This window comes from Alexandromys fortis, unplaced genomic scaffold (genome assembly GCF_014885135.2).
Source record: "Alexandromys fortis isolate MF-2015 unplaced genomic scaffold, M_Fortis_MF-2015_v1.1 scaffold_7, whole genome shotgun sequence".
In the NCBI taxonomy this organism is placed as follows: domain Eukaryota; kingdom Metazoa; phylum Chordata; class Mammalia; order Rodentia; family Cricetidae; genus Alexandromys; species Alexandromys fortis.
Window position 1 is genome coordinate 3,125,907 of NW_026067920.1, and position 70,892 is coordinate 3,196,798.

The window sequence follows — 70,892 nt, forward strand, 5'->3', positions numbered from 1 at the left end:
GTTTCAATCTCCAGCCCCTTGCCAGGCTAGCAAACCTTCCACCTTCCATAGTGCAGGCAGGCATAGTATCGTAGTACATGTTGTACAGGCGCTACAGAACCATAGTACACGTAGTAGCACAGACACTACGCTCTACTTCACAGAGAGAAGATGGACACTGGCTGGGAAAGTCAGTGGGTCACCAGGAGGATAACACAATTCAGCATTGTTGGGGCCTGGAGATGGAGAAGAGGAGGGGCCCCTGGATGTGTCTAGGTTTTCCACTTGAGTCTCCGGGGGTGGCTGAACAGTTCTCTGAGATGGTGAAGGGGAGGTGGCTGCTCCCTTAATCTGGGGACATATTGGGGGATTGGAATGTGGGGCTCACTGAAGTTGTTGGGAGACAGCTGGCTGGAGAATGTGTGTCTGGAGACATGGATCAGCACAGAGAGCCTGCTAGGCAGGGCACTGAGGCAGTGCTGTCTGGACTGGAAGCTAGCATAACAGAAGCAAGACAGGACCCGACAACTGCTATGTGGGGACAGGGGATTTGGAGACTACTCTCAGAGATGATCCCAAGGCCTTTGCAGACATTTGCCTCTCTAGTATGACCTGGATCTGGGAAAGACAGCTGAGGTTCAGGCTACCTCCCTTCTCTGGAAGCCTTTCTGGGAAACCTCTTCCCTTCTTCCTACCTTACCCCTGTTCACAGTGGCAAGGATGAGTAGGTGCCATGTAACATTTGCCACTTCTGTCCCCTACTCCACTGGCTGTTGTAGAATGTTATTTATTTATTTATTTATTTATTTATTTATTTATTTATGCATATATTTTTTTTTTTGAGACATGGTTTCTCTGTGTAGCTTTGGGACCTGTCCTGGAACTAGCGCTTGTAGACCAGGCTGGCCTCGAACTCACAGAGATCTGCCTGCCTCTGCTCCTGAGGGTTGAGATTTAAGGCATGCGCAGCCACCGCCCATCATGGAATTTTATTTTAAGATGTGTTACATTTGTTTATGCTGTGGAACCCTTGTTTTAATGATGCAAAGATGTGTTACACTTTTTATGTTGCATTTGTGTAACTCTGTGAAGTTATGTTACTTTGCCTGACTAAACCACCTGATTGGTCTAATAAAGAACTGAAGAGCCAATAGAAAAGCAGGAGAAAGGATGGGTGGGACTGGCAGGCAGAGAGAATAAATAGGAGGAGAAATCTGGGAGGAGGATCAAGGAATGAAAAAAAAAGGAGGAGAGGAGGACTCCAGGGGCCGACCATACAGCCACACAGCCAGACATGGAATCAGAAAGAAAGGTATATAAAATAGAGCAACATAAAAGCTCAGAAGCAAAAGATAGATGGGATAATATAAGTTAGGAAAAGCTGGTTAACAAGCCAAGCTAAGGCCGGGAATTCACAAGTAAGAATGGGACTTGTGATTTATTGGGAGCTGGGTGGTGGCCCCCCCAAAAGAGCAAAGAACAAAGAGTAAAAGAATAAAGAGTCAAAACCAACTAGACTAGACAGCAGCCCTGGACCCCCAACCAAACTTGCCACCATGCCTCTAAGTGCAGGGAGTCAGAGACACCATAGGAGCCCTTCCACGGGGTTCTTAGAGCTCTCATAGCAGGACAGCCCAGCCAGGAGTCAGAGATTCTGAAGATGGGGAAGCCATGTAGATGGGCCTTGGTACCTGGATTCTTCCAAGCTCAGTCCTGTGACTCGGGATTTCACTTGATTCACTGGGCAGTTTCAAATTCTCCCAATCTCACTGGGTCTGGGCTCAAATCAGTTCCAATCGTTTCCTGAACTCAGTCTGCCCTTGGCTTGGTCTGCTCTCAGGAAAGAGCCGCACATGTTCCCAAGGCTTCAGTTTCCCTGTCTCTAACAAGTGGTAGACATTTGCTGAGGGTCCTCTGCTCTGCTAGGGAGCAGGTGTGGGAGAGAAGCAGGTGGGATGGGCTTCTCCTCCTAGCCAGCAGAGGCCCAGGCCTCCTGTAATTATCCCTGATTAAGATGCAAAGCTGGGGTGAAGCCTGTCTGGGAGGGCCTGCCTCTCTGGAACTGCAGAGGAACCGCTTCACCCCGGCTTCCGACTCTGCACATGCTTCTATTTTGGTTTCTGATTTATTTATTTATTTATTTATCCCATGAACTCAGCTCCAAGCCAGAAGCAGCACGGCTCTAAATGCATTGCATGACGGTCTCTAAGCAATAAGGGGCCAGGCTCTGAGCAGCCAGAGTGAGGTGTGCAGACTGGAGACAGGTCTGGATCCGTGGAGCCTGAGGAGAGGAGCCATGATGACCACAGAAGCAATGGTCCCTTTTTTTCCAGCTGTGGGAACGAAGACAGCCTCTCCACAGGGCTGTCAGGGCAGGAATGAGCTGGCCCAAAGCCTTCCACCTCCTGGCTTTCATCCTAGAGTCTGGGGTGCTGTGGCCAGATGTCTGACTCAAAGACAGGGCACCCGTGTTTGCTTTGTTTGGGGGAATATGTGGAATTATGGAAAAGAAAATTGAAAAACTCACATATGACTTATCTCTGGGACTTCCTTTGTGACGACTAGCTGGTGATGTCGCATTCTGTACTCACTCAAGCCAGAGGAGATCCATGTGAATCTGAACACAGAGATCAGTGGGCTGGAGGAACACGTGTGGTTCATAGCAGAGACTCCATGTTGGATGTCACCAAGTGGCGGCCTGTGACAGCTGTTGAGCCTCACCATTCCTGTTGTGGCTGGAGGAAGACAGGTATTCTGGATTCTTTGACTTCGAGTCTAGCTGAGCCATCTTTCCAGGCCGAAGACAGGCATTCCTATGGAGATGCTCTACCCCTCTGTCCACTCTGCTATACAGAACCAGGCTACTCTTCAAGGACTGTCTGACGTCAAGCAAGCCTGCTAGAGGGCAGGCATAGCCTAGACAAGATATTCAGGAAAAAAAAAAAAAAAAAACAAGCGCCACAGGAGTGAGGACTCAGGCTGGTCCAGCCGTGTCGTGTCTGCCAGCAGGGGACTTGAAGGGCCACAGTGAGAACTCAGTGGCTGTTTGTTCCTGAGCTAGACTGGCCTGCTTCATACCCCTCCCTTGTGAAGCTCTCTCCCCTGCAGGGTCCTGTGGTTTCCAGCTGCCCAGATGGTCTAAGCTTGGGGCAATGTGGCCAGAGGCATCCCACATAGGGCTTCAGAGCTGAGAGGAGTCAGCTAGTTCATGGTTGCCGTCCCAGGCAGAGCCCAGCTCCTCGTCATCTCAAACCTGTCGCACAACGGAGGAACCGAGGACTGAATAAGGGATGGCCACCCCTGCTTGTCACCCGCTGGCCAGTGGCCACCATCACCACAGCTGCCTCTGCACATTTCCAAAGTCAGGCTCCTGTGACGACGTCATCTGTGTCCCTAAGCACAGGACACTCTGCTGCCCACAGCCTTGCTTGAAAAATTTAATTCAGTCCTCAGAGGACGCCTACACCTAAAAGAATTTACACTGGTGCTTGGCTGGTGTGATGGTCTCAGTGACTGTGTTCCTTTGAATTTGCTAGTGGGATCTGGAGCCCGGGACTGCCTGCCGTTTTGGGTGGTTAGAGAAGATGAAGAGTAGTCAGAGGCCAGGTAGGAAAACGAAGAGATGGGCCTCCCCCACACTGCCTGTTAGCAAGGCCTGGCTGTTGAAAAACCAGAAAGAGGGTCTGTATTGGGCCACCAGGGTGGTGGGCTCTTCTGGGACCCCTGCCTCTATTCTGGGTCTGAGACATGCAGGTCCGTGTCAGCGCCACCCAACCTGTGGTGCTGCAGCCCGAGCTGATTAGTGATCTAATATTAGTCCTAGGTCTACTTCTCCAGTTGTCCCAAATTATCTCTGTACCTGTTCTCTAACGAAGGACTTAATTGAAGATGGTGCATTGTGTGTAGCTGTCAGCTCTTCTCCTCCCGCTCCTCCTCTCCTCCCTCTTCTTTATCTTTCTGCCTTTCTTCCCTTCCTCTTTCCTCTTTGACTCAGTTTCACTTAGCTCTGCCTGACCTTGAACTTATACTCTATAGCAGAGGATGACCTTGAATTTCTGATATTCCTGCCCCCACTTCCCAAGTACTGGGATTGGTTTATGTGGTGCTTGGGATCAAACCCAAGGCCTCATGCGTGGTGCCAGACATTGTACCAATAGGCATACCCCTAGTCTCTTTTTGTCCTCTTTCACGAGAACGATGTCTCCTTTCTTGGTTACTATGACACCTACATGTCTGTACATACATTTGAGCAGCATCGTGGCTAAGCATCGTGGCTCTGCCTCCTCCCCAAGCCAACCAGTGGGATTGCAGAAGGGGTGCAGCCTGGACCCCAAAAGGCTGCTCTTAAGCTTCATAGCCAGTTGTCGCCTTTGTCTCCAGGGGGCACGGGGCAATGACACCGCTGCTCCTCTGCTCACAGCAGCCCAGGCTCAAACCACAGAGCAAGAAAGGAGTCCAGCCAACCAGCTTCTGAGGCCAGTGTGCTAGCCGCAGGAAGCACCTAAGTTGGAGGCTAATTGATGAGAGCTTATGACACGGAATCCCTGGGTGCTTGATTGAGGGGCTTCTCTCCCTAGCATCTCCTTTTTTGATAGAGAATGGAGATTGTATCTTGATCTGCTATAGAAGCAGTGAACTGAATCCCAGAGAGGGAACTGTCTGCTGAAGATCACTGCCAGTGATGCCAGTGATGGAGTGGGTTAGGGGACCAGGGCAAAGGAGTTCAGGGCACAGGAAAGGGTGATGGCTACAGAGGGATGGCCTCAGAACCAACTCCTGCCAGATGCCTGGCCTCAGGTCAGGGAGAGAACAAGGAAGCTAGGCTAACCTTAGGGGAGTTCCTGTAGTGGGTGGTCAGGGAGACAAGGACACTTGGAGCCTGACTGCAATGCCATTACTAAGAAACTGTAAAGAAAAACATACTCCAGACCACTGAAGGTGGGGCTGGAGGGGAGGCTAAGTGGTTAGGAGTGCCAGGCAGACACTGAGCAAGAGCAAGCAAAAAGATGGTCTGTGGGTATTATGCAATATCACACACACACACACACACACACACACACACACACACACAGAGAGAGAGAGAGAGAGAGAGAGAGTTTAATATCAGAGAAGAGAAAATTCAAGCCATAGGGAATGATACTAATGGTAGCAGGATGGGAAAACCATATCTGCAGGCAGCTATAATAATAGCTCTAAACATGCAGGCAGGAGCCATGGATCCCTAAACGTGCACACAGCAGGCTAGGAGCCCTAAACACGAAGACAGCAGCACAAAATAACATCCCGTGGTGACTGTGTGGCAGTTTGCTCGGGGTCCCCAGGCATCCTGCTGATGCATCCTAACACAGAGAAAGCCCCGTGTGCATTCTTTTATTTCAGACTGAGATGAGCGACTGTCACAAGGCAAATGCTACCTGAGAAGTCACAAAGCATTTCTGCAATCAATTTTGGGTGATTTATCACTCCTGGGTTGTTTCTGCTGACTTTATTGTCAGTTGTTCCCAAGCGATTTTCTGATAATGATTAAATTGGCATAATAAACGTATTATATGAAAAAGGAAGAGAAAGAAAGGTATGAGGATTCTTCCGTGAGAAACTGTTTGTCTCAAAGTGCTGGCCCAAGACCCAGGAGACTACAGCAGCCCGTAATGGGTTCCCGTGTGTCTAGACGGAGAAGGCACATTCACACCCAGCTCCCGGAGAAGCTTGGAGCAATGGAGAGGCAGAATAGGCAATGCAGAACCAAGCTGGAAAGGCTGGCAAGACAGCTCAGTGGGCAAAGCCACTTGCTGCTGAGCCTGCTGGCCGGAGTTTGAGTCCTGGAGCCTACGTGGTGGAGTGGAGAGAACTGACTGCTGGAAGTTGTCACTGGAAGTCATCCTCTGACCTCCACACGCATGCCTAAGGACTTCACGGTCGTCATGCCTGTGACCCAGAGCTCCTGAGGCTCGACAACGCTCTGACCTGTCTGGGGGCAGTGTGACTCTTGTCCCCAGAGCCCTGCTGCTGAGGGAGGAGAAGTCATGCAGAGCCAAGCCTTTGCATCATCGAGTCCTTGAAGTGAGGACCAGCCCCCACACCTGGTGATAAGGCCTGGTCACCACCGCACAACCTTTGAAACAGGCTGCCCATCAAGTCACACTGCCCCATGCAAGACAGGTGGCCCTGGGAGGCACGTGAAGCAATTTAGCAAGGCCATGGAGAAGGCCCTTCTAGGCCACTGTTTGGTGATCTCCAGTATCCATGTGGCTTCCTGGAGCTCCATGACACACAACCACTCAGGAGACAGTGGCTTTTCCTGTGGATCTTCAAGGAAAGACAGGTGGACCCTGCTCACACGCCTCAGGCTGAGATTTTCCTCTCTCTACTTTCCTCAACCGCCATTCCTCAGAGCCACATGCAGCCAGTGCCCTGATGACTGCCCTTGCCATGTCCCTCACCTAACCAGAGCACGGTCCGGGACCAGAGAAACTGCACGTGCCAAATGTGATCGGTGTCAAAATTCAGCGATCAAGGTAGGCACTATAGTGCATGCCTGTCATCCCAGCACTCAGAAGTCTGAGGCAGGAGGATGGAGAGCTGCAGACCATCCTGGACTACATAGTGAGTTTTCTGTGAACAAAAAAAAAAAAAAAAAAAAAACCAGAAATAATAACCAGAGCCACAGACTGTAATGATAGAAATAAGTAATGTTTCCATGTGGAGTGGAAGAATCAAATATGGAAGCGTCCTGAACGAAGGAATGCCAATGCCGTAAATAAAGACAACTCTTCCTCCTGGCTGGCTTAGGCTCATACCCTGCCAGATTCCCTGGGCTTACTTCAAATTGTGATCTCTTGTTCATTGTGACCTTTGAGGTGGAAATTTTAAATGTTAAGGTGCAGCATTTACCTTCTGCTTAAGAGACTGAGTTTTCAGAGGCCTTCTTGGGGCTGTGCACCCCGAGATTTCTCTTGCTTGTCCTGACTTTGGCCCTGGGTCTCTGGCCTTAGCCTTGTACCTGTCTGTCAATCAGTCTCAAATGGGGACTGTCACATTCAGAGGCTCCTGGCCAGTCAAGTCATTTTCTTTCACCTTCCTAGAGAGCTCTAGCTCCTGTAGCCAGCAGTGTGTGACTCGGGTGTAGACAGGTGATGGTCACATGACTGATCCTACCTTAAGCCCACTGTTCTTGGTCCTGCCCCCCTCTGCTTGTGCTCAATTCTGAGTAGTCACTGTTGTGATATGGAAGCAACAGGGACAGGAAGGCCTTGGGGACAGAGGAAAGATCATGAAGGAGAATGTGGAGCCACCATGACGGTAGAAGGGATGGGAGCAGAAGCCTCACAGCTGGACTCATGGAAGAGCATGGCTGCCATCCCACAGCTGCCCTGCCAAGCCTGAGAATTGGGGCTTTCATGATGGGAGCTCCGTTAGTGTGCTCAGCTCCTCTCCACCCTCCCTCATTTTCCAGATGGGTCTCAGAATGGAGGTTGCCAAGGATGACCCTGTATGGGCAGGCTTGTCCTCCACCCAATCACGAGGTATGTTAAAGTGTGCTGACCTTCATCGGAGGAAAGTCGAGTGTCTGGCCCATGCCTACGAGGTGGCCCCCAAACCTGCCTTCCTTGGAGCCTCAAGCAGGAGGCAGGGAAGCTCCAATCATAGACAGCCTTCCCTGGGCCCTGATGTACCACGGTCTGTGCCTCCCTTTCTCTTGCCTTTTCTCTTCTTGTGCCTCTCCTGGGCTCTGCTCAGTTCATGGTGCTTGCACTTCCCTGAGACTCTCCACTGTCCCACCCTTTGCTCTGCATACATTCTCCCTGCCCCCATTCCAGCCTTGACACTCATTGCTGTTGTCTTCTGGGCCACCCTGCTCAGCCAGGCCCAGGACCTCTCCAGTCCTCTGAGCTGCTCACTCCTGCAACAGGCCTTGGATTGCCGCTCCTCCATTTCTTACCTCACTCTTATAGTTTGCCCTACATGGTTGCTAGGGCTCAGCCTTAATTCTCAGCAGTGCCCCAGCACAGCTGTACCCTGGTCGTGGGGAACATAATCTATGTAGCTTCTCAGAACTGGCTTCTATGAGGGTCAAGATTCTGCTCTAATCCAGGCCACTCCATAGCCTGGAAAGACACTTTTCTTTTTGCTTTCTAGAAAATGCAAGATAGCGTTGCAGACTCATGTCCAGTCCCAGGTGTTTGAAGAGGCCGCATCCTGCAGGAGGCTGACTTGGATAACAAGTGTCCCCTCCCAAGATGAGCTAGATGTCCCCATCAGCTCTACTCCATGGTGCCCACATGCTTCCTGGTCGTCTACCCCTTTAGCCGTCATTGTGTCCTTGCTTCTTCCTGCCACTCCACCCCAGCAAACAACACCAAAGCCCCTCCCTGCTCTAATGGTAGATACAGGTCATTATTTCATTTTTATGTTTCCAGAAGATTGAATATATTCCTCCTGCCCTCCTGTTCTTCCTTTCTTTTCTTCTTTACTGCCTCCATCAGTAATGAGAATGGAACCTACAGTCCTCTACAAGCCTGGCGAACCCTCTACCAGCAAGTCCAGGCTAATATTGTTTTGTGTGTCAATTTTCTTATTTAAAAAAATAATCCTTTGGCCCCAAATCACATTAAAATTGCCTCAGCATTGCTAAACTTCAGGGAAGTATGAACCAAAGCCTCAGTGAGATGCCACATAGTCGTAATTAGGCCATCTACTATCAAGAACAAGCAAGCAAAGAAGAAAAAGAGAAAATAAAGCCTGGGATGTGAGGCACTGGGAGCCAATACACTCTGGGAGTGGGGTACACCCTGGGAGTGGGGTATGTGAAGTGGTCACCCACTGTTGAACACTGACATTCCCTCGGAAGAAGAAAACAAGCCTAACACTGCCGCATGTTCTTACACCGTCACTTCCGCATATCGACCCCAAGTGCTGAGATCTAGAACACTGTGTCGTCCCCCACCCCCCACCCCATCCATGGCAGTACATTCACCGTGGACAGAAGGTAGAATGATCCACAGCCATCACAGGAGGGGCTAAGACACCAGGAGGCCCCATAAGCCATCACTTATGGGGACAGAAGGAACCGTAGGTGCCCAAGCAAAGACTGCAGAGTTGGTGTTCATGGGGTTCAGTGCGGGGAGGTGGAAGTTCTGGAGACGGTGACCACACAGCACAGTGAAAACGCTCAGGAAGGTTAAGGCGACAACCTTTATGTTGTGCGTATAATCCCATGATTTTACAGAATATAAGTCCTTGGCTTCAGAAAGGCCACAGAGAGGCCTCCTGGGAGAGCGAAGGTCATTTCCTGACCAGGTGATGGTGACACAGACATGCTTAGTGTATACAAGTTCTCGTATAAAAAATTGAATAATAACACTGCCCTGGGGACATTGGAAAGGCATCAATAGATTATACATCCTTAGGATGTATCTGATTGTGACATCCAGGGCTGAGTTACACAAACCCCCAGAGTCATGGTGAGCCAGGAAACCCTAAGCGTGGGGGTCCACACTGCTTTCACGTACTTCTCTAAAGGGGCGCACTGAACCAAGTGTGGGCAGGATCATGTCTGTAAATGTCATTTTACATTGAGTAGATGAATGGCCCTGAGACAAGGCGGGTTACAGGTTGTCAGCTCTGAAATTGAGGTGATACAGACAAGAGGCACCTGATTTCCCTTTGATGAGGAAAAGCTGAAAGACAGTAGTCAAGTCCATGCATCCAAGTGAGGCGTCCACCCCTGACCCACAGCTATGAGGAGTGGAACCCGATCCTCAAATTGGGAGGTCTGGACAGCAGTCCCCCATAGGGGGCCTTGAGGGTAGTCAGCCCAGCCATGGCCTGTCTGCCTAGCAACACCCTGTGCAGTGGCCCGGGAAGCTATCAGGTGTTATCTGAAGCTGACCTGTGGGGACCTGTGACTCAGCAGTCAGGAGCCTGTATCCTGGAGTTCTGTTCTCTGGGGACACAGGCAGCACCCTGGACCTCTGAGCCTGCTCTTCCTCCATGCTGCTTCCTTCTGCAGGAACTGCATGGTGTTACATAGAAGGTAAGAGTTCACGGGGGAGGGCGGAAAGCCAGAGATGAGCTGCTGTCCCTGACCAGAGGCTGGCCTCAGGCACACAGTTCAGAGCCTGCTCTGAGACTGCACTCCTGGCCTCTAGGTCCTTTTTGTGGGGAGCACTGCCGGAATGTCTGCCTTGGGAGAGCTTGGAGGTTTAGACGTTGATCCCAGTGCTGCCACTGGCTGCATTCTCTCTAGTGGTCACTGATATGGGTGGGGCAGCCAGCTACTCCAGATGGTCAGGTTTGGGGATAACTAGTCTGCTCCTAGAATGGGCACCATCCCACATGGAGAGACTTGTCTGTCCACCCTCATTCTGGCACTTGACACCTCAGAACCAGAGGATCAAGGCTCTGATGTCAAACTTGGATGGAGTGAGGAAGGCCCCACAATGAGGAGGGGACCGTCTAGCCTAGTCAGTGGCGGTCTTCAGCAGGGACATAGTGGTCACTGTAGGACAAGTCTGGGAATGTTGATAGAGCCCGGGGGTGGGGCTGAGGGAATGGGGTTGGCAGTGCCATGAAGCTGAATGCTCAAGTTCCATGGAAGCTGAGCAAAGCCAGAACTCAGTATGGAGAACTGGGCCAGGGAGCGATAGAACCACGCTTTTACATAAGCGTAGGGGGGCCAAAGCAACCCCCTTCCAGAGGCAAAGCCTAGGTTACTGTAAGGCATCAGCATTAGAGCAAAGACACGGGGCCTAGGGAAGTTGTTATTATTTAGTAAATGGGTTCAGGAAGGCTGGTCCTCGGGGCCTAGATGGTCTGGAGGCTGGGGGCTCCCCAGAGTTCCATAGACTGCCTTTCTGGGGCCATGTGTGTGTCAGAGGATGTTGGAGATACCTGTGCTCTGAGGGTGGACTGGAGGCCCTGCCTTATAAACCTTCTCTCCAGGCCTCATTTCCCACACCTGGAAATGAGAAGTCAGTGTGGTGGCCGAACAGGCAGTGTACAGTGCTCAGAACCCCAAAGATGGAGAGGAGCTTTTTGTCTTGAAGGCCACATGTACCTGAAGAGCAGAGTCTCCGTGTCTCTTCCTCTGTTCCCTGTTCTCCCTCTCTCTCCCTGCCCCCTCCCGCTCTTTCCCTCCTTGCCTCATTTCCTACAGAGACTCCCAGGTACACAGGCGTCTCTCCAGAAGGTGGGAGCACATCTTTATCCTTCCCCTCAGATCCTAAACATGGAAAGCACCCCTCCTCCTCCTCTAGTCTGTCACTTCCTGAGAGAGGCACTGGGGACAGGCTGAGTGGAGCCAGGCCCTCCCCAGGCACAGCTCCTGGCAAGGGCTGGATGGTGGCTTTCACACTAGGTAGGAAAGAGCCTCCAACTGAACAGGGCCAGGGCAGAGGCCTGGTCAGGGAACTCCTGTGACTAGAAGGGTTGAAGAACTGGGGCAGTGGCTCCATCCTAGCAGCCCTTGGAGGAGCTTCAGCATTGCTAAAAATATCTTTCCAAAGCCAAGCTCGGGCTGTGCGCAGTGGCTGGAAGTTTGGTTCCAGAGTAAAACCGCTGTGTGTGAGGGGTAAAGAGGTGCAGGGAGCCTTGATTGGCTGAGACCCCGCCCTGATGAGGCGTCTGGCTAGTATGGAACGCCCTGTTCATGGGGCCAGAGGTCTGCTCTGCTAGCAGGTTCCAGGAGATGCCTGGTGGAGGGAGTTGTGTGGAGGAGCAGGGCCCTGGGAAATCGGTCCAGGTAGCTCCATCCCACACCAGGTAAGAGTGAAAAGTCAGGCTTTCCCAAGTGGAGGAGCTGGGAGTAGAAGGTAACTTGGGGATGATGCTGAGCCACACTGGCCCCTCCAGTTTTCTCTTCCTCCCCCTAGCTGCCTGGAGGGTTCCATAGGACCTTGTCTCCAGAACAATGCTCAGCTCTCCTACAAAAGCCTCCCAGGTCTATGTTCTGAGGTCCTGCATCAGTCTTCCAGAATGGTTTGTTGGGCCAGCAGGCAGTGTGCCAAGGAGCAAAGAACGTGGCCAAGGGTTGGGCTTTAGCCAGTTTCCTGGTCAGTCCTGCACTCCGTGTCCCTCCTGGCAGAATAGAAAGCAGAGACGGCTGGAGGTGGCAGCAGCCTGTGGGGTTGGGACATTAGCACACAGGCCTTGAACACACGGGGCATGGAGGCTGGCGCTGTGCTTGAGCCGGGTTCCAGGCAGCCTGGCTGCTCCTACATTGAGCTCTGTGATTATTAGATGATTCAGCAGGTCCCAGATGCCCATCCCTGAGCAGTCTGTCTTCTGCACCACGAAGGAACACTTTCTAAGGCCCAGAAAAGGGGAGGTAGAGACCGGACAGGGTGGGGCGCTTGATCTGGGTTTCCTGCCTCTCTCTGGACTGAAGCTATCACACAGAACACCTTGCCTCACACAGAGAGAAGGCACCACTTCTACAGACTCATCTCAGAGGCTCATAGTTGACCAGGGTGATGGGTAGGCAGAAGGAAGGACAGGACCGAGGGATGATGAGCCCTCAGAAAATTTGAACCTGGGAGGGGACCATGTCAGGCTCCTTGGGCAAGCAGTGGGTGAGGTTGGCTGGCAGAGTGCAAAATAGGGCTCCTTACACATTTCCAGCTGCCTGTTACCAACATAGGTGACCTCATCTGCAGCCAGAGCTGGATTATTACTTCTCTGTCCATATGTGACCTCATCTGCACCCAGAGCTGGATTATTACTTCTCTGTCACTGTGATATATGCCATGACCAAGGCCACTTAGAGAAGGAAGGACTTATTTGGGCTTACAGGTTTCAGAGGGATAAGAGTTCATTGAGGCAGGGAGACACGGCAGCAAGCTGCAAGGCCTGCAGTAGGGACAGGAAGCTGAGGGCTCACCTCTTGAACTGCCATCAGGAAGCAGAGCATGCACTGGAAGGACACAGGCTCTGAAACCTCCAAGCCCACCCCCAGTGAAACGCTTCATACAACAAGGCCATGCTTACTAAGCCTCCCCAAACAGTGCCGTCAATTGGGAACCAAGAGTTTAAATGCCTGAGACTGTAAGGGATATCTCATTCAAATGACCACAGGGGCCCTTGTAGATGTGACTAGTTACTATGAGGTCAGAGTGGATTTGCCCAAGACCAGGACAGCTGGCTGACTAGACAGGACACAAGGAGGAGGCCCTGGAAAGAGAAGGCAGTCGTAGAACGACACAGCCCTAGCTCCAGAATGATAAGCAACCACTAGAAGCTGAAAGAGTGGAGAAAGAAAGTTCTTCAGCGCTAACAAGGTCACAGTGGACATGTCTCTAGATTCCAGCCTGCAGAAGTGTGAGGGAATGAGCGGCTGCCTGAGGCCCCCAGGCTGTAGCTCTTTTCTCCATCCACAGGGACCTCACAGAGGGGCAGAAATACATCCACAGAGTTCATGGCTCTCAAGACCCTCCTGGCTGGGGGAGGTGGAGTAATAGGTTCTATACTTTCAGAGCACAGATCTGGCCACAGACTGCTCCCAAGAAGTCAGAAAATAGGTAGTGTCAGTGAATGCTGGAGTTCAGGCCCCCAGGAATGGCTGGCTTACATCTGGTGCCCTCCTGGTCTGGGGAAGGCACCGAGTGACTTCGCAGGGTCTTGAGTTCTCTCTCTGTAAAATGGGGCCTTAGGCAGAGCCACTAGGAGAATCGACATGTTCTGAGGTTGACCCACATCTCCATGAATGGTTGTCACCCACTTCTCTCTAACAAGGACAAATTGGCACAACATTTAAGTGGCACCTGGTATCAAATGGCGCTGTCTTCATTATGACTGTGGCTGTCATCACCGGTGCTGTGGCAGGTGTTTATCAACTTTTCCTGTCATCTTGCCACTTCAGGCAAAGGTCCAAGGCCTCCAAACAGAACAGCAGGTGCCAAATGCTTACCCTCCAGGGAGCAGATGCAATGGCTGGGAGTGAGTGGGCCTGAGCTGGCTCCATGTCAGCCCTGTACCTGTCTGTCCTGTTGCTGAGAGGCAGACCACAGAAGGTTTTCTGGCAGGAGACAGCCAATGAGTGACACCTCCCTGTACCTGCCACCTCTTGCGGCTTGTCTGCTGTAACCTGGCTCAGTGGTTTTAGGAGTTACTGTGGTCTGGAGAGCTCAGTATGGTGGCTCTCACGTCTGGCATGGATACAGGACCAGCAGCCTATGTTTCAGCAGGAGGTTGGTTGTGGGGACTCCCGACCCACACCACAAGGGCTGGGATGCATCCCTTCACTCATTCGCACAGACTCAGTGATGCTCAGGTATTTGACACCAGGGCCACCTCTGAGAAATCTCACCTCGCAATGATGAGAGAAGCACAATGGATTTTCAACATGGGACAGTCTCACTGCAGCCTTTGGCAGTAAGTTTAGTGGTCTCGTGGCCTGATCCCTAGGGCACGAGTCTTCTGTTTCTGCTCACCTTCACAGATACTCAACAATTGCTTCTGCTGTAGGCCAAGGTACTGGGTTTCCTGAGACCAAAGGTAGGTTCATTTAAAGAGCACCTCCAAGAACTCCTGGGAGAACTAGGAAAGGGGTAAGTTGCCTTCAGTGGGGAGCTGAGGTGTGTAGGAGAGGCGGGGAGAGGTGAGCATGGATGTCCATGCCCACAGCCTCACTTGTCAAGCAGGAGGCTCTCCCTTCCGTACTCACCTTCTGGAGCTCCAAGGCAGAGATAGGAGGAGGAGAGCAGTGCTGGCTCCAGTCCAAGGCTACTTCTCTCTAGACAGCTTCACCCAGGACCAGCATCCCATTCTTGTGTCAGTACAGACTGCATTAGGACCTAAGATGAGCAAGGGACTTGATTTCACCTGAGACAGATGACGGAGATCTGAGGCAGGCCTGAGGACTGAGAAAGTTGTGTTTCACGTGGATTGAAGTGTGTGTGACTGGACACATCTGTCCCTATGTTTGCACTTGGGGCGGGGCTGCTGTGACAAGAAGACTCCTTTGCCCACCTTTTATCAAGTATTTTCAGGAGTAAGCTTGCTTTGGAGACAGGGGAAAGCTAGATTACTTTTTGGCAGATGGGATTTGAGGTGAGCTTTGGAAAAGACAAGATGGCCAGGGGTCGGATCGGACAGTGGCTAGACCAGACGCATGTGTTTGAATTGGTAGCCAAGGAGTATGTGGGCTACAGGCTCAGTGGTCGGCTCTGGGCTCTGGGCTGTGATTCTTAGACAGTGGCGAGCCTGCACCCTCCCCAGGGGTTCCTGAAAAGGGTTCCTAGGGACTCTTGGGCTCTCTCCTCCATGGCAGGGAAGATGGAGACTGCTGAGCAGGACATAACTGCCTTCTTTGGATCCTCTGCTTTGGGAATACAAAATGCTGAGCCTGAGAGTGCCAATGGCTACCTCCGGTAAGCTCCAGGGTCCCTGAGGCAGGGCGCCTGCTGGCACGGGACCAGCATGGGACCTGCTGGTGGGGCCTACTCCGTGGCTCCGTGGCAAATAATTCCTGCAGCTGTCAGGCGTTTCCTTCGCTAGCCTTCAAATCACTTAAAAATAACTCGTGCAGGTGAGTCACTTGATCTGCCTCGTTGCCAGGAGCAGCCTGTCTGCTGGCATCTTTGCATCCCAAGGCAGGGGCCCTCAGAGCAAGGGAGGTCACTGCGCCAGGCTCTGTCTCCAGGGGCAGATGAGCAGGGTAGCCTCAGGCATCAGGACAAAGGGAAGGTGTAGTGATTCATCCACAAGGGCTCTGTTAGGCAGCCCAGTGGTCTCTCTTGGTTCTGAATGGTTGTTAGGGAGTTTCCAAAGATGCTCCAAAGTTCGCCAGGCCTGGGATCTACCCTCAGATGTAAGTCTCTGAATTATAGGAGATATCCCAAAGTTATGGCTGTGCTCTGGCTTGGATTTTAGACTTGCCTTCAGAGGCCACAGAAGCCACCTCTCTAGGCTCCCCTGAAGTGTTCGCACTGGTCTCCTATCACCTCCTTCCCAGCTGATCTCACCTTGGCTCCAAGGCCATAATTTCCCCCACAGAGAGTCGTTTCCCTGGCATCTATAATGGCAGGGTCAGCATAACCTGGGCACATCTTCCTCTTACTGAGCAGCTGTAATCAGGGGCAGGAGGTATAGTATCAATGAAACTAAAGACCCTCTTGCCCCAACAGGGAATCACCATACAGCATAAGGACTCTCAGATAGGATGGGTAGCCACAGACCTTACACCAAGAAGAAACCAGAATGAAACACTGACTGGGGAAGCAGCAAGTATTCCTATAGTCACATGCTAAGTTGATGAAGCCTCCATGATCAGGATCTGCCAGGACCAATTATACGGTACTAGTGTCTGAAGCCACAAAGGTCGAGGCCTATTTGTTACTGAGCATAACCCATGCTGACTAGCACACGCTGGGATTCTCTTCTGTGCTTCCCATTTTGCTAATTTAATAGGCTGAGGATCCACCCTGAGATCAGCTCTGAGGAACTTGGCCATCACCTATGGCTCTTTTATTCTATTCTAGGGCAGTCTGAGACATCTAGTCTGTACAGTGCCTGCATCCTGCAGAGCTGAGCACACCCGCAGCATGAGGGCAAGTTTTGTAAATGAAACCAAGTTGGCCTATGGTAAAAGCAGCCAGGTTGGAAGCCATGCAGGGCTGGCCCACATCAGAAGCAGGAACCTGTTTCATCTCAAGTAACAGGATGATGGAAGCAGTAGATCAGAATCAGGGAGAGCCATGGAGCAGAGTTCAATTGACTGTGTGGAGGGAGAGCCATGAGCAGTGCAGGGAGAGCCATGCGCAGTGCAGGGAGCAGAGTGCAGAGAGCAGAGTTCAGTTGACTGTGTGCAGCAGAGTGTAGGGAGAGCCATGGGGCAGAGCAGAGAGAGCCCTGAGCAGAGTGCAGTTGGCTGTGTGCAGCCGAGGGCAGTGACGCTTAGGTGACCTTCCTCGCAGGAGAGCAGGCATCCTAATTAAAGAGAGACACTTGTGCTGCCCTTTGGGCTATCATACTATTGAAACAGCGGAGCTTACCCATTAGAATTTTGGCTGGCATCTCATGCTGGGGGAAGGGAAAGGCTGAGCCTGGTGTCGGTCATGGAAGGAACTTGCTTCTAAGGAAGAGACAGCACACCTTTCTTCCTGTGGACCAACAGATCACCTTGAAGGACAGACTAGAGTGGAGAAGAGTGGTGGGGACTCGTCTTGACCAGGGTCACTTAGCTTTCATTATGCCCCTTGCCTTTTCCTTAAACCTCATTTCCGTATCACTGCCAAAGCCAGGCTTGGCCTTACTGGCCTTTTCTGGGACAGACTTTCACAACCAGAGCTCCACCCTGGGCTTTTCATAGTCGGTCACCATATCTGCTCACTCTGTGACTTTGGGAATGTCACCTGTCCTCTTAGCCTCCACTCCAAAGTCTGTTAGGAACCTCTTTCCATTTCGCACCTCTCAAGGGGCAGTCACATCACCATAGTGTACAGAGTCAGATGGGTCAGAGTCAAGCCGGCTCAGGGCACAGGGTCTTAGACAGTGAGGTCATCACTCTGCCTCAGCCCAGTGAGGCAGCGTGTGTGCCACAGGCAAGGGTTGTAGGTCAGAGGATGGTGTGCTGACTGGCCCTGCAATTCCTCTCACCCTCCACAACACCTCCTGTGGCTCCTGGTCATCTAAGCCTGAGGCAATGCTTAGCAGCCCCATGCCTGAAGAGTCCTCTGAGCCCAGCACTGCTGCTGCCCCTTGGCCCTCTGCTCAGTCCCCTAGTCCTGGCATGCTCTCCCCTCTGCTGACATGGGGTTCCCTTTGCTCCTGCTCATCCACTCTGAGATGTCTGCAGGACCCCACCCTTTCTAGGGAAGCCTCAGAAGGAGCCGGGGAGGGGGTGCTGAAGTGACTACGCCTTAAGGCCAAACAGCAAGGGGGGGGGAACATGGCCCACATGGCCCAGCTTACCCATCTGCGGGGCTCAGCATCTCACATCAGGATGGCAAACACAGGCTGAGAGGTTGAGAACTCACAGTCTTCCCCAGTCCAATTCAGGCAGGACAGAACTGGTGAACACCAGGGCTGTTGAAGCCTGAACTGGAACTCTTGACCACGTCCGTCCGTGGTGGCAGTGGCCTTGTCCTTGGGCACCCTCTCACAGATACCTCACTCTGAGTGGCCCAGAGTCAGCCTCACTCATTCTATTGGTGCCTGTCTCTCCCACTGAACTTTGTGCTTAAGTGTGGGCTTGGCTTCTGCTATCTCCACTCAAAAGAACCCACCTTTCTGTTCCCAACCTGCAGTGACTTTATCCAGCCTGCCAGCCCATCCATGCTAAGGCCACCATCCTACCTCTTGGGCCATCCTTGGCCACCATCTCCTCACAGCAAAGCAGCCCGCAAAACCACCTGCAGCCTAGCTGGGAGAGCCATGGGCTCCGGAATCTGCAGCACCTGCTCCCTGCTCTGGCCTCTTTCCTGTCTGCTCTTCTCCCAGTGGTTCCCCAGAAGCTGTGAGCAAGTGGCAGATACACTCCCCTGTCCTCCTCAGAGCCCACCGCTGCCCCAACAAACTCTGCCTGACTCCAAGGAAGCCTAGAGGTTCTACAGGTTTACTGGGGCTCTTGTCCTTCCTGTGTTCATGCCTCTTTATTATTCCTTGCCTGCACGCCCTCCACCGTCTTTTCAGATGCTCGGCTAGCCTGGTCCTGGATGTTGGCATGCTGCACACCACCACTTCTGTGAGTTTTCTCCAGGGACATCTCAATGTCTAAGATGACCACTCTCCACTGTCTCTCTGCCACCCTTCCCCTGCTTGGTTCCTCTTCTCCTGCTCATAGCATGGCATTGCCAGGGTCCTGTCTCCCAGACTGGGAAGGACTCGGAGGAGCAGCAGCACACAGCACGCGCTCGGTGGCAAACAATCTCGAAGGGAGCCCTGGCCATCTCCTGCCCACCGCTTCCTGCAGCTCTCCCCCAGCCGGGCGCTGCCTTGAGTGCCAGTTTCCTTTCACACTTGAAATTTTTATCAAGGCTAAATCTCCAGGGTCACAAAAAGATCAACGAAATTCGTTTTCAAGGACCCGGATTAAATTTAAACAGAAAAACAGTATTTATCCAACCCAGGAAAACATTTATATAAATGTGCTTACATAATGCATTAAAACACCAGGAAAAGCTACGTGTGCTGCGGCACCCGCGCTCCTCACGCGCAGAGGCAGCATATGCTAAAGCCGCTGAAATCCGGTCTGAGCCTTGCTCCCTCACAGCTCTGAGATTAAATCTGCAGCTCTCCCCCTGGAGAGACACCCTCCTTTCTTTGTTGGTGTCCTGAGTGGCTGGCGGGTCTGCAATTCTGTAGTGCAACGAACCATGCATGACAAGGGTGCACCGTGGGGCCCTGGGGTAAACACTAACTCTCCGTTTCCTCCCACTCGGAGGGGTGGGGTTTTGTTGGCGGCTTTGGGGAGTGCAGGTCCCCAGGGTCCGTTCCAACAGCGCTGGGGGGGGGGGCGTTTCTGGTGCCAGCAGCGGACCGGGGCTCCTTCGTCCTGTCTGGCAGGGGCGAGGTTGGTTCCACCCACAGCGCCCAGCGCTCCCGCAGCGCTCCCATGGAAGCTTTTGTTCTCTAAATAGCGTGTGACTGACAATTTATTCCTCCAGGTTGAAAAATAGTTAAGTCAACGAGACATTCTCAGAAAACCCACACTTGAATTGAGGAGTGGTGATTCAAAAGTTGGAAGAGAAAGCAGTTGGGATTTTAAGATGATGAGATGCGTAGGGTTTTTTTCCCCTTTCTTTTTCTGGTATTTTTGAGGTCAGTGACACAGACACAAATCAATGAATTTTAAGAACTTAATATCGTTTTAAAGATACATCAGGATACCTGTGGCAAATCTCCTGGCCAGATTTTACTGGGGGGGGGGGGAAGAGCAATTGGTGGTGGTGCGCGTTGCAGTGCTTCCCTAACCTCTGACCTCATTTCCCCTCCACCCCCTGCTGAAGACCCCTGGAATCCTAGGTTCAAAGCTTGTACAAGCACTCCCAAGAAAACAGGGGGAATTGCTCATTTAAAAACAACACCATGAGGTCATTGATACACACTCTAGATTTGAGCATAAAATACGGTGAGTTTAAACATTGGTGACATTAATAAGAGCCCAGTGTCCAGAAGTAATGGCCTGTGGCCCCTTGGGTTGGTCACACTGGTTTGTAGTACCCTCGTTGGTTCTGAGTCCCTTTGAGGCTCTGGAGCTTGGTGGTTCGAGAGGATTCCTTAGCAGAGGCCAGCAGGAACCAGATCAGATACAAAGGAATGTGGGGCCCTGTGGTAGTGGGGGAGAGAATCAGAGCTGGAGACTTGATCATGTCTGCAGGTATCTTCAGGGCCAGCACCTGTCACAGAGAGTGACTTTACCGTGGCCAAGAGACAGGTGCCAGGGCCACTATTGAACTCTGGGGTGCAATGGGTGTGGGTGTCTGTGGTTCTGGATAACATCACTGCCCAAGGCTCCTGCCTGGAGTCCCACCTGAGGTTGGCACCTATGTCCCCAGTACTGATGTCGTCTGATGTCTAGAGGCCCAGGTGAGATGATCTCGGCAGTCACTTCTGTCATTCACTGAGAGCTGACCAAGGACTCTGACCACACTGTCACACTAAATGACAACCAGGGGTTCCGGCAGGAACACACATGTTGAAGCTGAGTGAGGACTCAAGGAGGCTGAAAAGCCAGTTTTTTCTTATCTCGGAGGTTTCTGAGATAAGAAAACTTGTTAAGTTATTCTGGTATAAGAATCCCCAGCAGTAGGATTAATAACAAGAGAGGTGCCGGACAGTTTCTGGGTAGATGTCTTTGAAAGAGCCAGGTGGCACTGTGAGGCTGTGTCCTATCAAGGTCTCCTGCGACAGCTACCTTTAGCCCTACAGGAGACCTCCTCAGCTTCTCAGTGGCTATGGTGACTCCATTTGGACTTTGGTGCCTCTCACAGCCTTTTCTGTTTCCCAACCGGCAGGGCTCAGAGAGGGAGCATTAAGAGTCGGTGCTCTGAGCTGCCCAAGGGGAAGCTGTTTCTGATCTAGCATGGCTTGGCAAGTCCCAGCATGGAGTTCCCTGGTCAAACAGCTCCCAAACCAGGCCAGATCTACTAGAGTTTAGGTGAGAGACACCCTCAGCTGGGAACATTTCTTAGTGTTATGACTGTCAGCTGCCAGGCTCAAGGGGATTGCAGGGAGGGCCCAAGTGCCCTGCCGCATCACTCTGTAAGGGCCACCACAGCAAGGTCCTCCAGATGGGCTCAGACAAAGGAGACTTAGCCGGAAATCTCAAAGGCAGGATGTTTCCCTCCACTTGGTTTTACAGACGGGAACAGCATGTCCTTTTCTGGCCATCCTCTGAGTGTCTGTATTCTGATCTCTCCTCATGCGGACCACAGACTCAGTCTACTGACACTTACTAGTTTAGGTTCGTTACCTTATGACTGTAGGGGGTCATTTTCTTCTGGGAGAGGGAGAAAGGGTCTATGTCACAAAGTCCAGGAGAGACGTCGTCATTGAAGACTGAAAGAGACTGTTGAAGTTGTCCTTTTGTCAGGATAAGTGTAAGGGACAGGTTTGACAGGTTTGACTGGGAGCCTCAGAGGTGGAGGTACAAAGACAAGAAGCAGCATCCTGCTGGGACTGGCTGAGCACAGTGGGGAGGGGCCAGACTAGAAGTTAGAGCTGAGGCAGGATGCCTTTGTTCTAGGGAACCTGGGAGGGCTGCAGGCCGCAGGGCAGTACTGGCCAAGCTGAAGCCAGCTCCCTCCTCCTCTCAATGCACCTGCTCTCCCACCCCTCACACCAGTGCCCTCCCCACACACCTGTGCTTGTCATCCACCCTCCCCCCACACACACCTGTACCCGCCCCACTTGAGGTAGCAGTGACCTTGTGGCCCAGGAGAGGACCTTCAAGAACACATCCTAGGAAGACTGGGGAGGAGGTGGGAGGCAGGAGGTCCACAGTGCCCGGTCCACTGGTCCACTGACTTTACTCACAAAACAACAGTCGAAGAGAATTTAAGGACTGCAGAGATTCAAGCCCTGAGAAGGGCAGCTGGGTGTTCACCCTCATCTCATGAAGAATAGAGCGTAGAGCTAGAGGTGCCCCTGTTGGGGGGGGGGCAGGGTGCACCACTGGGTGCTTAGCAAACCACCGGAATGCGGGGGGGGGGGGGGCACTTGAGCACTTCCTTCCCTGTCTCTGCAGGAATGGGAACTCCTAGGAGATGCCATAGTGGGACAGGGGCTGGCTGTGCAGAGGCTGCTCCAGGGACCAGGGGCACAGGAACCAGTCGTGAGTCCAGGCAGGCATGGTGGTTGACACATGTAATCCTAGCACTCCAGAGGCAGAGGCAAGAGGGTTCTAGGTTCCAGGGCTGCCAGCCCTGTCATAAACAAACAAAAGTAAGAAAGTGAAATAAGTTTTCAAAGAGAGAACGGAGGAAGCTCCTGACAGGCCAATCTTTCCCGGTTCAGGTTTGTCCTGACACAGGAAGGACATCCCCATCCTGTCCCCCAGGAATACCACCTGCTGCTATCAGTGGACCCCATCCCAGGCTTCCCCTCCTCTGTGTCCTCAGCACTGCCCTGATGACTCAAGTTGAGGGATGAAGATGCCAGGATGCTGAGGGGTTCCATGTCTGTCACTGGGGACCCAGCTGAGGTACCAGGCCTGGAACCTGTGCAGAGGTTCTGGGAACCTGTGGCCTTGAGAATTCCCATCTCCACAAAAGTCACCTGGTGCCACTCCACGAATCTACTCTGTGGGTTTCACAGCCCCACAGGCTGACAGACCCTCCCCACCAGATGCATCCACAGTTCTGTGGAGAGAGAAAGTGGTGCATTAAGGAAAGAAATAAAGACAATAAATGGCTGCGTGTCAGTACAGGCCAGGTTCTGCCACTGGTGAATTATTAGAGAAAAACAATGGAAGGAAAAACTGGGCTCTCAGGGCGTTGGGGATTAAAGCTTAGGCCTGCAGCCCTTCCCAAAACCTGAAGTTTAGCAGCCCAGGTCGGCAGAGCTCCCAGCTCCCAGAATGAGGGTGGCTTGCCAGAGGCTGTGGCTCCCAGGAAGGGCAGACAGATGGAGGGAGAGAAGAAAAGACAGGAAGACCTTCACTTCTCACGTAGAGTGGGGACTACCAGGGGCTCTGCAAAAGGCCTCAGAGGAGTTCGTTATTCTGTGGCAGCCGTGGGTGTGTTTTCTAAAACCCACTGCTTGGAAAGCCTCGCGCTTCTTTCTCTTCCTCCTTCCCTGTGGAGGCAGAGGATTGTGGGAGCACAAAGCCGCTGCAGGTGCGCTGCTGGGTCCCCAAGAGCCCCGCCCACAGCAGGCCTGCATGGCTGGCAATTTGCAAGCAATGAGGGAGTTCCTCTAGTCCCCCCCCCCCACAATCCCCAAAAATGAAGCTCAAAGGCCGTACAACACACTCAAGCCTCCTCTAGCCAGGGTAACAGTCCAGCCATTCCCTGTACTGGCTGATTTTATGTCAACTTGACACAAGCTAGACTCATTAGAGAGGAAGGAGCCTCTGCTGAGGAAATGCCCCCGTGAGATCCAGCTGTAGGGCATTTTCTCAATTAGTGATCAATGGGGAAGGGCCCAGGCCATGGTGGGTGGTGCCATCCCTGGGCTGTGTTATGCCCAGATTGCAGAGTTCTGGACGTAAAAGCAACCCAAGTCGAACCCAGACTCTCCATGTGTCCAGTGCATTGGCACCATGTGAGAGCCTTGAGCTCAGTACGGATGGAGTTTTTATCACAGCCGAGGTTGGGGTGAGGGATTTCTAAGGTTTAGGGCCCCTGATTGGCTGACATTTGTCTAGCTGTCCTGGTGAAAGGGGATGGGTGTGTCCTGGGCTAAGGGGCAACAGGTGATTCTATCTACAATGGTTGGAATGTTAGGTATTTCCTTTGGACTCTTAGGTACTTTTCCCTTGGATGATCCATTCCTAGGTGGTGCCTGGGTGTTCTCTGTTGAGCCTGTCAGGGCTGGGTCCTACAGGCTCATGATCCTAGGTTCTATAAGAAATCAAGCCGAAGAAACCAGGTGGGAAGCAAGGCAGTAAGCAGCACCCTCCATGGCCTCTGCATCAGCTCCTGCCTCCAGGTGCCTGCCCTGCTTGAGTTCCTGTCCTGATTTCCTTTGGTGTAGAGCAGCAATGTGGAAGGGTAATCTGGATAAACCCTTTCCTCTCCAACTTGCTTTTGGTCACGGTGTTTTGTTCCAACAATAGAAACTGTTCGGGTGGAGGTTCCACCCCAAGCTTCCTCCCCGCCCCCCCCCCAGAGTTGCCTCAGTCCAGACTCCACCCCTACGAAAGTCAAATGATGACCCCTCCCCAGAGATGCTCTGGACCACTCCCACAGGCTATTTAAACTGCCACCCCCCAGGAGAACAGACGTGTGGTTTTCCGGTCTTCCTTTCCTGTCTCTGCTCTGGGGGTGGGGGGCTGGAAAGCCATCCGGGAGCATTTGTATCCATTAAACCTGGGCTCTCTGTGGTTGCCATCAACAGTTTGAGGCTCATTCTGAGAACAGAGAAGCCAGGGGTCAGGGAGGTAAAAGGGCTTGCCCTCAAGTTCAGTTAGCTCACACTCTGCTCAGTGGTCTTAATCACATTAATATCGTTTCCCATCTGCATAATTGAAAATCACCGCAATGCTCTGGTCCCTGTGAGTGGCCACAGCTGCCTGCACCTCGGGGTGGTGTATGCAGAACAGGCAGGCCTGGGTCCAGTCCCCACTGCGATGGCTCCCTTCTACCTTGGTGTCTGCATCTGGAGGGTAACATCTGGTGGACAAATGACCTGCGATGAAGGGGTTCCACGCCTGGCTGAGCAGAGCTGTCCCCCAGAACACAGGCATCACCCCACTGCAGCTACTGCTAACAGTCAGATCCCTGACCTCCACCTCAGTTTCCTCCTCTCTAAACAGACTCACAGTCTTGCCCTTGCCAGAAGGTTCTATGTGCCTGAGAACACAGCCCAGGCCTGGCTCTCCAGGAGCCGGGGAGCCCAGCCTCCTAATCTCTTTTACTTGGCTCCCAATACCCAGCTATACATGGCCAACTCCTTCCACTTCCAAGGTTATAGCCTACCACTTTTTAGAAACAGAATCTCTACCTGAAGGATACTCTCCCACTTGAGAACAGAAAGAGCCGCTTAGGAGTCTGTGTCTGAGGGTGACAGGAGAGAGAGAGAAGAATCAGCGGACTACCTGGAGAAGGCTGTGTCTCAGCATTAACACCGGAAGGGATAGATAGCAGTAAGCAGTCACTGGGTTTCACATGCAGTCGAATAGCCTCCCAACCTGACTGACACCTTGGAAGCTGCATGCCAAACTGTGGGTATTTTACGAAGCCACACACCCAGCCAGCATCCCAGAGACCACTAGCAACCACCACCCAAGCCTTGGTAACCACACCAGAAAGCTCTCCAATTTCTACTGGGCCTTCACCAGACTCAGGGGAAAAACAGGTTTGTCTAGAAGCCAGCGAGCTGGGCAGCTCTAGTCCCTGGCATCGATCTGGCCTGCAACAGCTGCATATGAAATGGACGCATAATTTACAATCTGCCTGATGGAGGCCGCCATCCAAGCCCCCTACAGCAGGAGGACAGGCAGGCAGGAATCCAGGATCCTCTCCAAGCAGGAGCCGAAATCCAATTTCCATCCTGTCCTAGGGACTAAAAGCTCTCTGCCAACAGCCACACTGAGTTCACAGATCCAATTAGCCACTGCCTGAGTGACTCGCTGGGCACATGGGGCTGGCTGGACTTCCGAGTTGAGCAGCCCCAGGCTGTGGCTCAGGGTTTGGGCAGCCCTGCTGTACTCCGGTGCACTCTGCACCTAAGTCGCCATGGCCAGCCTCCTGCCTGGTCCATCGCCGTTGTCTTCTTCTTTACCCGAAAAAGGGCAGTTCTTCCACCACTCCAGCTGGCACTATGTCTGGCCTTCATCCCTGCCCTCCCTTTCCACAGAATCAGAGCAATTCACCCTGTGGTCTCTGCTCTTGTCTGGCACCTTGGCCTTGGACTAATCCATGTTCCTTGTTGCTATGCTCCAACATCCATGTCCTCATCGTGTGCGCACTGGATAGGCCCACCTCCACTGCTGCCCTACCGTTGGCAGCAGAGCCCCTCATCAGAATAGCCTCGAAGGGCATGAGGCTCCTGGATCTTGCTGCTTCGTCCCTGGTGCTTCAGCCTTGCAGAGCCCATCTGGCTCAGGGCTCCAAGGATGCATGACCCACACTGCCTCACCAATCTCCTCAAAACTCTGAAGTATATTAGCATATGAAAGCTCCACAAAGCCTGTCAATTAAATGCAGCTATATAATTTGGTTTCATCTGGAATTTTCCAGATTACCCAATGCAGATGCATTCTGTGTGAGTCCAGACTGGCGTGTTACTTGGCAATAGCTGAGCTGGAGTGGACCCACGGAGCAGACTTGGCATCCATCTTAACAGTAAATAGCAAACGCTCTCACGGGTGCACACACACACACACACACTGCAAAGTGCTTTGTGTTGATCCTCACAGACAGGCACTCTGCTCACTGTGCTCTGTGGTAGCTGTCACTGTGCTTGTCTTGTTGAGAAAACTGAGGCACGGGTTGCTATGTAATGCACGAAGCGGGATGTATCTGTCAGCTATGGCTAAGTTGCTGGAGTAACAAACACCCCCTTCCAAGGACCCAGTACATCTCCTCCTTGAGACACTTTAGTGTGCATCTCCACTCCAGCTCCTAGGCTAGCCAGGCAGCCACTGTGCAGGCTGTTCCTGGGGATGAGCAGTTCAGAGCTTTCACCAAGTGAAATTCATTAGGTGATCCACCTTTCACTGGTGAGTCAGTCAGCTCTGCTCCCAAGTCCATCAGTTGGACAGTTCTCTTTGACCAATAATACAAGCAACCATGTGGAATACTGGCCATTCAACCACAGTGCTGGCTGCTGCCGTGTCCCCAGTGGTCCGTGAAGTCTCCTGATCTTCATTCAGGGAAACTTGCATACTACCAAGAATGGCCAGCCTGGGCTACACCTCTGTGTGGGGCTCTACTCTGGGCCTCTCACATTCTCTCATAGAGTTCTGTGTAGAGTCCCCTTACCTGCTGCAGTTGACAGCACTGTCCCTGTCACCGAGTGCTCCTAGCCCTCCTAGGGGAAGGGATTCCCATGATTCTCACTTTACCCACCCCCTCTGACTTTACCATAGCTGAGACCTGGAGGACTGGGCTCTGTCCGGCTGCTCTGACTTCCTGCCGTGTGTCCTGGGCAAGGATCTTTATGGCTGTTAGTCTGACATGTAAAAAGAGCTGTAAAGAGACCCAGGAACAAGGTGAGCACGTCTTGGGTTCCAAGCACCGCTCCCCATAAGAAAGAAACATTGGCAAATGGTAGATCCCACAGAAGAGTCAGGAGCATGCTGCCCATGACAACCTGTGACAGTCAGGGTCATAGATGGCCAGGCCTGGAGCTGGAAGGTGGCAGAAATAGTGGCCAGTTATTTTAGGATTAATAATTATTGGGGGGAGGGGTGGAGGACTTAAACCCTGTCTTGCTTCTGGTCCTGGGGACAGATCTGTCCCATGGCCTGAGCCACAGGTGTTTCTTAAGTACCTGTCACTAGGCTGAGGAAGTCCCTGGTTCTTGAGTTGCTAAATTTTTACCAGAAGTAGAAAAGCCAGGGCCCTTTCTGTATCTTGAGATTTTTGTAATATAATCTGTGTGGTTTTCGAAATATAATCTGTCTGTGTTAGTGGTTCTCAACCTGTGGGTTGTGACCCCTTTGGGAGTCCAATGACCCTTTCACAGGGGGTCACCTAAGATCCTCAGAAAACACAGATATTTATATAATGTTTCATATAAGTAGCAAAATTACAGTTATGAAGTAACAGCAAAATTAATTTTATGGTTGGGAGTCATCACAACACGAGGGGCTGTATTAAAGGGTCGTAGCGTCAGGAAGATTGAGAGCCACTGGTCTATGTGGTTGATTTTGGAGGTTAAACTGACCTTGTGTGCTGGTGATCAACTCTCTTTGTTATGGTGTGTTTAGATACTGGTGGATTTGACTTGCTCGGGTTCTCTGACATCTACATTAACAGCAGGTACTGGCCTGTGCTAGACTTTTCTCATGCTGTCTTTGTGTAACGCCAGGGCAATGCCCACTCCCTAGACTCTCCTTTTATATTTTGGCAGGATAGGAGCTTATTTTTATTTACCATGCAAACACGGGTAAATCCACTAGGGCCTGTGGCTTCCTTTGTGGGCAGGTGCTAGGCTAAAAGTCCAGCGTCTCCACTTCCTCCTTAGCTTTTGAACAGTTTCCCAGGTCATCTAAGAACAGAACACAACGCCAGTTGTTCGTGATGCCCGTGCTCCTACAGCTTTGTCCTGCTGCCTCCGCTCTGCTTGTCCCTTCTCTGTTTCCCCCATCAGATACAGGGGCTTGTCTGAGCTATTGATCCTGAAAGGCTGGTTTTGGTGATCTCTCCACCATCGTCTGTTTTCTAGCTGGTTGTTTTCTGTGTTTCCTTCTTCCTGATTCCTGCAGCTTCGGCTTGTGCTTATCCCACATTCCGAAGATAAAATCTCCTTCCCTGACAGGAGACTTTGCCTACTCCAGACAGGTGCACAGTGCTGAATTGCCCTGTAATCTCTACTTCAACAGTGGCTCTTGGTCTGAAATGTGTTTTAATTTTTGCTCAGTTAAAATATTTCAAGACTTTTCTTTTGGTTCCCTCCCTCGTCCCCGTGGTTATTTAGAAGCATGCTATTTGGTTTTCTGAGCATTTTGAAGAGGTTTTATTTTTTTTTCTCCCAGATATAATTATAGTATTGATTTCTGACTTGGCCATGATGTGCTAAAGAAATGCTCGCTACATGATCTGTATCCTTTGAAGTTAGTGTCTAGCTAGGGGTGTGATTCAGTGGCAGAATGTTGACATAGAACCTACTGATCAGGGAGGGAATGGTGATGGGACTCAGCAGTAGAGCACCTGCCCAGAATCCACCTGTGGGGGGCTGGGGGCGTGGCTCACAGTAGAGCACCTTCCTAGAACCCACCAGTGGGGGGCTGGGAGGCATAAATCAGCAGTAGAACACCTCCCTAGAACCCTCCAGTGGGGGACTGGGGGTGTGTGGCTCATCAGTAGACCACCTGCCTAGCATGCACGAGGCACTGGATTTTGTCCCCGGCACCACTGGCTGAGGCTCCGAGCAAGTGTGTCAATGAGTCCGCACCAGGTGCTTCTGCCACTCACGTCCCTTCTGTCCTGACTCAGCTTTTGTCTACTGCCGCACATTATCATGAAGAGATATTGAAATCTAGACTGTTCTTGTATGTTTTCTAAACCTCCTTTCGGTTCTGTCACTTTTTTCCATATTTATTTCCAAGCTCTGTTGTTCTGCCCATGCACATTTGAGATTGTTATGTCTTCTTGCTGAATTGATCCTTAGATCACTATGAAATGATTCATGGTCATGATTCATCTTTTCACCCCTAATAGCATCCTTCCCTCTGGAGCTTTAAAAATGGTTAAAAATCACCCAAGGGTTTGTGCTGATTTGATGCAGCTTCTGAGACCTCACAGTGCAGAGCCAGACTCCAGGGAACCCCTCACAGTACAGAGCCAGACTCCAGGGACCATGTCACAGTGCAGAGCCAGTTCCCAGGGACCTCTCAGTGCAGAACCAGTGGAACATGAGAGCCTCAGCCCTGCATCCATACTCCTAGAGAAGAGCAAGGACTCCTTCACTCTTTCCTTAGATGGAAGCAGAAGACAAATGTCACTGAGTCCAACATGGCCTGAAACCCCTTGTGCACACCCATACCCTTCTTCTGTGGGCTATGGGCATTGGTCCAAATGAGAGGTCACACAGTCACTTGGTGATTTTTTTTTTCTGACTGGTAGTGCAGAGATTTGACCACTGAAGTTGTACAGAACAGAACCTGGTAACATGGGAGCATTCTATTGGGATGAGTAAGTACCAGACTGGGGCAAAGGATGGGATCCAGGACACCCGATATGCCTTTTCTGAGGCTTGGGGGTAGAAGGTACTAGTGTGGACTGGAGCAGGAACCTGAAGATGAATTTCTATTTGTCAGGCCCCAACCCAGACAGGGATACCTGACATCACCTTTGGGGGGGCAGAGGGGGTCCAGGAAAATATATATCCCATTGATCAGAGCCCCTGCTGGAGGCAAACTCCTGGTACATTTGCTGAAATTCACTAAAGATCCTGGCCTACAAGGCTGAGTGACAGGCCCAACACCAGATCATGAAAGGGAGCCTGGCGGTGTCATGCCTCTGGGACAAGAAGGTACATGGAAGGAGTCACCCACGCAGAAGACTTGACTGAGTGGCAGTGAAAGATAGGGTATTCCAAGCAGAGGAATCTCTCTGTGTCTCTCTGTCTCTTTGTCTCTCTGTCTCTGTCTCTCTGTCTCTCTCTCTCCCTCTCTCTCTCTCTCTCTCTCTCTCTCTCTCTCTCTCTCGCGCGCGCGCGCGCGCGCGCGCGCACACGTGTGTGTGTGTGTGTGTGTGTGTGTGTGTGTGTGTAAGGCCTCAGAGCTGAGTCTAGGGAGAGTGAAAGCTTCAGAATGTCATACTTCCAGCCCTCTCCCAGCCTTACCCACAATGCCCACATTAGTTCTGCTTGGCACAAGCGTGTGTGCCACTGCTTCCTCTCTGACTTGCAGACATCACTAGCTGACTGCGGCTGTTGACCCTGAACACAGGCCCCATATTTCTCAGAGTAGGATTGGAAGCCAAATCATCTCTCACCACAACCGCTTAAGCAATTCATTCTCACCCGATTTTACCTCTATGTAGTCAAGGACCAGATTTCATCCAGGTCTGTTCTCTCCTTTCTCCGACTGGCCAGGAGCAAGAGCAGATGTGAGACCACTTACTTGTAGCCACCCTCAACATCACCCAGATGAATGGCTAAGGGGGACAGAGTTGGGGAATGAAGACAGAGAGAAGGGACACGGAGCTACTGTACCCACGCCCCCACTGCCCACGCTCAGAATTGCCCAGTTGTAGCTCATGTCAACTGGTAGAGGCAAAAAGTTTGGGCCCTTTGGGGATAGAATGACATCTCCCCAACTCTATTTTTGACAACACAAACATTCTGCGGCTGACCAGAAGAGTCTTCTTGTGTGACGGTCTTTCAGGAAATCAAGAAACTTAAAATCCTTCTTTATCTTGTTTGGATGAGTGACTCAAGGAGGCTCTTTACTGATATGTCTAAGCCACGTCTTACATGTGTGCTCACTAGCCTGCCCGTGACATACACAAGTGCGTGGACCCCAGAATGCAGCCTTCATTGCAAAGTAGACTGCATTCAGGCCTCTGGTTTGGAAGCTTTTAACCACCTCTATTCTTGCTGGTATTGAGGGTTGCCTCCAACTCACAGCTCTAGACTAAGCTGGGATTTGAGGTGAAAAGGATATGTAGAAATATGGAGGGTTTCAGAAATGTTTGCACAGAGGCCTTCTGGCCAGTAGGAGGGCAGGGGACACGCTGCTGGCCATTCTGTCACATTCTGCTCATTTTCCTGGCTGGCACTGGTAGGGCTGAAGGCTGGAAGCTTCATACAATCGTCTCATACAATTGGCTGACCCATTGGGGGCCCATCTGTGAACAGGCAGCGTCTGTTGACGTTCTGATGAGAATACCTGGACAACTCCCTAGCTGACTGTAAGAAGCATAGCGGTGTTTTCTTCCCAGTCTGTGTCTCCAAGAGCTGGCTGTGGAGAATGAGGTCTCTCTCATGGGGCCAGATGCCCACCTGACTTGGACAATCCCCTGAGGTTAAAAGAAAGCCTACTGAATGCAGAAGAGGGGCAGAGGTCAGGGACTGCCTCCTGGAGATCAGCAGAAAATGAACCTTCAGCACCACCTTCGAGGACAGCTCCCGCCAGCTTTCTGTACCTGTAGGCCTCTCGCACCTGCGGATGCCTCCCATTGAGCCCTCCCCCCAGTACCCCTCCCATCACTACAAAGAGCCACTGTCCCTGCCCCTTGGTGATAAGGGAAGTCTTGGCTGAAATGGGGAGACAGCATTAGCAGGTTATCTGGACTCTGGGCCTCTGGAAGTGCTCTTTCACACCCAGGAGAGGTGTCAGCAAGCTGGACAGAAAGAAGTGCGAGATCAGGGGTGTTCCCGGGAAACAGAACAGCAAGGCTACAGCAGGACATTTGGTGTGATGTGCAGAGGGCCTTGGGTAGGCAGTCCTGACCTCTGGTCTGGAATCATGTGGTAACAGAGATCAAAGAGGGCTTGGAGGAGGCTCAGAAATAAGAACTCAGGAAGGAGAGCACAAGGTGTGGGCCGGGAGGAAGGAGGTGATCCATGTCCATCAGAAGAGGGGCTGAGCATGTGGAGGGGCACCTGATGGGGGAGGCCACTTTCTTGCCTGACAGGGCCAGGAGGGCAGATGAGGGATGCCAGCTAGTGAGGAGAGTCAGACAGATACATCAAGGAAGAGGAGGGAAAGTGTGGACCGAGCAGAGGGACACAGGCTGGGAAAGCAGAAACAAGGGATAGGTTAGCAAGGAGCCTAGCACAGCTGATGAAAAGCCCAGTGGGGCCCTCGGGCTAGAGTCACAGCAGAAGCTTGGGTGTGTCATCAGTGGGCTTTCCCCAGGTCTGAACCAGGTTTAGATGGACGGAGAGTCAGGAATCATGGTCACAGACGGGAAGTTGTGGGGCAGAGTGTGACTAGCAGAAGAGGGGAGGAGACTATGGCGGCGGAGTAGAGCCAGGAAGGGAGGAGGAAGGATAGGCTGCTGCTCTGCCTTCCAGGGGATCCTCTTCCCTTGGAAAACCAGGCATCTGGAGCTGGGATACAGAAAAAATGGGGAGAGAAGAGGGTGAGGTGCTCTCTGTAGGTAGACAGAGTGTCCTGTCTGTCCTGTCAGAGATACGTGTGCATGTGCATACGTGTGTGTGTGTGTATGCTTCTCTCTCTCTCTCTCTCTCTCTCTCTCTCTCTCTCTCTCTCTCTGTGTGTGTGTGTGTGTGTGTGTGTGTGTGTAGATGTTAAGTGGAGCCAATTAGCAGGGGTGTGTACATGGAGAGAGTGTAAGAGGATGGAGGAACCCAGGCCAGGTGCTTGGTGTCACATAGCCCTGCCCTCCAGAAGCCCATGGAGCAGTTAAGCTCCCAGGCACAATGGCTCTTGGTCAGACGGTGGCCAGGTCAAGCTCTGCAGTGGCTGGGATGAGGTTGAGCACCTGTTTCCATTAGGAAGATGCTATTCCTTGGTAGAAGTGCTAAGGGGCAGTAGCAGATGACAGTCCCACATCTTCCCTGTACCTCTGTCTCTCTCTCCAATCATCGCTAACCCTAAGAAGGCAAAGCTGGTCTGGTCCAGTCAGATTAGTGGTACCCAGAATCATAAAAGCTGACCTGAGGTCTGGAGCCAGTCAGAGCAACTTCAGGACCAGAAAGCCTCCTGTGTGCTGGCTAGGAATGGGGAATACATCTGTCAGCCATTTGCTCCCCAGGCAAGGTACCAGGGGAAGGGACCCAGCAGCAATGTGAGATCCTGACTGCAAAAGGTCACTGGGCAGAAGGGATCTTGTCCTCATTTTTTGCTGGCAAGGGGAGGGTTTGTTTGGTTACATATCCTAAATCAGTTTGCTGAAAAAACCAAGGCAAGAACTCAAACAGGGTGGGAAACTGGAGGCAGGAGCTGAACCAGAGGCTGCTTAATGGTGTGTTCTTTCTGACTCCTTCCCCCCTCTCTCTCTCTCTCTCTCTCTCTCTCTCTCTCTCTCTCTCTCTCTCTCTCTCTCTCTCTCTCTTTTCTTATGTTTATTTATTGTTTTGTTTTTACATCCCAACCCAAGTTCTTTCTTGTCCCCTCCCTTCTTGTCTTCATTTTGACTCTTGGTTTGCATTTCCATTTTCTTTCCTCTCACTCAGAACCATGTGGACTTCCGTGCAGATCTGCAGACTTCCACTCCCTGCTTGGTGACCGGATTCAACAGTGCCATCAACATTGGGAGACCGCCACAAGCATCAGCTGCTTGGAGGTAGGTTGGGAGGAGGCAAAGGGTAGAATGTACCCAAGGCTGGGCATTGGCAAGGAGTCTGGGAGAGGCTACCAGGGTTCCTGAGCAGCTTCTACAATGGCAATGTAGTGCCATCAAGGACCTGGGTAGGGGGGACAATCTTCTGTAATACTCAAGCCTGAGAACTGAGTAGGGCACATGCAGCCATGATGTAGATGGTGACAGGAAGGCTTGAGCCAATTGGGAGCTCTCAGGGGATGAGTCCGTGAAGGTGAGAGATCAGTAAGGCAGCATGGGGTGGGGAGCAGCCTGTGCCCCCAAGAGCAGGCCGCAGAACCTGGAGTCACAATGGGCACGAGGAAAGGCTGATCAGGTCCAAGAGAAAGCAGCCCTGTGGGCAGGCTGGGACTGAGAGGTTCTTGTGAGCCCGACCCAGGAATACCTGTAAATCTGGGGTTCAGGAGGTAGGATGAAGTCAGCAAGAATGCTAGAAGCATAGTTGAGCTGGGAGCCTGGGTTCACAGGGAGCTGGGTCAGTGTTATGGGCCACTGTATCAAGTTACCACAGACTGCCTTCCAACAGCAGAAGCTCACTCTCCCTGCTTCATAAACTAGCAGTCTGAAATCCACGCAGAGCAGGCCTGCTTGCTCAGAGCCTCCAGGGAGACACCTCCGGCCTCCAGCTTCCAGCTTCCAGCTCATGCTGTCTTCATCTTACAGTTGAGTCCTTCCAGTCTCTGCTATCTCTGTGTGACCATCTTCCTTTTGTCTGTCTCTATCTGTCCCGCTCCTTCCTTTGGGACACCAGACACTGAACGTCAGGCCAGCCTGCTCTAGTGTGTTATCTTGTATACTATACTTCTGGAGAGGGACTGCTTTCACGTCAGGTCACACAGACGCAGGAGTCACCATTCAGCTCGTGACAGGGACAGAAGTGAACGGAAGTGGCCTAGCAGGGTGGGAAGACAGAACAGACAGGCCAAGCTGCTCCCCCATAACCCCTCCTAGCTGAGCACCAGCACACTGCTAGCAGCGTCTCAGCTCACCAGCGCTGGGAGCCTGGCCAGTCACACTGCAACCTGGAAAACCCAGCCCTGCCATGGACTTGACAATAAACCCCCAACAGAGTCAAGGACACATTGGAAACTCCAAGCGCCCTGCTCTCCTGTGTGGCAGGACAAGCACACTACAGGGTATACACTAGATGAGGCTATGGTATCACCTACAGGGCTGTAGAGGAACCTTCTCCGAGCCCAGAAGGGACCCATGGGACCAGTGGGAACCAGACAAAGCTGTCTCATCTTTTCCCTGCCCCCATCGTCATCCCTTTTGGTTCCTCTTGGACACTGCATTGTGTCACCTGCCCCTTGGGAAGCAAAGCCCACATTTGACCACATCTATCTAGTTTAGAGGACCCCCTGTCCCTCCTGCTGAGGTTTCTGGTACCTGAACTGTGTGGCCAAGACACCTCCATCCTTAATTTACCTCCACAGGCCACCATGATCCTCCCATGCTATGCCCATAGCCAGGGGTTCCCCTAGGCTCCTCTCTCTGTGTCCTGCCCTCCCTCTCTCCTAGCTCCTGACACTTGGAAGCCTCCTTGAGCCCCACACAGAGCTCAAGCTGCTTCTCTTCAGAACTTGACACCAGCGGATACACTGTGGTTCCATCTTGCCCTGGTGTGACCTTGGGGCAGGACTCTCGAGGCTCTGTCCTGGAGGTGCTGTGAGGTGAAATTGTGACAGACTGTGTCCCCTCAAACTCTGCACACATACCCTCCCAAACTCAGAGTGAATCTGGCATCCTTTTGCAGACAAGCAGGTAAGCAGAGGATGAGCTGGGATACAAAGCTATGAAGAGAATGCATTGCCCGTCTTAAGTAGAAGCCTTTTAGGCCACAGAACATTCTGGAAAGGGCAAGCAACAGAGGCAATAAAAAGATGAGAGGTGGAGGAGCAGATGAATAAATGAACAGAAGATTTGGGGCAACGACACCATTCTGTATGATACTGGAAAGGTAGACTCATGCCACTAAACCCATAGTGCACTCAACGTAAGAGCAGATCCTCGTGGAAATGAAATCATGAACTTTCTAGGTTAATTGCATGTCGGTGTGGCTCATCACTCACAGCCCATATAGTCTCAAGGAACAGAGGTTAATAGAATCTCTCAGAGGGTCTTCCTGGGGGCACAACATACTGTCTGCTCCTTTCTTTCCATGAACACTAACTTCCATATGGGATAACGCACAAGTTGAAAAGAAATGCAGAGGCCCCTGTTGAACCAGGAGGTTTATGCTGCTTTGAGAACAACCCTTTTGGGGTATCCAGGCTGAAGGTGGCTGAGATAGCATCGTCAGAATCGACCAGTGGCCCCAACTGCATTGTCTCCACTGGCCCAGCCTTCCTCTGAGTGTGTGTGGGCTGCACCCTGGTGTGGATAGCATAAACTCTTGGAGGCTGGCCAGGAAGCTTCATCTGCACACTCTGTAGGCACTTGTAGGAGGACAGCCTGTCCCCATGGTTCTCTTACCCACTGCGCCTGGGGTGAGTGAGCTGTCTACAGTGGGGTGCCTCCGTCCTCTGTAGAGAGCAACAAAGAGCTCCAAGGCAGTTCCTGAGCCCCTTTCTGGTCCCATCTGTCTCCCACCAGTTTTCCTTCTGCTTGGACTTCTAGAAATCCACTCCTCAGACAGGCGGCTGGCACATGGAGTAACTTGGTCGAAAGGAACCAGGCAAGGATGAGGAGCGGCACAGCTGGGCGTTCATCTTGAACCCAGACTGGCTGGGAATCCTATCACGCCAGGTTGTCCGGGTGAATACAATCCATGACACCTGGGCCGAGGGGTCCAGGACACCTGGGTGGAGGTGCTCCAGGATACCTGGGCAGAGGGGTCCAGGACACCTGGGTGGAGGTGCTCCAGGATACCTGGGCCGAGGGGTCTAGGACACCTGGGTGGAGGGTCTAGGACACATGGGTGGAGGGGTCTAGGACACCTAGGTGGAGGGTCTAGGACACCTGGGTGGAGGGGGTCTAGGACAACTGTATGGAGGGGGTTTAGGACACCTGAGTGGAGGGGACTAAGACACCTGGGTGGAGGGGGTCCAGGACACCTGTGTAGAGAGGGTCTAGGACACCTGGTTGGAGGGGGTCCAGGACACCTGGGTGGAGAGTGTAGGACATCTGGGTGGAGGACTAGGACACCTGGGCAGAGGGGTCTAGGAAACCTGTGTGGAGGGGGTCTAGGACACTTGTGTGGAGGGGACTAGGACACCTAGATGGAGGGACTCTAGGCTACCTACAGTTACTCTGAACTCCAGACCTTAATTCTGAAAGCCTTTTTGGGGTCTGAGGTACTTGGCCTGGGTTCCAGGGCCTCTGTTCTCCCTCAAGGAGAGAGCCAGTCACCCCAGCAAAAGTATCAAGCAAGTGGCCCACAGATTTCAGAATCCTTCTTGCCAGTCAGCTCTGGACTCTCCTCAACTATTTACCTTAATGCTAAGTGGCCTATAACTCTTCCCCTCCTTTCTCATCACATCCCTCCTCCCAGAGTCTGGTTACTAAAGCACAGACAGGTGCCCGCTGCCCATCTGCAGCCCAATGCCCAGCACAACTCACAACATTCTAGGAGACGACCGAGAATGAAATCAGCCTCTGAGCAAGGGCCAGCGCCTCTGAGGTCCATCAGGATGTGCATTCCAGCTGGGTGGCCTGAGGTGGACGTCACAACAAGGCCCAGCAAGTGAGGCAGAGTGGACCCAGTCAGGCCCAAGTAGCTGGGCATCAGATCCCAGTCTCCCTCCTTCTCTAGGATTGCCTTTTCCATTTCTGCAGAAGATTTGCCTATCTCTGACTCTGATACAGCCTTCTGTAGCTGCTGCAGACTTTTCTAGAACAGTTCAGAGCTAAGACAGCAACAGAGCAGTCATAGAGACAGCATCTCAGTCTACTGAACCTTCCAGAATCTGCAAGCTCATAAGACTAGCTCCTCAGAGGGACACCTGGGACCTGTGTCTCAACCCACTAAGAACACAGATCCCAGGACTGGTACTCCTTAGCGCCATCCCCCACAGCACCCTTTGCCAAGGTTTGCTAGAAATCTCAAAGGTCAGCTGTTCTTGTATTTCCAGAGCCTATTGATTTTGTCTGGGCTGCTAAAGCATCAGCAACGCTCTTACTGTTCATTTCTGTGGCTGCAATGGAATCCATGAGGAGGCACAATTTCTGCCCCCATCTATGGGGCCCTGTAAGCCAACCTTGGGGCCAGTGCGGCCATTGCTCTTGTCGCGTGCATCTGCCTCCTGTACTCAATGGGGGCTTTAATCCAAACACTTCCTCGTCCTTTCCCTACACTGCTGTCTGCTTGCCTTACTTCTCAATGATGGCAGGAAGGCACCTGCCCCATGCCTGCCCCGTCTGACTTCTTCCCACTCACAGGGCCTACTCAGCTTCCTGCAATCAGAGGTGATTTGGAGAAGCCCATGGGCCACCTGGCAATGGAGCTGGGCTAAGAAGGTAGAAATGCAGGAGAGAAGATGAGAGGCTGGTGCTCCAGCAGCCCTGAGGAGCATCATGGCTTTACTTACTTATACCTGCACATGCCCAGTCCACAGAGGAAGCACTGTGCTGGGCAGCCCATTCTCTACAGCCTTGGACTCATTCCCATGTCCGAGGAAGGTTAGGTCTGTACTCCCAGGGCCCTGGGTAGGGATCATGGTCTCAGCCTGTGTCATGAAATGTTTCCTTGACGACTGGATGGGTCCTCACCTGCCCCTCATGCTCACATCTCAAATTTGTTACAACTACACCAAAGCAGGGAGCTGCTGGGCTGCTATTGCAGGCGCACAGGCCTGTTCTCTGAAAGGCAGCCCCTGCCACCAGTTAGGGCCTAGCAGAGCAAGCATTCACTGTCTGGGCAAATGGAAACAGTTCCAACCCATCTTCCTCTTCAGTCTCTGAAGCAAGTCCTGCAAGAGAGAGGGGATGCACTGGGAAATGGTGAACACCCTGTCACCAGGGCCATTCAAGAGAGCCTGGATGTCCATTAATGTGAGCTCTGAAGGAAGAAGATAAGATGAAACCAACACAGATGTCAACTTCTTAAAAATTTCCTCTTAGGGGTCTGGAGAGGTGACTTGGTGGTTAGAAAGGGCAAACTGCTCTTGTAGAGGCCCCAAATCAGATTCGCAGCACCCACACTGGGTTGCTTACAACTGGCTGTAACTCAGCTCCAGGGATATCTGACTTCCTCTTCTGCCCCCTGTGGGCAGTACACTCTCACACACAAACCCATACACAGACGTGCTCACCTAAACATAATTAAAAAATAAAAATAAATCTTTCTCCAAAAAGTCCCTTCTCAGCTCAAAACAGCAACAACAACAAAAAAAAAAATTCCCATGTCTGGCACCTTGAGTTCCATCAGAGCCGAGAGCTGGTGAGATTTAACTTCGCAAACCGACGAACCATCACCCACCTCCCCTCCCGGTGTGCACCTTCTTGCAGAGCTCAAAATGAAAACTGTTCATTAGAGCGACAGGTTTACTGGCATGCAGTGGGGACTGTGTGGGGCTCTTTCCCCCTGAGGAGGAGAAATCACGGATCTGAGGAGCAAGAGCCCTTGCAGGGCCCGCATCTCAGAGGGAACAGCTATGGGACAAGTTTTATTTGGGGATTTTTTTCCTCTCTGTGTCAGAAACGCAGGAGAAATGGCTCCAATGATCAAGGCTGCTATGCTTTAATGGCCCCACCAGGACGCAGCATTTGAAATTGCTCCCATTGCTTAGAGCTCAGGGTTGTTGCAGGGAGCCAGGTGTCTCCAGGAACTGGGTGTTTGCAGCCTAGCTTGGGGGCTGGTGCCACGTGGCTTGGAGGGTCCTAGATTGTGGACAGTTGGGGTCTCTGATGGGCCTTGTGCTCAGGAGACTTGTCCAGAGGTAAGCAGAACCTCAGTCTAATGGATAAAAATGAGTATAGGGCCCATCCTTGAAAAGAGACAGTTGAGAAGGAACAGCGCAGGATATGGGGCCTCAGTTACCTGGACAGAGGGACAGCATTGCCTAGAAGCCATCCGGCACAGACTGAGGAAGAACCTTCTGGATCTTCTGAAGTCATTGAACAGATATGATTGTTCCATATCTCCATCCAAAATCAGCCCCTCGGAGCGGCCCTCTCTTGAAGCCCTGATGCTTTATCTTCACGGATGACGGAATGAAGCAGGGCCGCCGAGGGACAGAAGTGCAGACCTCTGGCCTGGACAGTACTAAGCCCGGGCAGCAGGAAGAGAGTCCCCTGGAGGGCAATGATACCAGAAGCCGCAAGAAACATGGACCTAGGCAGAAACCACAGCTTCCTGGAAGTCAGGGCTCCAGAGTGATGTAAGAATGCATATTGCTTACTCTCTGGACCTCTGGACTGACTACTGGTGCAGAGCCATGTTCTTTCCCACCCTGAGAGAAGCAACCCACTTCTCTTCCTGCTTCTTAGCCTATCTGCTTGGGTGTGATCGCAGCTGGGCCCCTTTTTATTGAGTGCTGGACTGTAATACTGAGCCACAGCTGGTCGCCTTCCAGAAGCAGGAAGTGGGGGGACACAGGCATACCCGACACAGGTGTACCTCTCCTGCCCTAGTTTTCCTATCTTGGGGTGCTGCATGTTGGGACTTGACGCAGTCGTTGAGAATCTTGGATTCATGAAGTTATTCAGTGGTCGCCCCTACCATAGAGTGCATATACCTTCTCGGCTCTGACAAAGGCATCCAACAAGCAGCGAATTCCCATCAGGTTCAGAAGCATGAGAGGAAACAGCAAAAGGCTGTCACTCAGCTACTCACATCAACAGCTTACAAGTTCAGCTTGCAGAGTCCTTACCCGAGAGTGGGCTCAGAGAAGGAATAGGACAGAAGGAAGTGGCTGTGGGCTTCCAGAGTAGCACCCACTTCGTGGCTCCTCTAGGTTGAACCTAGCTTGACAAGTTGCTGAGAGAATTTATTGATGTCTGCCTTTAAAGAGAAAGGGGACAGAGAGGGAGAGGGGTATGGGGAGAGAGAGAGAGAGAGAGAGAGAGAGAGAGAGAGAGAGAGAGAGAGAGAGACTGACTTATGTCTTTGCTGTTTCATAACTGCCTCAGCTCAGAGATGTTCATGTCAAACAGCACATTTGGGGTGACATATTGGGGTTTCTTTCCACTCTCTCCTCCACTAGCCTTGAATGCACACATGAGGTCTCTAGTGTTTGCTGCCTGTGGCTGGCACTGAATTCTTGGTCCAGCCTGAAAACCAGTTACATGTTCACTGCATGGTCAGATCCTGACAGAGGAGGCCCGGCATACTGCTCAGAGTGAGGACAGGCAGATAGCCTCCTTCCTCCTTCCCTGTCCTCCGGGCCAGGAGCAGTCTCTTGTCTACAGAGGCTCAAGAGGTCCCCAGCTACTATGCATGCCTAGCTCTCATCTCAATGCAGAATAGTATATTCGTCAGGGCCATAAGCAGATTGGCGGGGGGGGGGGGGGGGCTGGGTCCTGGGGATTCGGTTCTCATCTCAGCCTCCATGGACGGTAAGGTGCTCTCTGAGCTCAGCAAGGGTGTGCCAGAGGAGGCCTGCTCTGCCCCATAGACACTCAAGACAGAGCTGCTGGGGAGAGGAGTCTGCTGAGACTGCTGGTTGGGAGAGCAGGACTAGGTGATCCGTCCCCAGGACAGGACAGTCTGTATTGTTCTAGGCTCCATGACGGGTGGGGACCCTTAGAGACTGTAGAGCAGTTGGGACCATGGCACAACCCAGCACCTTGGCTCTCTGGGAGCAGAAAGGAAGCTCATGGTATTGCCAGTTCTCCTGGCCCCAAGCGCTCTCCTCTCTAGCACGCTGATGGTAGATAACAGAGCGCCCGGACTGTCTAGTAGTTTTCCATCATTACAGAGCAGATGACAGGCCTCTGGGGAGACCAGGTCAGGTTGAGAGGATCCCTCCTCAGCTCTAAGCAATGAGACTGAGGCACTTTTCCAGAACCTTCTGAGTTGGATACAGGCCATTTTCTCTTACCATCTGTAAGCCCAGTGAGCAGGCCAATCAGTCACTGCCTCTAAGGGCTTATTGAGACTCTGATAAGGAACCTTGGCTAGGGCACCACACTTTAGAGCTGATAAAATTTTCCCACACTCACTACCATGAGTACACGCCCACTCTCCCGTTGGATCTCCAGAGGACCTTCACTTACAGATGGAGGCATTCAGTCATGCCAAGGGGCACATGGCGGCTGTACTTTCTGCTTGTTTGCTGTGAACCCCGAACCGCTGTAAAAACTAAAATCTCCTAAGCAAAATGCCATGTAACAAAGTCAGTGATCACACAGCCCTTCAGGCCAGGCTACTGCTTTTCCTGCGTGGGTGCACCTACGGCACGCTCCTCTTGGCACAGAACCGTAGCTGCTGGTTTGGATGCACCAATGTTTAATCCGTTTATCGATCTATGAGTTTGGGGGCTCTTTCCAGGTCTTTTCTATTATTAATGAGGTTCTTATAAACATCAAGAGGCAAAAAGCACACCAGAAAGCCCATGAGAGTCACACATGTGGGCCGTCACGAAGCAACATTCCACATGGCTGAGCAGGCGCAAAAGGCGAATGCTTCTCCAGGGCATCCGGGCTGCTTCCCTCACTTAGGAACTGCCTCTGGAAGACAGCATCCCGGCTTGGCCCTGCTACCTCAGAACACGTGACCTCCAGACCTGACTTCCTGGTGCCGAACCATCCACCTTCCTTCCCATCTTGAGAGAGGAAACCCACTTCCTCCCAAGGACATGGGGTAGGAGCCTGGAGAGTGGCCCCGGGAGTAGCCAGGAGATGGGTCCCAGCGTTCATTCTGTGGACTCGCCCACAGTATCCGGACTTCTGCCTCTGAGTGAAGCCATCTCTATTGAATGCTTCTGCCTCTCAATGGAGCCATCTCATGTCCCAGGTTCCTCCCCTGCCATGACCAGGGTTAGGGAGTTTGAGTATAGGCTGTCTCTCAAAGTGCCACTCCGAGGGTGTCAGCCTGCCCCTGGAATGCCACCTCCCTCACATTCATGCTTGAAAAAGTCATGCCCCTCAACTCTGAGGCAGCATGATAGAGGGGTGTGTTCACTCATTGCCCTAATTTTCAAGTCATGTAAACCCTGCCACCCCGCAACTGGGTACCTGGGCAAGTCAGACATCCACCCTGGCTGAGCCTCCTTTTGGGAGATAAGTGGAATTAGCTCATGCTAGATGTCCCCAGTGAGTGGTCGGCACCCTGGCCTCATCTTCTCCGCAGCAGCCCAAAAACCCCTGCCTCCCAACCTTGCAATATCCCCGGTCCATGTCTGGAGCCTGTTCCTGGACTGGTGACTCAGGCTTGCTTCCTGGTTGTGACAGGGACAGAGGAATGAACATTAGCAGAGTTAAAGATGGCTGGGTGACAAATAGGTTGACAGATGCTCTACCTGCAGAGGTGTGGCTGGGCAAAGGCAATAGCAGACCCTAACTAGGCTCTGTGGTCTGAAAGGATGGTCGGGGGTCTTCAGTAAGGGCCAATGAGTGAGCCCGACTGCCACACAATGTGCTCCATTAGCCTTCCGTGGAGTTCAGGGAGACACCAGGGAAGCCCATAACTACACTTTTTTTTTTAACCTCAAGAGGCCAAGTCACTATGACCCAAGATGTCCCATCTCCCATGCCCAGGCGACTCCAATAGTGGTCTGCGTCCTTGCCCACCGGTCATCTGCAGGAACCTGAGCTGACTGGTCTTGAGCTCCTTGTTGCCTGTGGGCTCCCAGGTGACAGAGAGGGACAGTTCCCTGGGGACAGTGTTGAGGGACACCAGTAAAAAGGAAAAGAATGACACACAGGAAATTTGGACAGACTTTCTATTGTCCTAAGAACACACCCAGCTTCCTCTGAAAACCCAAGGGTGAGATCAGGGAGGCTTTGTCCCTCCTTGAAACAGGGAACTTACAGGGTACACTCCTATGAAGTTGGCTGTTTCAGCAAGTGATAAACTCCCGAGATAGGAGGGACTTGGGTTGCAGAGCAGCCTAGGCATGGAAACATCCAAGGGACCTCAGACAAGATTCTCCAAACATCAGTTTCCTTGGGTGACGCTCAATCTCCAAGCTGCAGCTGTCCAAATGCTCAAGCACATGGGGACACCCTGGGGTGCTGGAGGCTGCCCGAGGGCAGAGCAGAAGCTCGAGAGAGTGTCCCCTCTGTGGGAACTAACTTCACAGTGGTCCCGGGCCTCCATAGCTCCTCATCGTGAGTCGGAAGATGGGTAGAAGCTCCCCTGCTTGGCTTAGCCATGAGGCTCTGTTCTGAACCCCAAGTCTGATGGCAGTCCTGGGGCAGGCCTGGACCTCTCACACATTCACAGATGGCACTTCTGACATTTACAAAGTACCTGCTGGACACAGGCCCGTTTGGAGCTTGGGGTGGATGAAGTGGAGTGGGACACTAGAAACCGAGGAAGCCAATATTCTGTGTCTGACTCAAAACCAGGAGCCGAACTGCCTGAGGACATGGCCCAGTCAAGATCAAGCTCTGTAACTCACGATCACCGGATTGTTGGTGACTCCAGGTCCTCACCCAAGCCTGATGCGAGACAATGTGTGTCTCTTCTTAGGTTCATTGCTGAAGGAGTGAAAACCAAAGCTTGGTGCAAGCCAGAGTCGAACCATGTTCCATCTGTGCATTGGTGGCTCCAGGAACCTGAAGTTACACTATATGGTCAGCTGTGGCAACTTCAAAACCTATCCCCATGCTGAGTGGTAAAGGTGTTACCCTGCTCATCCCCATCCATCATCGTTTGTGGTCCTGGCCCTGAAGTAGACACCTCTGCACATGCTCAAGCAAGATGAATGGCAGCCACTCTTCCGCTCTCTGCAGGCACAGCCTGGAGCCCACATGGACTGGCCTTTTCCAGTTTCCCTCTGCCAAGAGGGCAAACCCACCCTTGGCTGTCCAGCTGTGGCTGTCTAGCCAGGGCCTTTATTTAGCAATACCAAAAGTGAGATAATCACTCTATTGTTTTGCCTCCTATTGAATCCTTATGGAGGCAAACACAACAATCAATTCTGAATAACAGCTTCATTTGAACCAATTCAAAGAGGGCTGATTTTGCTTCCAATTCGATTTGCGATGGCAGCACCCAGTAGGAAACCGGTAACTGAATTATTTTTCACCACAAACATTTTGGCATTTTATATCCTGGGTGGGGTGATCTTAAAAGCTGCCTCATTGTTCGCAGTCGTTTCTAAGACGACGTGCCAAACACAGAGCGGGCTGTGTTCACATTGCCATGGGTGCCGACCTGCCGCGGCTCTCACAGAAGCACTGAGGGTCGGTCTGTGGATTAAGTCAGGGATAATGAAGCAATTGGAGTGGCATGTGGGTCTCAGGCGCTGAGCAGGCCCATGGGCCTAACCTTTAATCTAAGCGTGGTTTGATTTAGGAGTGGAGGAGACGGCCAGCCAGGGCAGCATGGGTTCTGTCCACCAAACACAACTTGGATCCTTCATTTCCCCAAGCTTGTTTGCTCAGCTCACACCTGAAGCTGACAGCGGTGGCCAGGGTGGTGTGTTGAGGGAGGCAGAGTGGTGGGCATCACGGCCGTGACCAGCACCTGGCTTCCCTCCTTGGAGCTCAGTTTTCATGTCTGTTAAACAGGCATTCCTGATGGGGTGTAAGAGGCAGACGCAGAGGCATGATAGGCACGGCACACAATTACTGCCTCATGCCTGGTCTTTGTCACTGTCGTCTTTGAGGTCCTCCTCCCTGTGCTCTTGGCAAAAAGGGGAGGGTCTGGAACAGACAGCCTGGGTGGGCATCGCTATCCTAGCGCTCAGCAAGCAGGCCAGCTCCTGTGCTGCAGCCCCGGGGAGATGCTCCTTCTTAGGAGTTACATTCAGTAGGAGCTGATCAAATGGGGGAGAAACCCGCCCACCAATATCTGAACAGCCGGAGGCAGCAGCCGGGCCTGCACTCAAAGCGGAAAATCCCCTGTAGCATCAGAATGGAGCAGGGCAGAGCCTGGGTCTCTTGATGCTGCAAGCTCTTGAGCCGCTTGCTGTGACCACTTCAGCATTCAGCACACTGCACCCGAAGACAGGGGCAGTGGCTAGCTTAGCCTCAGAGAGCCTCTCTGGAGGTGAGGTGGGCCAGGCGGGCCCAGATAGATGTAGGTGGGAGGATAGGCATGACATAGAATGAACACTAGTTCCCAGGGGCAGGAGGCAGGGTGCAACCAGAGGTACAGGGATGAGCAACAAGGGTTCTCCTGAGGTTGGTTTGTTCTGGGCCTTGGGAGCGAGCTGGGGAAGAGACTGATAGCTCCTTGTGCTGGCAGCCTTGGTGCCTTGGTGACCCCAGGCTCATGTTGCTATGGGAGTGTGGAGGCCACACAGCTACAAGGCCACAGTTTCAAACATGGCTGCTGACCCTCAGTGTCCCTGACTCTGACACTTAGGGCCTGTGGTTGCCGATGGAAACTGGGCTTGGAGATTGGGCTGGTGCAGTAAACTGAGCTTGGGGGTTCGCCGAGGTGCATGAACACCCTTCCTGGGAGCGGATTCTCGCAGCTGAGGAGGTCATACACTGCAGACTTCCTGGTCTCCAGGTTTTTCTTGTCAACCCCACATCAATAACCGTGTGCATATCCTGTTTCTTTTTCTCCATGGCTGCCAGGCAGCTTTGGCCCCGGTTTGTGTTCAGACCTGGGGGCAGGATGCCTTCCACCCGGCTCACTACCCAGCATTCTATCTGCCCTGAGTGGACTGATTCCTTATCTTGACCATAATGATTCCATTGTGCCCAGGCTTTTACTGTGAGCAGCCACAAATCCTCTTGGCAGGAAAGAAATACATTTTTGGTCTCCAGGGTTCGCTTTTGGCCCAGTCTGCAACTGACCAGGTTTCCCAGGTTGACTTCAGAAGACTGCATTGCACTCGCTGGAGGCGCCTTGGCCCTTTCACCCCCTCCTCTGCCTTGGTGGGAGGTATACGAGGTGGGGAGGGGGAAACTGTGCCCTTATTACACCGGGTGCAGAGTGGAAGGCGGCCTAGTCACAGTTCCCTCCCAGACGGACCCTCTTTTGCTGGTGGAGACAGGCCTCCACCACTTCCTCTCTTTGTCCCTCAGTTCTAAGGACCCTACCTACCATCCATGAAATCCCCACCCCACACCCATATACTGCCCCCAAGATACACCCAGGGATGGGGGTAGGTATCACCAGCTAAGGTGAATATATGGACTGGAATATGAACAGGTGTCATGGTGCTAGTCTCAACACCGTGGGGGGGTGTCATCTCCTCTGAGCCTCCTTACATAGGGGACTATCACAGGTCCTTGAAGCTGGCAATTAACTGGACAAAAGGCCACAGCTGCCCAATCAGACAGGCCTGCAGTCACCGTGTATTTTGAAACAACACTGGGCTGATCTGGACTATCTGAGCCCAGCCCAGAGATCTGATATAAAAACACAGCCACTGCCAGTGCTCCAGGAAGGGTGGCCTTCTTGCCATCAGGTGTTCCAACAACACTGGTGCCTCCCCTCCTCCACCCTCACCCCAGGGGGCTTCAGAGATCCGAGCTGCTCAGTTGTTAAGTATTAGCAGTCCCGAGTTCTTTTGGACTCGGTCGTGAGTTGTAAGGGGATATCTGGATTATGTTTTTCCTCTCCACCAACTGAGCATCTGCATCCAGGTTAAGTATACTCACATGTGTCCGTGTGTGCCGCAGGCTGGTGCAGACAGGAGGACCTGAGCACCCTATACTTAGGCCAGCACCCTCCTCCACCTTGCCAAACTCTTCTTGAGGCTGTGCAACCTCTATTGTGAGGCCCAGAGTCCCAGCTGATATCACCCATGAAGCTGAATTTAGGGCTCAGAGTCTGGGCTCTCTGCAGCCAGTTCTTTCAGAGTAGTTTCTGCTCCTCTCCCCCACCACTTCAGGAACATGGGCCATAGTCACCTCTAGGCCTCAGTCACCTCAACCATAGACAGTCTGACAACTTTGGCTTTGTAAAAGAGACCTGGAAATAGAGGAGGCCAATTAATACCAAAACCATAGAGACCACGGCTACCACAGAAGTAGATGGAGCTGTTGGCCCACAGCTCACGGGGCCCCTCTTCCATACACTATGGGTGAGTGTGCGAACAGTCAAGGCTCACGGCATCCCATGCACCTGTGAGCAACCCACCTCATCCTCAGATGTGAGGCACACAAGGCAATGCATCCCTGCAGGGGGTTTGTCTTTCTAACCAGCTGCTTAGCTGCCTCTCCAGAGCATCGGCTCTGAGAGCCCCCCCCCCCCTGTGTAGGGCACAAGCTAGAGCCTAGAGCATCATTCCTGGGATTAGGAAATGAAAAAGAGTAGGGTTTGTTGACAGCCATGTTCGCAGAGCTAATCCCCAGGAGGCCTGGCTCTAGGCTGGCATGGTCTCTACTGCACCCAGGGCACCCAGGGCCCTTGGAGCTCACTGATGATCCAGGCACGCCAGTCTGCATAACAGGACAGTTCTGGCTGCAGGGCCAACACATTTCTGCAAAACTCAGTCTCCCAGGGACTCAAAGCCCCCCGCCCCCACCCTGACACCCCCCCCCCAGCCAAGGAGGTCTCTACCTCTTCAACCTGGCACCCAGACTTTTTTTTCCCAGTCTCCTGCTCTGTTTCTCCTTGCTTACCCACAACCCCAGGATCCGGTTTCCTAAAACACAATTGCCCTTTCCTACAGCTAGTCACTGCCTGGGTCCCTTCCTCCTCTGTGGGAATCCATTCCCCACAACCTAAGGGTTGGTAAAGACCTGCCTGGAAATCTTCATTTTATGGTCGAATTTTGAGTCAGGGAACCCAAACCCTGCATGGGTGTTATGGCTAGGTGTGTGATCCCAGGCAAGTTAATCCCCTCTCTGAACCTCACAAAATGCGCTGGTAGCAATATTTACAGAATTCAAAAAATGCTACTCTGCTCTAGACAAAGGTGTCTTGGGTTGGATTTGGGGCTATTGAGTGTAGAGAATGGGGACTGCCTCCCTATCTTATCAATAATCTGGGCTCTATTCTTGGGTGCTCTGAGATGCTGGTTCTACAGTAGCAATTCTGAGGCCCTGGGCCCAGGAAGCCTTTCTGTAAGCATATAGGAGGGGAGGATCCCTGGGCACAATCCCCTCCCTAGTGGGACCGACTTGCCATTTCCAATGTATCCCCCCCAGATTCCTGACTGGCAATCTCACAAAGCACTCTCTTCACAGGACCAGAGAGAGCTGAGATCTCCTTGATCTACTTTAGGTAGTTGATTCTGTTCCTCTTACCACTCCAGGCTCAGTTTCTCCATTTGGGCCTAAGCCCCAGAATACAGTGTGTCACCACGTGAAGTGACGGTGGAGCCTAACGCTGTGGGATGCTGAAGAGGCCAAGCAACTCTCTCTCTCTCTCTCTCTCTCTCTCTCTCTCTCTCTCTCTCTCTCTCTCTCTCTCTGTGTGTGTGTGTGTGTGTGTGTGTGTGTGTGTGTGTGTGCATGTGTGCAACCTCAAGCTCTTTTCTCAAGAGACAGTTTTGGCAGTTCGGGCCAGAAAGGACCTGCTCTGGTGTCTGACTTCAGGCAGGAGCTTGGGAATGACAGGACTGATGGGGGTGGGGACACAGGAGAGATGAGATAAAGGCTAGGCAGTCCCAGCAGGGATCCTGGCAAGAGCCCTCTAGCCTACCTATCCCAGTGAGTTGGATCACAGGTGTAGAGGCAACTCTCCCAGGCCATTTCCAGGTCCTCACAATCTTCCTCCCAACCTACCCTAGTGACTTCCAGGACTTGCCACATGGGGTTATGAGGGAGAGTTCATGGGGTCCTGGCTTGGTGACAAGAAGTCTCTCAAAGCCGGGCGGTGGTGGCACACGCCTTTAATCCCAGCACTCAGGAGGCAGAGGCAGGCGGATCTCTGTAAGTTCGAGACCAGCCTGGTCTACAAGAGCTAGTTCCAGGACAGGCTCCAAAACCAAGAAAACCCTGTCTCGAAAAACCAAAAAAAAAAAAAAAAAAAAAAATTGTCTCTCAAAAGTATTTTATGCTGAGGACTGAGGGTTGAGCAAAAGGACAAGAGTGGGTGGCACTGAGGAGAAGTCCTTGGGGGTCTCTAGACCCTCCTCTGCTCAATGGGCCACAATGATCTTGGCTCTGATTTAGAAGCAATACCCAGGGACTGTCCAGCTCACTCTGACCACCCAGCAACTAGGCAAAGGCTTCTGGCCATGACTCCACCCCATGTGTAAGGGAAGACTTCTTGGGACACGTCTCACCCCACCTTGCCCACTTTAGGAGACAACCCAAAGCGTATGCTGTATGCCAGTGCTACACACAGCTCCGAGGACAGACAATGCCTGGGGCAGAACACACGGGTAGAATGTGTGGAGGGCACCTCCCAGGATCCAAACTTAGAATCAGCTTGAGGCCCTCCATTCCTTTGCCCCTTAGTCAACTGCAGAAAAGAATTTTGAGTATAGACTTTGCATATGCCCCAAATATTTAAGTATTTAAAGAGACCCCCTCCCTCATGAAAGAGAGACAGAACTCAGCCCTCAGAGCACCCCTAGTGTGTGCCTGTGTGGGATACTTGGAACAGTCTGGAGAGTTCCCCCACACCCTAGCTTAAAGACTGACCAATGTACCTCACACTTAGATTACAAAGGTTTATTTAGAAAATGGTTTGGTTGTTTTGGCTGTCATTGTTTTTGGCAAACAAATACTCTCAGTAACCAGAGATTGTCTGCACCCTCTCTCCTCCCCCAGATAGACGCTTTTTGGGTCACAGGAAGTCAGTCCTTGCTCACAAGGAACGATGAGAGTTGGGGGGAGGGTCCTTCTTGCTGCAGCTGTCTGCCGTCTAAACCCCTAATTTCACAGCCACACTCCACAGAAGGTCTCTCAGGAACTGGATCCACAACCTAGCCACAGCCACTCGCTGAGATGGGAAGGCAAAGGGGTCTCCCTTTCTCCTCCCCACTCCCCGAGGCCCATTGTCTCTCGCCCAGCTCCTGCTGGCTACATTCCACACTGCGCCCTGAATTCCAGGCCACTCCTGGAACTCTGGAGAGGCCACCCCTAATTGGTCCCTCTGCCGGCCCGAGTTCGGTGCTGTCCAGGAGTTCAGTGCCAGGAGGCCTGAGTGTCACTGCCTAAAGCCCCTTCTCCTCCTTCGAAAGAGGATGTGCTTGAAAGAGCGCCTGAAGTCCTGATTGAAGACGGTGTAGATGACCGGATTGAGCGAACTGTTGCAGTAGCCGATCCAGAAGAAAAACTTAAAGAGCGGTTCAGGCAACTGGCAGGCCTCGCGGCAGATACCATACAGGCTGTAGCTAAAGAAGAAGGGGAACCAGCACAGTACAAACACGCCCATGACCACCGCCAACACGAAGGTGAAGCGCTTCTCGCGCGCCTGGGCCACCTTGCGGCGGCACACGCTGCTGCGTGCCCGGCGCCGGCGCGACAGAAAGAACTCGACGGAGCGCGAGCTTGCTCGTGACAGGCGCCCGCCAGGTCCTGGGGACCGAGACGCTGTCCGAGCGCCCTGCTCGGCCGCCAGCCCCGGTCCCTGTCCGTCTGCACTGCCCATGTCCCCCTCGGCTCCCTCTCTCCGCCGTCCTCCTCTGCGCAGCGCGCCCCGGCGCCTCCGCCTCTCTGCCGCGCTGCTCTCATCTGGCTCCACATCGGTGCGCGGGGGCGCGCAATGCCCGTTCTCCCCCGCAGCCTTGCCCAGCCCGTTCTCTGTGGTCGGGGACGCACCGTCGGGGCCAGAGGGGGTACGTTTCTCGCTGAGCGTACGCGTGCGCAGCTTGGCCACGCGGTAGATGCGTGCATAGACCAGGCCCATGATGAGGCAGGGCGCGAAGAAGGAGCCTATGCAGGAGGACAAGATGTACCAGGTCTCATCGTTGAGGCCGCACTGCGGGTAGGCGGCGCCGTCGGGCCGTCGGTAGAAGGAGACAAGAGGCGGGAAGGAGATGACAGCCGAGATGAGCCACACGGCCACGATGGTGGCCTTGACACGGCGTGGCGTGCGCTTCAGGTTGTACTCTACCGCCTGCGTCACCGACCAGTAGCGGTCCAGGCTTATAGCACACAAGTGAACGATGGACGAGGTGCAGAAGAGCACGTCCAGTGCCAGGTACACACCACACCACACTTGCCCGAAGTACCAGTAGGCCATGAGCTCATTGGCCAGCGAAAAGGGCATGACCAGTGTGGCCACCAGGATGTCAGCTGAGGCCAGAGACACCAGGAAGAGGTTCTGCGGGGCGCGCAGCGCTCGGCTGGTCAGCACAGCGATCACCACGAGCACGTTGCCCACCACGGTGAAAACGATGAGGAAACCCACCACGGCTGCCAGTCCCGCCACGGCACCTGCGGAGTACTGGCCCGGCGGCGGCCCCCAGTCAGTCCCCGAGGCGTTGGCACCCCCGCCGCTACCCCAATCGCCCGCGTCGCTCCCGTTGGGGCCCTCAGCCGCTGCCACCGCCAGCGCCGCGGCCAGCGCTGGGGACGCCATGGTCCTCCCGCGAGCTACGCGGTCCTGCCAGGAGCCGGGGCGCAGCCGCGGCAGCTCGGGCGCCCCCCAGCCAGGGTCGGCGTCCGCATCGCCGCCTGCTCCTCCGGCGTGCCTGCTGGGGGCCGCGAAGCCCAGGAGCCGGCCCCCGGCCGTGGTGGCCCGGCGGGCGGGCGGCGCACCGGAGAGCGTGGCTGCCGGGCTCCCCGCAGCTGCCGCGCGCGTAAGTGCAGAGCTGGAGGTGCCCGGAGAGCGCGGCGACGCGGCGGTGGGGGGAAGGAGGGTAGGTCCCGGGTCCTCGCACGGCCCCGCCCTCGGCCTGGGTTCAGTGGGAGCGCCCGGGCAGCCAGCCCACGGAGATGCGGTGTCCAAGCTGGCGCACGCTAGCTGCTCCAAGGTTCGGGTACCCGACTGGGCTGCAGGCTCCAGGCGGCAGCACGGACAATCTGCTTCCCATCCTCCTGGCTGAGGCTAGGCGAGCCAGGGCGCGGGCTGCCGCTCTTCCGGGCCCCCGCGCCCAACCTCCGACTGCAACTTTACTTTGCCGGGCTCGGCGCCTACACCAGATGTCCTCCTGCTGCTCCGGGTGCGGGCGCCCCCCGTGGTCCGCGTTCGGCCGTGCGGGCGCCGCCTCGCCCTCCCCGCTCGCGGGTGCAGCGTCTCCGCCGCCGCCGCGGTGCGCTTGGCGCAAGTGCAGCCGCCCGGGCTCGGCGGCTTCCAACTTGAGTCCAGTTGCGCAGCGGGGAGGGTGCAACGGGGCGGGGCGGGGCGCCCCGCAGGCCCGAGCCGCCCGCCCAGGGGGAGCGGGCCGGGAGCCGGAGCCCGCGGCCGCCTGGGCGAACCTGCCGGCGGCGCCGGGGAGGAGCCCGCGGCGGCGGCGCAGGGCGCGCACTCAGCGAGGGCGCCCCCTCCAGGGCTGACTGCAGCTTGCGGGGCCCGGTTGAGCGCGGGCTGGCCTGAGCGGTGAGTTCTAGAAGCCTGCTCTTTCTAAGACTAAAGCCTCCACCTCATTCGATTATGGGCGCGCACACCCTCGTGCAACAAGGGGCTGGCCTGGGTCGGCGGCCGGATTGGAGAGCGAGCCTGTTGCAGCCTTGCAGAGAACGCCGCACCGTTTGTGCGCATCGTTCCTGTGGAGCTTGGGGTCCCTGCTCCCCTTCTGAGCCACCTCCTCAGTCGGCCTCAGTTCCCTCCTCTGCGCACCTCCCAGCGCAGCGGGATCGTGAATCATAACCGTGGTGTCAGTGGAGGCCCGGATCAGGCTCCCAAGTTCTATATCAATTGTTGACGTTTAATCTTTATGCTGTGCGACCCTGCTTTTCAAAGCTGGAGGGGACACTCAAGATTAACGCCTTTGACAAACTCCAAACTGACTTGCCTGTGAGTGGGTTCAAGGGAGAGTGAGCAAATGTTGGGGAGATCTTGTCTGTTCATTTCACAGAAGTCCTGTCACCCGTGGCCTCAGCTGAGTGCTAGACACTGATATCTGCCGTCAGGCAGCCCTAGGTCTATGGAGACAGAGCTCTAGGGAGGAGGTGGCCAAGGGAATAAACTGGAGTTCCCAGGCTTAACATTTCCACGCTAGGACTGAAGGAGGACCATTCTCCCCATCGAGGCTGGCCAGGACCTCTCCCTGCACAGTCAGATAGCCGGGAAAGGGAAATCATCACGGGGACCTTGAAGCAATAACCCATGGAGCCTGGACTTATGCCTGCTCTGATGGCTGCTTCTCGCTGAGCTCAATAGGGGAGCTTTTGCGTCTGGTCTGCAGTCTTTGAAGACAGTGCAGCTTCCTTGAGAGCACTGCCACCCTAGAGGATCCACAGGCCTACCCTCAGGGCAAGGGTGCTCAACTAGGATCAGGCAGAAGCGAAACAGTTCAAATCATGGGCCTGTTCTGAGTCCTGTGTCCGTGCAGGGCATGGTTCCTGATGCCCACCCTGGGTACTTTCTTACTCAGGAGTAACAAAGTGCCCTGTACTGTCATCTGAGAATGTGATCTGGGAGGAAGATCCCCTGTAGTTATTAAAAAGGTCTTTCTTATCCTGAGGCCGTAACAGGGGCCACTAGTCAGGACAATTTCAGCTGGTTTGTGCAGAAACCTCCATACCACAATCTGATCATCAACACCTGAGCCAGAGGAGAACTGGCCTTGCGTTTGATGTTCCTGTCTGGCTAGGAGAGCTTCTGGAAGGAGGTGACAGCGTGTGTCACCTTTGCAGTATATATGGAGGGGTTATTAGGAAGAGGCTTTGTGGACGTGTTCCCTAGGGACTGAGGTAGTCCCTAGTGTGTGAATGCTGCCTAGAACAGAGTGCTCCTTAAGGAGTGTGAGTGTTCCTTCCGATGGGATGCTTCCTAGGTGAGAATGTGCCCGATGTGCCCTGGAGAATGGGGGAGCCAAAGGAAGATGAGGAGAAAGGCAAGTGGGTACTGGTCAGATACAAGTGTTAGAGAGATGGCTTCTCCTCCTCGCAGGCAGCACTGTGGACCTCCCCGGATCAGAGAGGAGCCCTCTTGTGAGAAACTGCAGGGACAACAGGTAGCTGTCTCAGGCCCAGTCTGTGCACAGCCTCATGCTTACAAGTGATGACTGGCTAGACATGAGATATATAAAGGCAAAGGGATCTGCGCTGGGGACAGGGTGCAGGGTCAACCTGGCCAGGGCATCTGGAGGGCTTGCCAGTGCCTGACCCTTGGGGATGATGGCTACATATTGTAGGGATGTTGGCCACAGCTCCACTCTGGGGTAAGCGACCAGAGTAAGAGTTGAGGAGCCTGCTCTTATTCCTTGGCTTGAGAGCTCTGGGCTGCATTTGGGGCAGATGTTGAGGCCTCTGCAATGACAGGGACATATAAAGAGGCTGGACAGGCTTCTTTGCCCAGATAGCCAATTAGGCCTGACAGTCTGCTTCTAGTTGTTTTGTGGCAGGCAAGCAGTGTGTGCACCCCAAGAGCAGCTAGTGGCAGGCCACACTGGCAGCAGTGGGTGTGTCTGTACCCACTCTGTGGAGGCATGCTGGGGAGGTCCTGGTACATTTCAGAAGGAAAGCCACATGAAGTGAAGTATCCTGGATATTCAGAGGTATACTGATGAGTGGTGTCTAGAACAATGGGGTTGGTCAGCCAGGACCACAATGCCTGGATGTTGGGTCCTGGACTCTCGATTCTGTTATGGCCTCTAACCAAGGGATTTGGTTGAATGTCTCTGGATGAATCCTGGCAGGTGCTAGCACATATGCGTGTGCAACCATTTACACCTTGATTCTGAAGAGAGTGGAGTCATCAAATATGAATTTAAGCTCCTGCTCATGTCTTTCTTTGCTGCTTGGCAGTTGAGTGACCCTCCCCACTCCCAGGCCTCAGTTTCCCTGTCTGTAGAATGAACACATTGCACCGCTGCCTTTAAGATTGGTGCTGGCTCAGATACTCCCTGTCCCTGAGGGAGTGTCACATCTGACTTGCTCATCTTTGTCTTTGGTTGGTGGCTATAGAAGCTTTGGAGAGCCGGGGTCAGGGAGATACCCCATTTCACCTAGCTCCAGCTGGTGACAGAGTCGTGGAAACAGAGCAGGGTCTCTTGTCTCAAGACCAAGAGGACATGTTTTTCTTTGGAGTGGAGCTGAGGATTTTCCCCCCCTATGTTTATGTGCAGTTTCAGTTTTAAAGATGAGCCAGGGAAAACTGAAGTTTGCTTCCCTCCCTCTCTCTCCCTGAAGAATTCCAGAGACCAATCTGTCTTGTCAGAATGTGGCAGGGATCCGGCAGCCAGGCTAGCTCCTGGCGCCCCAGCCTGCAGACTGAATCCATTGCATATTGATCATTGATTTGGCAAAGTCAAGCTCCAACAGAGCTGGCGAAGCCCTCTTGAGGAAGAAGTGCCCGCAGGACTGGCTGGGATTGACACGGAGTATAATGGAAGACAGAGGATCAGTGTCTCTTACCGAGTCCCCACTGTGGGTCTCAGCACTGGACAGCTGGGGTTCGAGCTTCAGTCTGCTTCTGCATCCCTGGCTACTTGCAGCCTCACTGCTTCCAGCCTGCCATTATGCCAGCCTGCACCCTCGAGGCCCATATCAGAGTCCCAGCTGCTCCCATGGCTGCCCCAGTTACCTGAGCCTGGTGTTTGCGGGCCTCAGCCCCCAGTCCTCACATCTGTTCCTCACTGGTCTGCAAGACACAACCTAGCATTGTCTGTGTGCAGCCCTGCAGCTACACAGATGATCAGATCAAGGGTTCTTTTTCCCTCTTCCTGCTCCTTCAGCCTTGGCTTTTAGAAATTGCTGGTACAGGGCCTGGAGCCTGGACTGTGTGGACAACTGGGTTTAGAGCGAGCATGGCTTCAGGAAACCAGCTTTCTTTCATTGGCTGTTCTTCAGGATGCCCAGAAGGTCTGTTAACCCTTGGTCCAAGGCCTGCTCGCAGCAGGAGCTGTAGGTGGGAGATTGTAGGGTTCAAGCCAGGCAATAAGACTTCCTTGACAAGTGAAAAATGGAGAAGAAGACCTCCTGCTGCCCTTCTTGTTTGGTCACGCGTGTATGAGGGTGTGTTGCCAAGAGATGTAGCAGCTGCCCTGTGAGCAAGAGATGACGAGGACAAGGATAAAAGTCACAAAGGAAAGAGTCTATGACCCTAATGCCATTATTTTTGAGCCACCATGAATCACCCTGGAGCCAACCTTGGGCCAGGCTTCCTGCTGTTGAGATATAAACTAAATATACTCTTCCCACTGTGCACGCCAAGTTGCCCATGGTCAAGTTCTCAGGACCTAGAATATGTGGCACCACGTGCCTAAAGTTACCTATAAAGTAACTTTATATAAAAGTTATATAAAAAACTATATATAAAAATTCTGGAGGAATTAAGGATCTTGCCACACAATGTGTCCTGGAGCATGCCAGAGGGCCCACTGTGAACACAGGAGTCTCTGAGTGAAGGAGACAGGCAGGCAAGCCATGGAGATTGGATGATGGAAACAAGCCAGGGCTTACAGAGAAGGAAGGGTCAAAAGGCATGGACTGTAACAGCCACTGGAAGTGGGAGAGACCAGGCAATAAATTCTTCAGCACAGCCTCCAGGAGGATCCAGCCCTGTAGACACAGTGCAGGTCTGTGACATCCAAAACTGTAAAGAAAATGTATGTAAGCATGTACATATGTGTGTACATGTGTGCATATATGTGCGCACACATATACATGTGCACATATGCACATTCATGTGTGCACATGTGCATTTGTATGTGAATACACCTGTGTACAGGTATGGGTGCATTAATATCCATATGTGTGTATACATGTGCTCATGTATATATGTGCATGTGTGGTTAGACTCATGTGTGGGATACTCTGTGCAGCAGCAGCAGAAATGAAGAGACACAGTGGGTAGGACAAGGATTTATCCACTGTCTGTTGTGCCTTGACTTCTGGATCATCTGCCCATGCCTCAGGTGAACTGAGCTCTTTCTTTGTATCATCTAGCCTCTTTAAGAGCTTGGTAATTTAAAAAGAAATCAATAAAAAAGAACTAATATTTATAATTTCTGACACTTTGTAGGCTCTTAATAACCCATGGTTGATATTTATCACTGTTATCATCACTACCATCATCAATCACTACCACTGTCACCACCACACCATTACCACCTCTACCATCACTACCATCATCATCACCATCATCACCATCACTATCACCATTACCATAGCATCATCTCACTATATCATCATCATCACCATCATCAGCAGCATCATTACTATCATCATCAACATCATTACCACCATCACCATTGTCACCATCATCACCACCATCACCATCATCATTATTACCATCATCATCATCACCTTCATCATTATCACCATCATCATCACCATCGTCATCACCATCATCATCATCATCATTACCACCATTATCATCATCACCACCATCATCACCATATCATCATCACCATCACCATCATCTTTATCACCATCATTATCATCATCATCACTATTATACTGAATCTGGTCCGGGATGATATTGGGGTCTCCTTTGCAGTGAACCTCAGGGTTCCTTGGTCTCCACCTGCTTGAAGGTGACAGAGAACTCATTGCTCTGGAAACTGCTATCTCAGGATAGCTGTGCTAATTTTCAACACATAACACAATTTTTGTGCTTAAAGTCTCTTACATATGGTTTCAGAAGCCCAAGCGATAGCCCAGCTGGCTTGGCACTAAAGGGGCTTTCTAAAGAGAGAGCCTCAGTTCTGGTCTCCTTAGCTGCACAAGATCTTGGCAGCCCTCCTACACATTCTGTATGTTGCCCCTCACCACAGCTAGGCTGCCAGAGGCCTGAACCTACAGGATGCATCCATGAGCCAAAGCCCCTTGATCCCCCTGCAGCCTGGCAGATGTTCGGATACCTGACAGGATAGGGGAGCCTCTGGTTCTCAAGAGTAAGGTGCTGTTCATGCCCCCACTTTGCAGATATGTGGATGGTTTATTTTAACAGATACAGCTCAGAATCACCCGGAAAGAATGTCTTAGTAAGTAAAAAGTTATCTAGATCTGTTTAACTCATGGGCATATCTTTGGGGGTTTATCTTGATTATTAATTGATATAGGAAGACCCAACCCACTGTGGGTGGCCCTATTCCCTAGGCAGTGGATCTTGAACAATGTAAGAGAGGAGAAAGCTAGCTAAGAGCAAGCAAGCAAAAATGAATTTACTCTCTCTGCTGCAGCTGTGATATGACTAGCAGCTTGAGCTCCTGCCTTGACCTTCCCACATTGATGGACCGTAATTTAGGATTGTAAACCAATGAATTCTTCTATGTTGTCTTTTGCCAGAGTTTTTTGTTTTAATCACAGCAACAGAAATGAAAGCAGGACAAAGTATCTGAAGGTAGATATAATTCCCTGGTTGCAGAGAAGCACTCAGGTGGCAGCTCAGGCTGCTGTCCCCCAAATGACCACTAGTAGATATCTCCATGGTACCTTCCCACTTCCACGGAGGCTACTGTGGGGACCCTCATAGATGCTAAGGGCTTCTCTCTTCAGAACGGCCTCACTGCTTCTCTCATCATTGGCAGCTGCTGCTTTCCTGTGTTCCCTTTAGTTTGGTACCCAGTGCTTCACTGTGGTTTACTCCATACCAGTGCACCAAGAGAATGAAGGAATACCGCAGCCAGAGTGACAGTTTATCCATAGCTAAGACGCCATGGCCCAGAGAGCACCGCACTCAACCTCACCCATGCCTCTTCCCATTTGCTGCCACCAAGTACGTACAGAGTTCCAGAGGGGCTGCAGAGTGGCACAGATCCCCAGCCCCAGCTGTGCCACGGGTGACTTACTACGAGGAGGTCACCTGTCCTTGCATCTGTTTGGCACATGATCTGGGCACGAGGACCGAGAGTGTTGGGTATGATACAGTGTGGGATCACTATGGTTCTCAGCCTACCCTCATGCTGAACTCAGATGCCTTGCCTCTCGGATGCCCCTCAGGGAAGCCTGTCCTCAGCAGTCATGTTCATCAGAGCGAAGGGATTCCATGACACAGTTTATGAGACCAACCGTGTCTGTGGCAGACAAGGACTGCAGAGATAGAGGTGGGCAGAGGCTCTTGTTTGGTTTGCCTGTGGGTTTTTAAAAGTGGAACATGCCAGAGTTCTTAACATGTTCAGAAAAACAAGCTGAGAAGGCTCATGCTTGCCCTGACCCTGGAAGCTGCCTCTAGCATTAGCTGATGTGCGGAGCCTCCAGCCACTGCCCCACCTGTTCTGATTGTCCATGGGGGGGGAGGGGGACACTTGACTGGCCTGTCCACCTCTCAGAGACCACCCATGGGCCTCTGGCCCTGAACAGCAAGCCTAGAAAAATTGGCATTTCTTCTTATGTTTTCACTTCCCAGAAACCTCAGGAAGAAAGCATGGCCCATCTGTGGCAAACTTCTGCTGGAGATCTGTCCTGGGCAGGAATGAGAACGGACTCCCGTTTAGAGCCGAACATTGGAATTTAGCTGATTCACTTGAACAAACCTCCCAAACACTTCAACAGGACAGAAGCTTCTTTTTCTCCTGTGCACCCAAGTCTGTACAGGGCTGTCACCACAGGGTGGTACAAGGACCCCAGTTCTGCACAACAGCAGCCTCGTGTAGCTGGAGGCCTCAGGTAGCCACCCCAGCTCTGATTATGACCTTGTGTCCATGTTCCTAAAGTAAGCAGGAAGCCACAGTCCCCCATCCACAGAGCAACTTTACCTAGAAGTTACCTATTGCCTTGACCCTAACATCCCATTGGTCAGAACTTGGTCATGTAGCCACACCTACTGCAAGAAAAGCTGGGAATACATCTTTTTATGGCAGCTATATTCCAAGATGAGTGTTCTGTCACCCTAAAGCAAAACATTTTAGTGTTCTTGGCACTGGGGATGGAAACTTTGTTTTTTGGATTGGTGTTGTCTGGCCTAGGGTATTAAATGACTCTGACCAAATCATGGGTGTGTCCCATAAGAAGGGGACAGCTTCCTCTGGGAAAATTTTGCCTGTGTGTGATAAATTTCAGCTCTGTGTGTGTGTGTGTGTGTGAGAGAGAGAGAGAGAGAGAGAGAGAGAGAGAGAGAGAGAGAGAGAGAGAGATTCTCACTTTCTTGCATGTGTTTTTGAAAGTAGGGTCTTTTGGGATGTGGTCATGCTAAAGGTCACGTGACCCCCATTCCATGTGACTAGTGTCCTTACTAGGTAAGAAGAGGGAGCACAGGAGAGGGACCACATGGGAAAAGGGGATGTGGAATGTCTGACCCCAGCCCAGAAATGTCTGTTCACTGAGAGTTGGGAGAGGCCAAAGGGGTTCCTAGAGCCTATGGGGTAGTGCGACCCTGCATAGACCCTGGCTTCAGACTTCTGGCTTTGAGGACTGTGGTCCAGGAGTCTCTATGCTCAACTGTGGGTGAGCCCAGCCCAGCTATCTCTGCTGGATGTAGCCATTCCCTTGGTGGACAGAACCGGAGTTCCAGGAGTGCTGTGTTGTGCGGCAGCCATGGAGGATCCAGAAGGAGCCGTGCACAGAGCGTTCCCTGAGGCCTGCAGAAATGGGGAGGTGACAGCTAGTGCCTGCAGAGCCCTGGAGCTTCTGCTTAGAGAAGGGCTAGAGCTGCAGTGGGGTCACCGTTGGGGGCTGATGATAGAAAGGGCCACCAGGTTCGGATCTAGACTGGTCAACAATGAACACCTCCGTTTGTCCCCACCCAAGCACAGGAGCTCAGATCTTAAAGGATTGGAAATTCTGTGACCCTTGCTTCTTTGCCATATCCTGAGACTGTTTGTTCAGCTGATGCATGAGTAGTCTGGTTCTAATGCCTGCTAAGGTCCTCTGGGCTCGGGAAGGGCTAAGCGGCAAGTCTTTAGATGAGCTTGGATCATAAGGAATTGTTATGCAGGAACACAGCCACACGAAGATACCTTGGGGAGTGAACAAAGGCTTTAACAGGCATGTCAGGTGCTGGGATTATACTTAGAGAAACTATTTAAAAACCAAAGCCCCTCTCACCATCATGCCCTGGGAGCCGTGTTTGACTTGAACAAAGGGTTTGTATCGGCAGGACATGCTATAGTTCGATTTCTAGGGGAGAATGTCATTAGATGTCTCATTCTAGATATTATTTCAATTACCACGGGGAAAAATGCATAGATTCTACCAATGCCTCATTCTTGTTACCCAGGAGGTTCTCTGTGTCAGGCCAGCCCATACTCACAGAAAGTCTGTGTAGCCATGACGTTTGGTCAGGTCTGCCCTTCCGGGAAAACAAAAAAAAGTAATAGGCGCCAGGACCCTTTGGTACGGAGGGAACCTCTAGGTTTGAGTGTTGGATATTCTCCGTGTCCTAACAATGTGGGTGCAAGGGCAATTGGTGTCCAGAAAAAGGCAAATTTTCAGGGTACCACCTGGATATCGGGGACAGACGGACCCCATTGTGTTCTGGGGAGCCATAGGTGTCGTCCCACCCTGGCCTGCAGGAGAGGCCTGGCCATGGAAGCTGTGCTGAGTTGGTGCTTTGCACCCTGTTGTCCCTCCAGGTAGACATCCACTAGGTGTCCAGCACTCCCCTATAGCAGGACTTGGTGCCTGTGCTACCTCAGCCCTCTTGGCCTTGCTTTGGGCCCTAATAGATTCCTAACTGTATTGCTCTGTCTTCGTGCCGTTGTACCTCCCACCGCCACAACTCTGAGCTCACTACCCTTCCCACAGTCATTTCCCCAGCCCGCGTCCTCCCACTCTCGGACTAGAAAGCCATACGAACCCTTCAGTACCTCCTGGTGGAGCTGGCTGCCTCATGGCTCCTCAGGCTGCCTGAGATTTGGCAAGGTCCTGCAGTGGGTGGCATGGGCATTAGCTTCGCACCCTGATGCCTCTGTATACATGGAAACAGTTGAGCCTGGCTCCCACTCAGAGTCTAGCTCGTTCGTATACCTGGCTGTGGGAATCTAGCTATGGGCTTTGTCCAGCTGGGCTATGTCTGTGTGGAGGTGGATGTCACAGAGGGACTGGGTCCTGGTCATCTGCACCCCATACTCATGGCCTCCAACAGTTTCAGTTGTAGCCCACATTCAGTGACGGACGCTGTCAGAAAGTGTCCCCAGCCATGAACTATTTATTAATAACCAGCCGGTGCACAGACAATGACAATGGCAGTATGAACACACACGGGGGCACGCACAGGGAGACAGGCCTTCTGGAGATCATCGGGGAGGTCATTGCCTCTGTGCACCTCTGTGCAGCAATCTTTGCATTCACAACCAGCCATAATTAACTGTCCCAGGCAGTCAGCTGCCCGCAGGGTCCGCCCAACTGTGCTGAGCTCTGGGTCAAGTACAAGCTGTATCCAATTCTGAAAGAACCTCAGACAACATATCAGGAGTCCAGGGAGGCCACTAATAAGTCACTGTCAGGTGGCAACCCTGGGCCCTATGGTCACAGTCCTGATAGTCTGTGAATAGCCTGGACCTCTGGCAAGGAGGAGCCCTCAGGTAAGGCTCAGAAGGTGGCAGGCATGGTCATGCCGCTGCTCCCCGGCCTAGATGATAGGCTTGTGGATTAGGTCCAGTGACTGGAACAGCTGAGAGCTGCTCGCCCCCCAGATTCCTGACTCCCTGTTATGATGGCTCACTGTGTTTGCCCCTGAACATCGCAGCCCTGAAGCTCTCACTGGGGTCAGGTGGGGGCTGGGCAGAGGCAGAGGGCATCTAGGCTGAGAGCAGGGGCCCATGCAGGAAAAATGTCACATAAGGGGTCATGGTGCATTGTGCATTTAGGTCGTGCAGGCAGATATTCCATTGAAAGGACATGTGGCTCTGGGGGCACAGGTGACAGAAGAGAGGCAGGGCAGACATGTCTACAATGCAGGCAGCAGATCCAAAAGACGGGTGGCCTTGGGGATAGGTTTCTTCCTGCAGCCTCGCTGGGAAAGAGCTGCCTCTGTCTGTCCGCTCCGCTTCCATCCAGGATTCAGGTATTCTGCCTCTGATGTTTCCCCATTGGCCCTTGCATTGCTCTCACTTTGGAGAGCTTGCGCCCTTGTCTCATTAAGCCATTAGGAGGGGTATCCATGGAAACCACATACTTGGGCACTCCACACAGATGAATATTTATTCAATTAACAAGCCCGGGGTGCCAAGAGGCCTTGGCTCCTGCATGCCTGACATGGGGGCTTTGGAAGGTGTGTGTTGCTTCTTCTAAGGCCCGCTCTAGGCTAGATCTTCGTCTCCATGGTCTAATGAGTCTCCCAGTCATTCCTGAGATAGGTCTCACTGTCTTGTGGAGTGACAGAGCTGAGAGCTGGGTGCAGCTAGACTGGAATATCAATCCTGAAGATTTACTGTGTGTCAAGGCAGTTCCTCCGCACACTGGACTGCCGGGGCCTCCAGCAGGCTACCTAAGCCATCTCTCTAAGGCTTCCTCAGGCCTGATCCAGAAGTGGTATACAGTAGGTGCTCAAGAAGTGCTTGATCTAGTTGGAAAGAACAAGGAATACTTGGTCTTCTTGAGCAGCCCTTTCCAGCCGCATGGGACCAAGGCATGTGACCATCCCCTTCTTGTCTGTCCACTGTTACTGCCTTCAGGAGCTGTGTGAGCTTACCCTCCAGACCACATGCACATTGGTGTGTGTTGTCTTGGAGCTGAGGATATAGGCTCCACCATCAATCACTGGAAAACTCCTGAGAAACCATGAAACAGCCCAGTGGAGGACTGGGCTCTGTACCTGAGGACTGCTGCTCCCTGGAGCTGTTTAGATGCTACAACAGGTTGTTCTGCCTACTGGGTTGCATGAATATGTGTGGATGTGGGTGCATGGGTGGATATGTGTAAATATGCATGCATGCGTGTCCGTGTGTGCATGCATGTATGTGCATGTGTACCTATGTGCTCATGGGTGTGTTAGTGTGTATGCATATGCACATATGTGCATGCATGGATGTTTGTGTTTGTGTATGTGTGATGTGTGTGCGCTTATGTGTCTGAGATGACTTTCAACAGATAGCAGCAAGGCAGTAGCTGGCTATAAAGACCTGACTTGGAGTAGGGCTTCCCTGCAACGTCTCACACCAGGTCAGCATGGCTTTTCCTGATAGTCAACCAATGGCCACCTTTCTCACTGTGCCCCATTTCTAGGGATGATGTGGAATGTTTTTCTGTGTATGTGTTGCTTTTATTAGTTGATGAAAAAAAGGTGTTTTGTCCAGTGGCTTAGCAGAGTAAAGCCAGGCTGGAAATCTGAACGGAGATATAGAGAAAATAGGTGGGAGTCAAAGAGATGCCATGTAGCTGCTGAAGGAGAAAGATACCAGAACCTTACCTACAGTCTCATGGCGATACACAGATTAATAGAAATGGGTTAATTTAAGACTGTCAGATCGGCGTGACTTGTCCATGAATCAACAGTCTTCAGAGGAAGCCAGTGTCCCGATCAAACTTTAACCCCTCCCCAAAGGAAAGACCCATACTCAAGACTCATCACTGTCTTAGTTATGGTTTCTATTGCTGTGACAAAACACCAGGACCAAAGCAAGTGTGGGGGGGGGGGTTTGTTTCCGCTCACAACTCTCAGGTCACTTTCTGTCACTGAGGGGAGTCAGGGCAGGAACTGGAGGCACAGGTTGATGCAGAGCTCATGCACGGTGTTGCTTCCTGGCTCTCTCCTCTTGGCTTGCTCAGCCTGCTTTCTTATATTTATTTATTTTTATTAAAAATTTCCACCTCCTCCCACTTCCCTCCCCTCCCCCTCCCTCTCCAGTCCAAAGAGCAGTCACGGTTCCCTGCCCTATGGGAAGTCCAAATTCCTCCCCCCTCCACCCAGGTCCAGGAAGGTGAGCATCCAAACAGACTAGGCTCCCACAAAGCCCATCCATGCAGTAGAATCAAACCCGGTGCCATTGTCCTTGGCTTCTCAGTGAGCCTTCACCGTCGGCTACATTCAGAGAGTTTGGTTTGATCACATGCTCCATCAGACCCAGTCCATCTGGCCTTGGTGAGCTCCCATTAGATCAGTCCCACCGTCTCCATGGGTGGACGCACCCCTCTCGTTCCTGACTTCCTTGCTCATGTTCTCCCTCTTTCTGCTCCTCATTTGGACCTTGGGAGCTCAGTCTAGTGTTCCAATGTGGGTCTCTGTCTCTATCTCCATCCATCACCAGATGAAGGTTCTATGGCGATATGCAAGATATTCATCAGTGTGGCTATAGGATAAGGCCAGTTCAGGTTCCCTCTCCTCTGCTGCCCAAGGAACAACCTGGGGACATCTCCTTGGACACCTGGGAACCCCTCTAGAATCAAGTGTCTCGTCAACCCTAAAATGGCTCCCTTAATTAAGATATCTACTTCCCTGCTCCCACACCCACCCCTCCTCCATCCCAACCATCCCATTCCCCCCAAGGTCTCCCCATCCTCCCCTTCACCCTTCTCTCTCCCCATCTCCCCTTCCCCTCACCCCACCCCCCCCCCCGTGCTCCCAAGTTTTGCTTGGCAATCTTGTCTACTTCTAATATTCAGTAGGATAACTATGTGTTTTACTTTGGCTTCACCTTCTTATTTAGCTTCTCTAGGATCATGAATTATAGGCTCAATGTCCTTTATTTATGGCTAGAATCCACTAATGAGTGAGTACATACCATATTCATCTTTTTGAGTCTGGGTTATCTCACTCAGTAAAGTGTTTTCTATTTCCATCCATTTGCATGCAAAAATCAAGATGTCATTGTTTTTTACAGCTGAGTAAAAATCTAAAGTGTATATATGCCACACCTTATTTATCCATTCTTCTATTGAGGGGCACCTAGGTTGTTTCCAGGTTCTGGCTATTACAAATAGTGCTGCTATGAACATAGTTGAACAAATGCTTTTGTAGTATGATTGGGCATCTCTTGGGTATATTCCCAAGAGTGGAATTGCTGGTTCCTGAGGTAGGTTGACTCCCAGTTTCCTGAGAAACCGGCACACTGATTTCCAAAGTGGTTGTACAAGTGTGCATTCCTGCCAACAATGGATGAGTGTTCCCCTTACTCCACATCCTCTCCAGTATAGGCTATCATTGGTGTTTTTGATTTTAGCTATTTTGACAGGTGTAAGATGGTATCTTAAAGACCTCAATATTAATCTGACCACACTGAACCTGATAGAAGAGAAAGTGGGAAGTAGTCTACAACACATGGGCACAAGAGACCACTTCCTATGTAGAACCCCAGTAGCACAGACAATAAGAGCAACAATGAATAAATGAGACCTCCTAAAACCGAGAAGCTTCTGTAAAGCAATGGACACTGTCATTAAGATAAAAAGGCAACCTACTGATTGAGAGAAAATCTTCACCAACCCCGCATCAGACAAAGGTCTGATCTCCAAAATATATAAAGAACTCAAGAAACTAGCCATTAAAACTCTAATTAACCCAATTAAAAAATGGGTACTGAACTGAACAGAGAATTCTCAACAGAAGTTCAAATGGCCAAAAGACACTTAAGGTCATGCCCAACCTCCTTAGCAATCAGGGAAATGCAAATCAAAACAACTCGGCCTGATTTCTTACAGAGCCCAGGACTTCAGGACTCAGGACCAGCAGCACAGGGGTGGCCCCACCCACCATATGCTAGGTCTTTTCACATCAACCATCAATCAAGAAATTGCCCCACGGGCTTGCCTATGGGGAGACCTAGCAGGGACCCTTTTCAGCTGACGTTTCCTCTTCCTGAATGACTCTGTCTGGTGTTAAAGACCCTCTGCCTTAACACCACCCTCTCTTCTTCCTGGAAATCCCCAGGGACTGGCCTGGAGGACCTGCTGTGGAGCCATCAGATGCTCTCAGGATGAGCACAGCCTTCCATCTACACCTGTGGAACCAGAAGAGGTGGGAGAAAAACGGGCAAATGAGGATTCCACATCTCACCCCTCACTTAAAACAGTGCGGTGTCTCAGCAGTCCTCTCCTCGGGGTATCATGGGGGCCTGGGCACTGCTCAACCTAGAGCCCCGAGCCTAGGCCACCTCCCTTGCTCTCACAGCTCCATCTAACCCCCGTCAGCTGCTAGAGCCCCGAGCCTAGGCCACCTCCCTTGCTCTTACAGCTCTGTCTCACCCCCTGTCAGCTACTGTTTGTCTCCAGCTCAGGATAGTAACCAGCACACACGCTATTGGTCCTCACAGATGGATGGCTCAATAAATACCCTAGAACAGGCGACAGCAAACGACAGGGCCAAGCCGGAGCCTGTCAGTTACTTTTGCAAATAAGAATGCATCAGAACACAGGCGCACATATTGGTTGCTTGCTGCACCGTCCCTGGCCACCTCTCAGAGACTGACATGGAGCCATCAGGCTGCAGCAGACACATACTCTAGCCAGTCTAACCGATTTTCTGTTGTCCCAAGTGTTTGCTGAGGCTGTGCAGTGCAGGGTGCGACCACAGGGCAGAGGAGGCAGGGCCTTGCTGCTGGCTGTTTTCATGTCCCCAGCTCTTAAATCACCTCTGCACCTCAGTTTTCTGCTATTCAAATAGGGCTTGGGCCGAGTCTCTAAGTTTCCTTTGGGATTTAAACCCATAGTAGCTTTGTGTACAGGTTTGAATTCTACCTCTGCCGTGATGTCCTTTCTCACACCCATAAGGCTCTGGCTAACGATCAGAAGGAGAATGCTGGGAGAATTGTGAGAAGCCTGGAGCCCACTGCACCCACTGGCGGGAAAGCCAGAGGGAGCAGGCCTGCAGGAAGAGCAGGGTGTCTTCAGGGCACTTAAAGCAGGGTGAGCCAGCAGAGACATGCAGACTTAAACTGGCTTGTGATTCTATTCCACCCCAGTCAGAGTGGCCATCATCGAGGGAGCAGAATATAAATGCTGGAGAGGACATGAGGCAAGAGGAGCCCCGTTCACTGTTGGGAGCATACACTTGTGCAGCCACTATGGGAATCAGTGTAGGGATGCCTTATAAAATAAAAAATGGAATTACCATGTGACCCAACTCTGCCACTCCTGGGCACCTGCCCGAAGGCCTCCACGTCCACATATCATGAAAAGGCTCATGCATCCACAGCTATTGCGGCTCCAGTCCCAGCAGCCAGCAAATGAAAAGAGCCTCGAAGTCTACAGGCAGAAGATGGACAGTGACGAGACAGTGCTTGGGCACAGTGGCACTTTACAGATCCATAGAGAAAGTGAAATCATGGCATCTGCAAGAAAATGGGTGCAACTGTAGACGAGTATGTTAAATAAGACAGGCCTGACTCAGAAGACAAACAACACTTATGTTCTCTCATATGCCGACTCTAGATGTGTGCGTGCACGTGTGTATGTGTGTGTGTGTGTGTGTGTGTGTGTGTGTACTTGTGGGCTGGAAGAAAGAATGAATGTGGATGGCGAGGTGGCTCAGCAGGTAAAGACACTTGCCTCATGACCTCCTGAGTCTGATACCTAGACGTGGTAGAGAATCGACTTTGACAAGTTGTCCTTTGGTCTCCACTCATGCATGCCATAGAACTCTCACATTTTCACACATGCACACACTAAATTCCATTTATGTGTGTGTGTGTGTATATATATATATATATATATATATATATAATCTAGAGAATGCGTGTGACGTGAGAGCAGAAGAGGAACTGCTTGCAGGGATGAAAGTAACCAGGAAGCAAGATGGGGAGGGAGGTGGGAGTGGGACGGAGAACAAAGTGTAATGACATTTATGTGACATGCCATAATGAAACCCATTACTTTGTGCTCTGACGGTAAAGAAATAAATAAGCTAGATGTGGTGGTGAAATCCTTAATCCCAGCACTTGGGAGGCAGAGACAGGCAGATCTCTGTGAGTTCGAGGCCAGCCTGGTCTACAGAGTGGATTCTGGGTGAGTCGGGGGTTATATAGTAGGACTCTGTCCCAAAGTAAATAAATAAATAACAAAACAAAGCAAAAGGAGTAGGGCTAGGGTGTGACTTAGCGATAGAGCTCATACCTACCATGCGCAAGGCCATGTGTTCCAACCCTAATACTCCAATAAACCAACCAGCAAACAGAGTTGTTTTATCGCCCAGAAGACCCACTTTGGAACGCATGTCCAGAAGGAGTGGGAGCGGGCACAGCACAAGTGCCCACTGAAGAACGGGTGGATAAGCAAAGCGTGCTCTGAACACAGAATGCGGCAGCTGTAAGCTACAGTGCTGATGGTCCTGAGCCCCAGTGCTGGGTGAGAGGCTGTTGCAGTCCGTGGAGGTTTTTACATGTCCAGAGCTTGGAGTTTCACAGGCTCCTGTCATGGACAGCAGGTATCTTCTATTCTAAAGCTTTGGGTGAGAATGGTTTGAAACTGCAGAAAAGTAATAACAAGTAATGCAAGAGCCCCATGTGGTTTAAGTGGGACTCACCTCCCTCCTGCCTCTGCTATGACCCTCACGCCCTCAGCACTCACCATCCGTGTGCCTGGGATGGTTTTCTGAACCATAAAGATTGCCATGGCCACCACAGTCCCTGATCATTAGGCCAGGCGTGTCTTCTGCACCCACAGTGACAGTCAGCATTAGTGTGGTCTAACCCGCTTGTCACATCTTGGGTTAGCTAGCATCCTGTCCCGCTCCTTCTGGCACGTCTCCCCAGCTGTCACCTCCAGTCCAAGCCAAGCATTGCATCTTCTCTTTCCCCAAGAACATCCCTGCAGTTTGTCTCTTTGTGTTTTGTGTTAAAAACAGCATTGAAGAGTGCTGTGTTCTCTTCAGCCTTTTGGGTTTCCCAGGGAGGGCACTGAGGGTACTCGTCCTTGGCTGCCATGCTGTGTTGTGGTTCCTTTCCTGGCACAGAACTTGGCCTCCCCTCCCGCCAGACTTTTTCCACAAGACACATCTATCGATATCGTCTGATGATGTTG

General features: G+C 52.2%; 1 protein-coding gene and 1 long non-coding RNA gene across 2 annotated transcripts; one reads left to right on the forward strand and one right to left on the reverse strand.

The window, feature by feature from the left end:
* The first annotated feature begins 9,918 nt into the window (after positions 1–9,918).
* On the forward strand, positions 9,919–45,047 carry LOC126500898 (uncharacterized). Its single transcript, XR_007591456.1, has 3 exons — positions 9,919–10,012; positions 33,895–34,004; positions 44,617–45,047. It is a non-coding gene; the product is annotated as an uncharacterized lncRNA (long non-coding RNA).
* Positions 45,048–50,666: 5,619 nt separating this feature from the next.
* Positions 50,667–53,342, reverse strand: Adra2c (adrenoceptor alpha 2C). The gene has a single exon (XM_050140758.1). The coding sequence runs from the start codon at positions 52,528–52,530 to the stop codon at positions 51,154–51,156; it is 1,377 nt and encodes a 458-aa protein (XP_049996715.1). The 5' UTR covers positions 52,531–53,342; the 3' UTR covers positions 50,667–51,153.
* Positions 53,343–70,892: the final 17,550 nt, after the last annotated feature.

What these genes read in the sequence shown, in the direction of transcription:
- Adra2c (XM_050140758.1), bottom strand. Translation starts at nt 52,530, where the DNA reads ATGGCGTCCCCAGCGCTGGCCGCGGCGCTGGCGGTGGCAGCGGCTGAG.